This window comes from Vipera ursinii (genome assembly GCF_947247035.1).
Source record: "Vipera ursinii genome assembly, chromosome: 1".
Classification (NCBI taxonomy): Eukaryota; Metazoa; Chordata; class Lepidosauria; order Squamata; family Viperidae; genus Vipera; species Vipera ursinii.
Genome location: NC_139512.1, coordinates 64,390,551 through 64,455,938, shown reverse-complemented (window position 1 = coordinate 64,455,938; position 65,388 = coordinate 64,390,551). Strand labels below are relative to the sequence as shown.

Below are 65,388 nucleotides of genomic sequence, written 5' to 3'. Positions count from 1 at the left end.
CAAGAAAACAACCACTATTAGACATGTGGATCAAAATTAAAACACTTAATTATATAGAAATCCCCAATTGGCTATCCCACAGGTCTGCAACCCGCGGCTCCGGAGCCTCATGCGGCTCTTTCAGCCATAACCACAGCTTCAATACAACAGACTAGATCACAGGTCTGCAACCCGCGGCTCTTTCAGCCATTTCCCGTGGCTCCCAGTCCTCTGCCATGTGCAGTCCAAAAAAAAAAGTGGGACTAAAAAAGTTCAACCAATCAATTCAAATATGCAGGGTAGGTGCATATCTTGCCTTGGCTCCACTCTTCAGTGAAACCCTGTTCTGCACATGCACGCATGTACGCGCATGTGCACACATTTTTTGCGGCTCCCAGTTTTTCCTTTTGTGAGGCAACCGGTTCCGAGTGGCTCTTTCACTGTTTCAGGTTGCTGACCCCTGGGCTATCCATATTAGAGATTTTCATGCACCCCAAATTCATAAATTTAGGAAGTATAATCACATATAAAGATCTCTTAGACGAAAATGGAGACCTGAAAACAAGAAAAAGACTATTAGAAGATGGTACAGAGTTGGAATGGTGGGCATACTTACAAATACAGTCACGATACAGAATAGACCAAAAAGAACCAGGGATAAAATTAGAGCATACACAATTAGATAAAATTCTTCTAGGAACAGAAGACCAAATGATAAAAAAGATAAATCAATATTTATTAGAACAGGATTTGTTAGAAGAACAGGTAGAAGAAACAATGTTAACCTGGAGTAAAATTTTTGGTTACAGTATTGACCTAGATAATTGGCAATCACTATGGGAAAGAAATAGGAGGTTAACACTAGCCACCTCCTATAAAGAGAATTTGTACAAGATGTTTTATAGATGGCACCTTCCCCTTACAAGGTTAGCAAAACTAGATTTAAAAAATCTCACTGACGTGCTGGAAATGCAGAAGGCTTCCAGGGACTTACTATCATATATGGTGGGAATGTTCAAAAGCGCAAAAGTTTTGGCAGAGGATAAAAAATTGGTTGGAAGAAATATTACTACAAAAAATTGATTTAAAACCAGAAACCTTCTTATTAGGGATTATTAATGATAAACTCAGCAAAGCATCTTTCTACTTATTAGTGCATATTTTAACTGCAGCACGATTGGCATACGCCCAAAAATGGAAAAGAAAGGAAACACCCACTGAAGAAGAAATAATAGATAAAATTTTATCCTGTGCCGAAATGGACAGGTTAACCCTAGAGATCAAAAATAAGAATGAAACAGAGAATTATGAAATTTGGCAAAATTTGTACAATTGGTTAGAGATAAGGAGGATCGCTGAGTTGACTATTGTTTGATTAGTTGATAATGTAAGGATTTCTTATTAGCACCTATATCAGGACACAACTGAAAGATATGTAAATATAACGCTGATGATTGAAAGACAGTTTATTAAAAAATTTGCAGATGTTATATGTACAGTTTGTTATGCTCTGTCCTGTCATAGAATGTATTTTAATTTTTTGTTCTTTCTGTAACATAAGGTAATACTAATAGTAGTGTTGTAGCTAGGGAAGTTGAATCATGTCCACTTTTGTTTTTAAATGTACATTTAATAAAATTTTCTTAAAAAAAAGAAAAGAAAAGAAAAGAAAACAACCAAGTTCAGAGAAAACCAAGGACTCCTCATTTCAATCCTGAACTACAAATATTCTCCTTTATTGGGAGATCCAACTAGTTGCAGGTGCCAGATTCACTCCAAGCCTTTGAGGGGATGGAGAGGATTGGTTTTTGGTAGAGAAGCTCTGGTTTTGGTGGGAAGAATGGGCAGAAAACCCCTGCCCCATGCAGAGGCAGATGGTGCTTTGGCTGAATTGGAAAAAGGTCAAGCAATGCTGAACACATTCCAGTAATCCCAGTCCATTCCTTTCTTTTCTCGTTTTTTGTCAAAATCAGAAATGGGAGGAAGATGAAGAAAAAGGAGGAGGGAAATAGAGGTAGAGGGGAAAGGTTACTGCTGGCAGATCTGGGAGGAAATTCAACACCAGCACTCTGTTGTTTAGCCTCTTATAAATCCCTGCTGAAAATAATTGTATATTAGTGTAAAAAGCATCCACTGTTGTATATTTCTTTGTCCATTATCACCCTGGCAAAGAAATGAACTCTGTCACACTGTAACACAGTTATAGAAAGTGTGCAAATTTGAAATTATGCTGACAAAATCACATTAGAGGAATGCTTTTTCCCGTCTGATGTACTCTACCTTCCCAGATTGTGTAAGAGCAAATGTAACATGAAAGGTGTTTTGTAATGTCTGCATAACCCTTCTCACCCTTTTCTTTTATGCATTCTGTTCTTATTTATTGTGGATAAATCACACGAGAGATAAAGTTATGATGGTTATGATGTGTGGAAAGTTTGCAAAGGTTTACCCAATAATGTTCAAAAGAAAATAAAATCCTGAACATTTACAATGATGCTTAAAAGTTTGAGAACCTTCTTGAATTTTCAATATTTCTGCATAAATATGACCTAAAACATGTATATACTGGTAGTTTCCGACTTACAACCATTCATTTAGTGACCATTCAAAGTTAAGTGCCGTGGTGGCGCAGTGGTTAGAAGGTGGCACTGCAGGCTACTTCTGCTGCCAGCAGTTCGGCAGTTCGATTCTCACCGGCTCAAGGTTGACTCAGCCTTCCATCCTTCCAAGATTAGTAAAATGAGGACCCAGATTGTTGGGGGCAACCTGTCGATTCTGTAAACCGCTTAGAGAGGGCAGTAAATCATTATGAAGCGGTATATAAGTCTAAGTGCTATTGGTATTGATACAACGGAACTGAAAAATGTGATTTATGACTGTTTTTCACTCTTATCACCGTTGCAGCATCCCCATGGTCATGTGATCAAAATTCAGACACTTTTAACAACTGGCATATATTTATGACAGTTGCAGAGTCACATATGATCCCCTTTTGTGACCATCTGACAAGCAAAGTCAATGGGGAAGCTAGATTCATTTAACAATCATGTTAGTAATTTAACCACTGCAGTAAACAACTGTGGCAAGAAAGGTTGTAAAATGGGTCAAAACTCATTTAACCACTGTCTTGCTTAGCACAGAAATTTTGGGCTAAATTGTGGTCATACGTCGAGGACCACCTCTACTGAAGAAAATGATCCAAAGTTACATATTTGGGTGTGGCTGAAGTATGGGAACCTTTGCTGTCAGTATAAATGGTGTACTGCACGTGGCAATGATAACTGCACATAAACATTTCCAATAACTTAATCAATCCTTCACATTGGCTTAGAGGAAGTTTAGCCCATTCCTCCTTACAGAACAATTTCAGCTAAGGTTTTGGTGAACTTCTTTGCATGTACTGCCCACTTCAGTTTCTTCCCCAACATTTCTATAGGGTTAAGATCCAAGACTTTGACTTGGCCATTCCAAAACATTAACTTTCTTCCGTTATAACCATTCTTTGTACAATTTATGTGTTTGGGTCATTGCCTTGCTACAGTTATGTTATGTTATCTTGTGTTACATTACGTTATGCTACGCTACGCTACGCTACGTTATTTATTTATTTTTTATTTTAATCCCATTTATATCCCGCCCTTCTCCGAAGACTCAGGGCGGCTTACAATTTAAGCACAAATCAATGTGCTTAGCAATAGCCTTCATTCTATGTATATGCCTGCTTATTAGGGCTTTCGCCCCCCCCCAAGCGGCATTATTACAAAGTCAGCTTATTGCCCCCAACAATCTGGGTCCTCATTTTACCTACCTGGGAAGGATGGAAGGCTGAGTCAACCTTGAGCCTGGTGGGATGCGAACCTGCACAAATTGCAGGCAGCTGGTGTTACTTAAGGAGGCATTAGCCCACTGCTCCACCAAGGCTCTTATGTTATATTTTGTTATGTTATTGGTTTATGTACAAATTCTACACCACAGAAGGTCCTGCACTGATACAATAGCTGTAATTAGTATATGGAACAAACAGTGATCTTATATATACACAATACCATTGTTACAAACATGGGGCTTTGTTTTGAGAGGAGTTGGCCTCAATTAAAAGCATAAGACTGGTATTAACATGGGTATAACATGCTGGTAGGAAAACAACAAAGGGACAATTCTCAGATTCCCTAAGACCACTAATGTATCTTATTAGAAATATGGAGAGAAAATTTCAAATTATTGGTATCAAAATCTGTTTGAAAGAAGATTTATTTCAGAAATGTTTCCTAAATCTGCAGTCCCCTGCTACAGCAGCTACTAGAGGGGGCTGTAAAGCTGTTATAGGATGACTCTTATCCAGTTACTTTGGTTGATTAGAAATCTATATTTGAAAAATGCCAACGTGGCCTAACTAACCGATTTTTACAACAAAAAGAATTAGTGCAGCTTTGAATAATGCTGTGAAGTTTTCCTAAAAAGAAAGCCCTTGGCTTTACTTTCATGCAGTTCTTTTTGTTTCAAGTGCATTCTATTTCTGGATGATTTATGTATGCCATTTTCAAATGGCTGGTTTAAGTATAACTATTTTAAATGTTTAAAACTGTGAACTACAATTACCCACTTTACAAAGACATTGGCTGTTATCCAGGTGAAACTGGTCTGGTTCCTCACTGACATCAAACAAACTCCATGAAACAGGGCATTATGTACATCTGATTTCATCATGTATTAGAAGTTCTGCAATCATATTTTTATTTATGTAACCTATTTCAAAGCTGTCAACAGTGAAATGTCTTTTTATTAGGTATATAAAGCATATTTTTATCTTACATGATATTCGTTACTAAGGCATACCTATACATGTATGCAGTGCTTTTTTTGTAAAAGAAAAGGTGCCGGAACTCACACATGTAGTACAACCCGCCTTGCCTACCCTGCAAGGTTCCATCCAAAAAAAGTGCCGGAACTCCGTTCTAAGCGTTCTATGAGAAAAAAAGCCCTGCATGTATGGAGAGGAGGCCCATAGCTATATATAACTTTGCCTAGACAGTGGGTACTTAATTTAACTGGCCTGCTATATCAGAAAGTTATGTGTGGTGTCATCACCATATATAGGCTCTCTGCTGTCAGAATTTCCAGGCCTAATTGTAAAAAAAATGCTTTGATAGTTTTCCAGAAGGGTTGGGGCTAATCTCACCTCTGATTAACTGATTGGCAACATTAGCATGATGAAGATCTATCACTACATGACTACTAAATGTTACAGCTGAAACAGGAAAAAGCTTCCTATTTAGGTGGTATTTTGCACACCATTAAGGCCTTATCATAGAAAAGTGTATGCAAGATATCATCCAAATAGGAAGCTTTTGCTGTTTCTGCTGTAACATTTAGTACTCATACAGTGATAGAGTTTCCTCACTTTGTGGAAAGCAGGTTCACAGGTATAAATATTCACAGGTATAAAAACAGATCCTATGTGGCCTTGTAACAGGGAGACATAGGTTCAAGCCCACCTTTAGCTATGAAATAACAAACACTTCTATATAGATTCCTCACCTTTACCCTGATATATAGAAAACATGAATTCTAGCATAAATTAAATATAGATCATTCATCTTGCCAGTCAAAAAAAATCTCAATATATTTCCTTTGTTGTTAATAAAGTTTTTTTTTCCTTTGGTAATTTCTTACTAAAATCAATTTTCTATTTTCTAACCATTTTTTTTCATTATTATTTTTTTAAATTGTGATTTAAGTGCTTGGAATAAGTATGAGCTGAGGTGCTGCAGTGGTTAGAATGCAGTACTGCAGGCTACTTCTACTGACTGCCAGCTGCCAGCAGTTCGGCAGTTTGAATCTCAGTGACTCAAGGTTGACTCAGCCTTCTCTTCTTCCGAGGTCAGTAAAATGAGAGCCCACATTGTTGGGAGCAAGATGCTAACTCTGTAAACCACTTAGAAAGGTCTGTAAATCACTATGAGGCAGTATATGTCTAAGTGCTCTTGCTCTTGCTAATAAGTAATCAGAAAAGATTGAAGATCAGAACATTAATGAATCTGTACAAACAGTAGGAATCAACAGGAAAATTTTTTAGAGATGAGCAAAGCATTATGTGTACAAGTTGTTCCATGATTCTCTGCACAGCTCATTTTGGGTGGTATCCTGCAGAATTGAAACTCACATTTAAAAAGCTTTCTTCCATTCACAGAACAGAAGTGGACAATTGTGCCCCGGGCCTGGACTGAAATACACTTGTTCCAGGCTAACATATTGGAGTGAGGACAGGTATGGAAAAACCCCAAAATGCAGCACTTGAGATGGCTTAAGGGAGGGAGGAGAAGACTAGGAATATTGTAGGCCAAGAGAACCAGTGATTGGAAAGGTCATTTTCACAATTGCTCATATCTTGGATGCTTCACATGGGTCTCTATGGTCTTTGGAGCTGATTTTGCTCTTAGAAATTGGATGAATGGGTGTGGAATAGCAGCAGCTGAGGGGAGGAATGTGGAAAGGCACTTGAAAGATATTGGGCAGGCAATCCAGTGGGATATGCAGTGTTGGATATCAAGGGTAGCGGCAGCAGTTGATGAGAGGGATGGAAACCTAACTGGGATATCAGCTGCTGGAAGCTGCAAAGGGAAGAGAGGGGCCAACTCTCACCAGCCTTGCTGTGTTCACCTGAACTGCAGAACAACAAAAGTACTCCAGTCTTTGATTAGGCTAAACCCTGGCTGGCCCAATAATGATTCAGCATAAAAAGAAAATATATATTTGTCCAGAACAAATGATCATGTTACCAAAGTCTCGCAAAATTGTTTTGGATTAGCTGCAATTTGCCAAAATGCAACCCAGAATGCTTTGCTTGTTCTGTTTTTTTTTTTTTTTTGCTGAAACAAGTTCCACTGGGTTGAACAAAATGGGTTCTACTTACTCCATTCTCCCATCTCTGAACAGCTCCTAGCATGGTTTATCCTACCAACCTGCTTTCCCTCCTCCCTTCCTGGTTCTCCTCATCTCCTCAGTGATATCATTGGCTTTTTCATTGCTCTGTCCCAAACTCCCACTTCTGCCCAGAACAACCATATTTCTTTCCGTACCTTGCAACCCCATTCCCCTCAAAACAGCTCATTGTTGTTCCAGATAAAGACTAAACTATTCCAAAGATAAGTTTTATTTTGGTGATGGATCACCCAAACCCATATATTCTACACACAAAATATTTTGCACATCTCTAATTATTACTATTTTACATGATGTTTCTTTACTAATATTTTACCATTGATGTGAATTGCTTATATATAGCAACTAGACAACCTATGACCAGTTCAGTCTTCTTTTGTCAGTATTTACTTACCTGAAGAGATAACATAGAATGACCCCAGGCAGGCAAAAAAGCAGTGAGGCTGGAAATAACCCTTTGTTTGTGGGAAACTGGCAGGCAGTGTCAGAAATCATGATCAGCTGATTGCAATGGCACTGCAGTGGTCACAAATGTGTGAATACAACTGGTATGAGGATCCTTGAAATTTCAATTCAGTGGAAATCAATGGGTCCTGGGTTTTCTATGCATTCTTTAAATTAGTGCACTTGAGATACCTCGATTCCAAAATTGTTGCCCTGTGTTGAATTGTTTCAGCTAATTGAAGGTTACAAACAGACAAATAGAGAGGATTGCTTTAATAGTATGTAGATGAAAGAAATATTGAATTGGAATAACTCCCTTTTTTGTTTTTATGAAAATAGGAAGAAAAATATGGAGCCACAGCTAAAAGTTGTAAATATAAACTTTGAAGTTTTTATTTCATGTACACGGGAAATTTTATCACACAATTTACATGTTTTAAAACTGCAAAATGGTTAAAATGTGTACAAAATATGCTCATTCTTCGAAAAAAAGTATTTACTAATAGCAACACTACTGGGGAGGAAAATCAAATTATTCTTCAGTTCAGTGTGCAAATGAAATATAAAAATAGAAACACTACAGCCCTACAAATAGCCTTTCCTTATAATTTATTTAAATAGAACATCTACACAAACAGGAGAGTAACTATTCCAACAGTTATGGAAAAAATAATTTATACAAGTTCAAGGAATGGAATACAAGATGTCAGAGAGAAAAAAATCTAACACAATATAAGAAATTGTTCTTAGCACTGTTCCAATGCTGTTTTCTTACTGGGAATATGAATTTTGACTATATACAACTTACAATATTTTTTTTTTAAAAAACCCTCCTTAATACTACAGTAGCTTTAAATTTTGTTAGATCTTTAAACTCTGCTTGATCCAAAGATTTTTTTTTCATTTTTCAGTCAAACAACAATGAGGTAATATTTGTATATAAAAAATTTGCCTTTGACATTCTTTCTTTTCTAGGAACAGAGTTGTAGAGAAAGTGAAGCTAGTCTTACACTACAAGCAGTCTTCAAATGATGCCCCAAACATTCCCCCCACCACCCATGCAATGTGTCTTCTGCAGTCCACATTGCTGAAAAAAATTGGGTATTTTGTTGGAATGAAATGATGCCCTTGGTCCTCAGCATCCTTCAGATTTTTTTCTTCTTTATTTGGCATACTGACCAATAGGAATGTACCATAATCTTACCCAGAAGTATTACAAAGGTGATAAGGCCAACACATGAATACCTCCTGTGCAAATAACATAGGTCAAAAGATTGTGGCCTATGGTAGTTTGAAGCTATTTCTTTCTTTCTTTCTTTTCTTGACTGACAGGGACAGTCAACATGTATACATTTTCTGCTTTGGCAATACAACAATAAGTAACCTGCTTGGTTACTTTGTCAGCTGTTTTGCACAGAGGAAGAAAACACACTGAGAACAATTCCTACCCTAGTGTTCCACATTGCTTAGGGGAAACTTACTCTTTGCAATCTAAAATAGTCTTACAAGTAACTATCAAAATTCATTTAGAACAATAAATAACCTTTATTTACAATCTTTCTGTCATAGAAAACATGTAGCAAAATGGATAGTCTTGACGCATTGTTTCCGTTTCAATCTATAGTCCTTTGCTTTTCAGAACAGGCAAGATAGATAAAAATAAATATTTTACATTTTATTTTATCTACAGATATCTTCTACAAAAATCATTCTTTGAAACATTTTTTTAAAACTCGCCCTTGCATTTTGTAGAACAGAATTTTGTACATAACTGTATTCATCACTCATTGTGCTTTTGAAACTTTCATAAAAATGTTTAAAATGTTACTGAAGGCCACCACAAGTGCTAAATTGAGATGAAAGTGCTCTTTGACACTTTAATATGGTTGCTGAATCTGCATGAGAACCAGATTGTGGGTGCATCAGCACAGGAAATCTTGCTTTACCCATATGTTCCTTGCTGTCCATTTTTTCATAAACCTGCTTCAATCAAATGTGCCATAATAGTTGTTTCATTTGCCCCATTATAGATTTTTTAAAAATTTGTTACTATTGCATGTGGCTAGTCAGCAAGTATAACTTGCAAGTATTTTCCTACACAATTAAGCAAAGTAGGCCCAATTTGTGGAAACAGAACTAAGGTATAATCTTAGGTGTGAGCGTAAAGTGATCCATACAGCTGACTTAAGTGGGGCTTACTCCTGAGCAAATGTGCATTGTCCAGGACAGTATGTAACAATTCATCCAATTTACCTTGATATAAACCCCAGGAGGTATAGTCCTCGTTTAGAAAGTGAGGCAAACTCAAACCTAATTCAAATCTTCTTCCCTTCCTTCTTCTATAGATGAAAACCTCTGGTTTAATTTTTAAGTAGTCCACATAAGGATACCCTTGTTGCAAAAGTGCTGATCCATTGGACCTCCAGTTAAAAAGAGGCAGTGACAACGCCCAGCTACACAAACAACTTTCTCAAAGAAATGACTATTCGTTTCTGAAACGGAGGAATGTTCTTGTTTCTGAAAGACATGTTTCTTCTAACAGAGGTCAGATGGGAAGATCTGCAAATTTCTCTCTCTCAAAAGCATTTCCCTGAAACAGGTCATGTAGTCTGAGTCTTATGAACGCAGGAAGAGAGGAATGAGCAAAAAAACGAAACACAACAAATGGTCCCCCAAGGTTCTTAGAAATTTTACAGTTCAGAAGGTGCAATACCAGCGTTTTGAATTTCTATAATTAATTGCCTTCCAATCATTAATCTGCAAAAAAGAGGCAAAAAAACATTGATTGTTTATATTAGTAATTAAGCAACTCCAGTTAGAGGTAGATTTCTAAAATAGTAATCAACATACAAAATAAAGACCTAACTGCATTTGTTCTTGTACAAAAAGCTGGGGGTATTTCAAAGGAAAATATGCCAGAGTAACAAGTCTACTGCTTCTGTAAAAAGCAGTTGCCCAACTCAGACATCTGTAATTTAGATAATTATTTAAGGTAATTTATCTATATCAAAAAATACCATGGTTGACATATGCTGCCTTTTCTTACCTGTCTTAATAGAAAGGAATCATGAGAGTTTTAGTGCTACAACTAGAGTTTATGATACTACTCCTAGAGATTGAACAAAGATTCAGTTTCATTCACTACATGCAAAATGGCAAACTGCCTTTGCTAGAAATAGGCTAGATTCCAAGACTGTGCAATAAAAATCTGGTTTCATATAGCTTCTCAATATTAGTTCAGGAATAGATAGTTCATTTTGCCGGCAGATGCCATTTTGATGTTGGACTAGCACAATTAACTCAGTATCTTTATATCCTCTTTGAATCTGAAAACTAAAGCATCATTTTCCCCAGCTAAGGTTCACTATGACTGCATGGAAGACGAGGGCTTTTTCCTCAGGTGGTCTGACCTTTGAAGTTAAGAACAGAAGTTACATATGGCTGCTGAGATTGCTAATATAGATTCCACTGAAAAACAGAATTAGCTGTCCCTAGCTGATTTATGGAGTATCTGGACTGTGCACTGGACCTCCCCCCCCCCCCCCGTTCTAACAATTTTTCTTCTGTCCACTTTTCCTTTGTGGGAGAATCACCTTAAATTTAAGATCATTTCCTTATCCAGCAAATCCATTGCTTGCAAGCACATTTCTTATTTATATTTATTAAGTGTGATCTAATACAACTTTTTTTAAAAAAAACATTGAGTTTATAAAAATATATGAAATACTTTATGATATTAAATCTAACAAAACAAGGTTATTCGTGTGTGTTCTTACCTTTACACTCATATTTTAGATCAGAGAAGAATGTCATTTCTTGAGAGAAGACAAACAATCCTAAGCGACCACCAGCATAGGTTTTGTCATAGAGGGGGCCAGAGTCAGCCATGATCTTCTTTCCTTCATACATTACCACTCTGTAAGGAAGAGCAGTGATAATTAATCTTTAGCATGAAACCACATGCTTACACCGTAACCTTGAATGAGCCTTTTCAAAAGAGGTAAATCGTTCAGTCTATATCTGTAATGCTTACCTAATGAAGCCAGTTTTTGGCCTGTGACTGAGACGCCATCTATACGCAGTGAAATCTTTCCAGCCTATCTGACGAGGGTCATGCCACAAAGTCTTTACCTGAAAGGTAAATGTAAAGATGAATTGTGCATTGCAATTACATTTATATAAGCCCTGGAGATAAACCATAAGCTCTTAGCAGGTACAAAAGAGTTTTCTTTTAAAAAGCTTGTTATGCTTAAAATGTTTTATTAAGATAGCTACGTCTTACACTAGTGTAATTTACCAAGGTTTTTGAAAAGAAAAATGAGTTCATTGATAATGGAAATTATCAATTACCTGCCCAGCAGTATTTCCAGTATGCCACAAGGCATTACGAAGGTGCATTCCAGGACCCGTGGTGGAGTTCACTACTTTGATAGAAAGACCTGAATATCCTTGAGCTTTGGTTGGCTCTGATTCCCAATACGTTTGGGTAACTTGCTTCCACATGACCACATAAAAACGGCTGCTGGATTGATACCCAAATACAAAGCCAGCATAGTCATCATCTCTTTCCGTGTTAATGAAGAAAGTGCCACTGAAGTCAACAGCATTAAATTCATCAAAACCTGGGAAAAAGAAAAATAAGTAACTGTTAGCTTTCAGATGAATGTCAATTCATGCTTTAAAATCCATCCTTTGTAAGGTTTTCATTAACAACCCCCTCCGCTCTCTTTCTCAAATTAAAATTGGTCTGGGGTTTCTGTTCCAACCTTCTAATGAAAACACATAAATATATTTTCTGGATGATTGTGTTTTTCCCCTCACTATTTGCATGGACAAAGTATTTTCATACAATGAATTGGAATTAAATGGAATTGGAACTACGGTTCATAACAGCATCTTAAATCATGATTTACATTCATTGTATTGTGCAATGCCACACCTTTCCAGCAAAAGCAAAAGTGAATAGGCATACTGAACAGGGATCCAGTGTTCAGAAAGAGCTTTTGTATGTATATTCAGAAGTTCTGTTGTGCAGACTTACTATCCTATTTGATAAGGCTTAAAGGAGCTTAAGCAACATTGTTGTTGTTTAATTTCCTGAAATCAATGTTTTTATCCTTGCCCTCTTTCTTTCAGTGCCTGTTCCAAAAATTGAGCAGCTGGTATTTTGAAGAATGCTTTATGAAAACATTTTTTTTTAAAAAAAAGAAAAATAAAACTTTAAAATAGTCGTAAGCATGATGGTGAGGTGAAGGCATGTAAATGTGAGACTAAAGAATACCTACATCCTAATACAACAATATGGTATTTGTTGACCAGAAGGAGAGGATTCTCAGTGGATGCGTGTGCACATATACAAAAGATTTAAAAACTTTGATGCTCACCAATAGCAAGTCCAGGATCACAGTTGACAGTCTGAACCAGTTCTTTGCCTTTGTGACGAACAATCCAGTTGGGATCAATTTGAGATGTTCCCTTCGGATCCAAGGGAATCATCTGGAATCGACGGAAGTCTGTCTCACTTATATGAACATTCTCAGGGCAGATGTCATCAATGTCGTTGACTTTATCATTGTCAAAGTCATCTTTGCATGCGTCTCCACGCCCATCACCTGGCAAAAAAAGAGGGGAATAAGGGGAGGAATCCAGAAAGAAAGAAGTGAACATCAGAGCCAAAAATTTGGCACATCTTAGACTTTCAGTAGCAGATAGATTGAGAAATTACACACATGAACCAGTTCAAGAATTAGCTAAGTGGTTGGAATTCTTAGTAGCTAAAGTAATTTTTAAATAACAACAACTTTTAAATGTTTAAACAGGAGGGCCTGTTTAAACATGTCCTTAAAACCTGGCTATGTTCCCTGATCCTGGGTTACCATGGGTGGTATGCCCATTGGAAGATATTTCAAATGTTTAATTTATTGTTTTTCCCCCCTCTAGACTTTGTTTCTATTGTTTTTCTTAGATGTAGAAAAATGTATGTATGCCTGTAGGTATATATCTACCGTATGCATGTACAGTATGCCACTCATAGTCATACAAATTGGGGTAAGCTAACATTTTAATAAACAAACAAAATGTAAATATTACAAGGAGTAAAGGAATGCTGCATTTGCAGAAAAACAGCATATTCATTCATATTAATGCTTTTTAGTAAACTATATTGAAGACTGCATTACATGTCTAAATGTCATGCAGTCTCTTCTACTTTGATGCAAATTATCTTTCTTACCATCTGAATCAACTTGGTCTGGGTTGGGAACCAATCTGCAATTATCTCTGTCATCAGGAACACCATCATTGTCATCATCGTGGTCACAGGCATCCCCTTTCCCATCTTTGTCATGGTCAGCTTGGTTAGCATTGGGCACATAAGGACAGTTATCAAGATTATTCTGGTGACCATCTTCATCAATATCCTGGTTGTCATCACACTTATCCCCTATGCGATCGGAATCTGAATCCATCTGAAAGCAAAATGTAGAATGCATTAAGATAAAGATTTACAAACCCTGGAAGATAGCACCTTGAAACTTGAGGCAATCCTTTTTGGGCTGACCCACCAATGGTCAGATTGAATCCTTCATTTCAGTAGCTTGTGGAGAAGCAGTTTTTGCACCCATGGAGCTTTCACTTTAGAAATATGGATAGGAGGATAATAATGTGCACTCAAAGTTTGGAATTATTAGGAACTTTAGCTTTCTGTAGGATTCACCTTCAGTTAAAGATAACCTCTTAACACCTATCCAGTTTATTTTGGCATATTGGAAAAGTCAAACTTTGCTATGGCATTGGTAGCAACTGTAATGTTTCTGCCTTTCTAAAATATAATCAAACAATGTTTAGAAGTTGAAGGCTATATTAAATAATCCTAAATTGTCTGGGTTTGTTCTGCTGCAAGCACAGCTGAACAACCTCAGCCTGTTCATTATGAAATAAATCATATAAAAACAATTGGTCTTCAGCTTTAGCCACAATATAAAATAAATTCTCTGAAACAGATTTTCATCTTAAATATAAACATAATTCATTGTACTGCTTAGTGTTGTATATTATTTTGGAAACCAGTAGGGTTTTGAGACTGTACATATCCTTTTAAACAGCTGAGTATAACTTGCAGGATAAATCTAGATTCCAGCTATTTACTAAAAGTTGGCAAGGACTGTTCAAGCATTTCAATTATGCTACTGAGACTATTAATCCTACTTCTTATACATGATAGGACTGTGCTGCCTTCTCCCACTGCTATTTTAGACTTGAGTGAATTAAATGGGATGGGCTAGATCTCTCCATGTTTTTAGTCCTTAATCAAGTAAAATTTACTTTGAGCTTTTTTTTAATTAAAAAAACCCCATTGGTGATGTAAGTGTTCCCTACTACATTCTCCTTTAACCCTTTATGGGTGCATTTTTGGAAAACTAAATTCCTAGCCTCAGGGCATCATAAGTCATGATACATATACACACAGATTTTTTTTTGCTGATTATATATTGCTTGACACATTAACAGTATTTGCATTGCTAAATTCCTGAAATACTTAGGATGAAAAACAATAATTTGGGGGAGGGGTTATTTTATTTAATCTGCATTTAATAAACTTATAACCTCTACTTAGGCCTTCTTTTCAATTATTAGTTTTTACTATATTGCTGGCTGATGTTGTTGCAGTACAAAATAAAATTTTTCACCCAAGTACAGTGCAGTGGTTAAGATGTTAGATCAGGGCTGAGGAGACCCAGGTTGAGGTTTATCCTCAACCTTTCTTTAATGAATGATGGAATATAGATTTAGTGAAAAAATGATTACCAGATGATTTCCCCCCCTTATCAGCACTATGTACTTCAATTAACAAGATTTATGTTCGGATGTTGTGTTCTGAAAAATCTAATTTAAAATTTTTATTTTTTAGTAAAGGAGAATATTTGTAGCTCAGGATTGACATGAGGGGTCCTTAGTGGTCCCTGAGCTTGCTTGTTTTCTTGCAGATGTTTCATTACTCAAACTAGGTAACATCATGATGTTACCTAGTTTGGGTAATGAAACGTCTGCAAGAAAACAAGCAAGCTCAGAGAGCACCAGGGATCCCTCATTTTTATTTTTAAAACATGTTCTGTATACGTCCCAGTTAAGAACAATTGTATCCTTTCTTGATTAGTTGACATATGTTGCAGAACTGTACATGACATTCTGTAAATTAGAAGAGTAAATAAATATTTGATTGCCCAAAGGCAGTTAAGCTGACCTGATCTGGATTATGTGCCAATGGACAATTGTCACACTGATCTCCAACACCATCCAAGTCTGAATCTATCTGATCCACATTGTACACATATTGGCAGTTGTCTCTTTCATTAAGAATGCCTAGAAATGTAGAGGAACCCATTCAGGTATCTTTAATGGTAAATACATGTAGATCATAAATTATTGCATAAAAGTAATTGAGAGAAAATGGTTCATAGAAGCCAAACTAATAGCCTATCTCTTTAGGCATCTAACACTATTTCAGTTAAATGTTCAATGGCAGCACATTTTCAACTGTATCTACAAACCAAATAGGTTGCAGTATAAAAATAAAACCTGCTTCTATAGAAGCCGCCATATATGACATAAAAGTAAGCAGATGAAAAATGGGATGATATTAGAATATACAATGATAAAAGTGCCTCCGAGAATGGCACGTGTATAATTCAGTTTCTCCTTTTTTAAGGTATTTATTTGAAATGTGCACGTCATTCTGGTATGTCTAGGTCAAGGGTAGGCAACCTTGGCTCTTTGATGACTCATGGACTTCAACTCCCAGAATTCCTGAGCCAGCCATGCTAGCTCAGGAAATCTGGGAGTTGAAGTCCACGAGTCATCAAAGAGCCAAGGTTGCCTACCCCTGGTCTAGGTCATCATTAAGAGTAGAGCTTGTTCAAGGGCAGACACTCTCTCCCCAGACACTCTCTCCCTTGAGATGACTTCGAAAGTCATGCCATAATAGAAGACAAGAAGAAGTAGCCAAACTTTACCATCTCCATCGATATCCACAGCACAAGCATCGCCTTCTCCATTTTGGTCTGTGTCTATCTGAAGAGGATTGTGATTGTATGGGCAATTATCACAGCGATCACCAACATCATCCCTATCGTAGTCATACTGTTGTGGATTGTAATTGAATGGACAGTTATCCTGCAGAAGGAAAATTTAAAAGCCTTGTTAAAATATGCTCAGATATTAGCACAGGCAGTCTCATTAGTAACCTATTGAGTAGATTTACCAGAGTAAGAAGGGTAGTAAAGGCATGTTGCGAGGATTATTTCTTTCCCATGTAAATGAAAGCTGAGCAGTAACAAAAGCGATGTGTGATGCAGCATCCGTATTTTATTGCAAAACTGATCTTTTTTTAATGGATTTTTAGCTGCAAATTAGATAACTATTTCAAATTGTTGCTGAAGACTAGCTACTTTTCAATCTTGTACCATGGATTCAGTCTCCTACTCTTTATGCATTTTACATTAGTGGTGAGAAGGAACAGTATATGGGTGGGCAAACCTATGACTTGTCATTTTACTATGAACAGAGAAGGAAATGGGTAAGATTTTTTATTTCATATTTTACTTTTTCTTCCACTGATGCAGTGGGAAAAAATCTACTAATCCATCTCAAGATTTCACTGGATGTACATACAATTTTCTTTTGGTCTTTGACTATCACTGCGATGGACTTTGCCTATACTACAGAGGAACATGAACATTTGGTGTTTTTTTTTTATTTATTAAACTTGCCCTATCATCTGGAATCTTGTCATTGTCATCATCATCATCACAGGCATCACCAATTCCATCATCGTCATAGTCTTCCTGTCCAGAATTGGGAAGATTAGGACAATTATCCTGCAGAAAAAATATAGAACATTATGATGCATCTGTCCTTAATTTCACACAAAATAGTGCTCAGATTACAAAGGAAGACCATGACTTTGTGATTCTTTAAAAATAGTATATATTTAGAGCACTGTCAGCATCACTAAAATCATGATTTTTGAACAAAAGTAATAAGAAGAATTAAGGGACGTGATGGCTCAGTGGGTTAGGACGCTGAGCTTGTTGATCAGAAGGTTGGCAGTTTGGCGGGTCAAATCCTGAGTCCCAGCTTCTGCCAACCTAGCAGTTTGAAAGCATGTAAAAATGCAAGTAGAAAAATAGGGACCACTAAGGTGGGAAGGTAACAGCATTCCGTGCGCCTTTGGCGTCTAGTCATGCTGGCCACATGACCACGGAGACGTCCTCGGACAAGCGCTGGCTCTTCGGCTTTGAAACAGAGATGAGCACCGGCCCCTAGAGATGGAAATGACTAGCATGCATGTGCGGGGGAACCTTTACCTTTAATAAGAAGAAATTATTCTGAAACACTTATGCTTAGCCAAAATAAGTAGGTTTTTTTTAAAAAATACATGTGACTTATGATCAATGTATTTCAATAAATTTGTGTTGTGTCCATGGCAATTAATTTATTTAAATGTACTACACTGCATAGTTAATATGTCCACTATCAGATCTTCATAATATTGTGCCCTTTTGTACACTATCTCCTGTTGTATTTATATAATTATTTTGCCCAGAAGGTTGCATCACAAAATTTGGAAAAATGGGAAAACTAAAGGGCCACTGTATTTCATTTCATGAGTGCATTTAAGAAATATTAATTCAATTAGCTCATATTAAAATACTAATCAAACCATTCTCCCCTAGTATTAAAGGATGGAATGGCATATAACGAAGAAATAGGCTTACTTTAGTGCAGTGATAAGTAGCATTGGCAACACAGTGAAGGTTCTCATTTGGCCATCCATCTAAGTCAGTGTCTTCTCCACAGATAATCCCATTACCAGCATACCCTGGTTTACATTCACAGCGATACATCGGATCACTGAAGTGTCCAAGGTAGATGCACTTGGCATATTTGTTGCAGGTGTGAGTTCCATCAGCACATGGGTTACGTGGCGTGCACACCTAAGGCAGAATTAAGAACACACTTACTTCCAAAGCAGTCTTTACCTCATTCTTCTTTTAATATATCAATGGAAAACCGATGCCTGACATTTCTGCTATGTTTTAAAAGCAAGCAGCCGTTGACTGTGATTTTGTGTGAATGCTTTAAATTAGGTATATGGTTATCTCTATCATATTTTAGATACTGATTGAGGCTTCAATTCTCAATTGTCACTCTCTTTACATGAAAGAAAGGATCGCCTAGTGAATTCCACCTATCGTTTGTGGCTCCCCACTTGCTTATTTTATGGGTTTCCAGCTTGATTCAAACTGAATTTCTTATATGCCATTGGGTGCCTCTGAGCAAAATCACATGGCTGAATGTAACAAAGATATCTGGTATCTTCTTTAATTCTTGGGTCACATGGGTCAGCTTAGGGGCCCTAGATTCAAAAGGGACTGAGGTTTCATAAACAGGAAACATCTCTATTTTGACAGTACCTGTTTCTTTGCCATTGCATCTTCCACACCCTGACCAAAGGGCTGTGTTCCTGTAAAGCGGGAGGGACAAGGCTTGCAGTGATAACCAGGTGCAGTATTCACACATCTGTGTACTCCACCAAGTACAAAGCAAGCATCTGGAACCTCTTGGCACTGAAATACGAAAACGTGGGAGACAATTTTGGCCATAGATTCATTTGCAAACGTCTTGAACATTGAATATATGAATGAATGCAAATTATCTTACTTCATCAATATCTTTGCATCTAATTCCATTTCCTCGATAGCCAGCAGGGCACGGACCACATTTCCAGGAACCGTCAGGGAAACTAGTGCATCTAGTTCCCGCAAAACAAGGATTAGACAGGCATCCATCTAGAACGACAAGAAAATTTGCTCAAATCTAGTTTTATTTTCTTGGCTGTTCTCGCCTTTAGACAGAATGAGGTAGCCACCTTAAAAATACCCGACAGAGTATCAAGAGTGGCAACAAGGTGATGGAAGTCATAAGGTTCGCATCCCACCAGGCTCAAGGTTGACTCAGCCTTCCATCCTTCCGAGGTAGGTAAAATGAGGACCCAGATTGTTGGGGGCAATTAAGCTGACTTTGTAATAATGCCGCTTGGGGGTGTGTGTGTGAAAGCCCTAACAAGCAGGCATATACATAGAATGAAGGCTACTGCTAAGCTTGTAAGCCGCCCTGAGTCTTCAGAGAAGGGCGGGATATAAATGTAATAAAAAATAAGTAAATAAATAAAATAAAATAATGCAGTTATTTTGCCAAAATGTGATTACATTTCACATTTCTTTGTTACGAAATTTAAGTTGTTGCATTCTCTGCATGCTCTTCTGAAAATGACACAGCGCTCTTAACATATGCTGCTTGCTGGTTCGCGATGAGCCATTACTCACCGATTGGGCAATCCTGCTTGTTGCACATCTGTGTGGCTGTTGCATCACCAATGCAATCCTTCCCTTCAAATTTGGGCTCTGGATTGTTGCAGAGACGGCTGCGTTTCTGAATTCCTCCGCCACACGTAATTGGACAGGCATCCCAAGGCGACCATGGCCCCCAGTTCCCATTAACTGAAAACAAAACCAAAAAAGGGAATATTCCTGTATCTTTAAATTAAAGGGGAAAATGTCACTGGTATTAGAAATTCAGGTTGAGATCTGGGTGAGGAACGTAAAATTTACACAAGCTCAAAACTTAAGAGAAAACTTTTACAAAATGTTTTATAGGTGGCATTTAGATCCTAAAAAGCTCGCAAGTATGTATCCAAACTATCAACCTAAATGTTGGAGATGTGGTGGACCTGTAAAAAGGTTAAGGCTTTTTGGATTAAAATCTGGTGGAATATGCAGAAGATATTTAAGCAAAGGATAAAGTTTTGTCCGCAATTGTTCTTATTGGGCATAATTACAGATGCTACTGTTGTGGACACTAAGTTGATGTTGAACTTAATTACGGCAGCAAGACTTTTAGTAGGTCAATATTGGAAGAAGGAGGAACTCCCGACTATAGAAGAATGGACTCTAAAAGTTTCTGACCTGGCGGAAATGGCAAAGATTTCGGCTTATTTGAAAGACCATTCGCAACAACGTTACATTATGGAGTGGAAAAAGTGGATTGATTATATCCAGAACAAATATGGGACTAAAAAGTTTCACTTAGCATTTGAATAAGTTTTTTTTTCTTTTTTTATGTGATATTAGTATTGCTTGTAGTCATTTCATATGAGCTAGAGTGCGATAGACTTAATAGTTTATTGTTGTTAGCATATGGTTGTTTATGATTGCTTTTTGCTTTTATACCTTGTATTGAGCTCTGGGAAGTCGGGGAGGGGGGAGGGGGCAAGGGGGGGAGGGTTAGGGAGGGCTAGGAAGGGGTGGGAGGAGGGAGGGGGGAGGGATTGTTAAAGATAAAATGTATTGTAAAACTTTTCAATAAAAAAAAAAGAAATTCAGGTTGATTTGGGTGTTTTTTTTTGAAAATGTTTTAATAACTTCTGTTCTCAGTCTCCGGTGACGAATGCTAAAATACTATCATGTTTCTCATACAAAACCATTTTAAATGGTGAACTTACTTGGGCACGGGCTTTTCTGGCAAGGCATGTTTTCTCGTGCCTCTCCTTCACACGTTTTACCTCCCATCTGAGGAAGTGGAGAATTGCACAGACGGATTCGAGTGATTAACCCAGTTCCACAAGTAACAGAGCAGGAAGACCAAGGGGACCAATGGCTCCAAGCACCATTCTGTCTGACTGTAAGTAGTAAAATGTGGCATAGTAAATTGCAAAATCTTGTATTAGCAGGTTAGGAAATTACCATACTGTGGGGTCCTAGGAACTCTCTGAGTTTGGTTATGCTAACACTGATGATATTACCTAGTTGGGTAATGAAATGTCTACAAGAAAAGAACCAAATTCAGAGAGCATCAACGAACACCCAGTTCAACCTGAGCTACAAATATTGTCCTCTATTAATTACCACACTGCAAAAATATTTAAATATTGCTATCACTCGAATCAGAAAATAACTTTTATATGAAATATTTTTGTTTTAATCATCCTATCAGATAAATCCTACTACAGCTGAATGTTTTACACTAATCTGAAGTAAATCAGAGTTTCCTAGTATTAAGTATGGAAGGACAGAGTAAGAATAGATAGCATCTATCTACAATGTAAAGAATTTGAATGCTCACATCTCTTATCACATTCTTGCATATTACATATCCGTGTTTGCACTGAGGAGCCTTCACAAAGATGGTTGATTCTGTCACAAGAGCGGCCTCTTTGCTGAATCCCATTGCCACAGGTGGTAGAGCAAGTGGTCCATTCAGACCAGGGAGACCAAGCATCATCAGCAGAATCGCTTGCTGAAAAAAGAAGAAAAATAAATATAATATATAATAGCATAAACATAAATAAATAAAAACAATCACCATTTTTTAAAAAGTTACCTCCCTAGGAAGCAGAGATTGCCAAAATAATATCGGGACAGATTCTATATTGCCCTGCAAATTTCCATTTACTCTGACCTTTGATAACTGAACTATCCAAATTACGTATGAATATTTGTAAGAAATGCTCAGAACCAGACAACCAAGGTCTCATGTAACATATTTTGGAGATTTATGGGACTCCTTGTGCTCAACCAGGGAAAGAAAATAAACACAGATATTCATGCTACCAGTTCCTGAAATCTTCCAAGGCATATAGAAAACTCTTATTAAGATTTTGCTTTGATTTTCTCAAACTATGAAACACAACTCAGAATAAACTCATGGGAGATTCACCATTCTTAGAAATTTCTATTCTGTCCTGACTGGATTTGTAACTCTTTCTTGATTTTATTGGCCTTTTAATTTTTACCTAACTTGACACAAGCCATCTGCAAACTAAAAAAAAGGTTGCTTATTGTGTGCTTAGGTCAAATCTAATATTCATAGCTGATCCTAAATGTAGTGGCAATTTCAAAGATATCTACATTAATTTCAGAATCTCAGGCTAGAATCTGTGCCTTCTCACATATGCATTTTTCCAGGTAAATTATATCTTCAAGGTATGGGCATTGAAAGGGACGCGGTGGCTCAGTGTGTTAGGACGCTGAGCTTGTCGATCAGAAGGTCGGCATTTTGGCGGGTCGAATCCCAAGTGCCGCATAACAGAGTGAGCGCCTGTTACTCGTCCCAGCTTCTGCCAACCTAGCAGTTCGAAAGCACGTAAAAATGCAAGTAGAAAAATAGGGACCACTATGGTGGGAAGGTAACAGCGTTCCGTGCGCCTTTGGCGTCTAGTCATGATGGCCACATGACCACGGAGACGTCCTTAGACAAGCGCTGGCTCTTCGGCTTTGAAACGGAGATGAGCACCGGCCCCTAGAGTCGGAAACGACTAGCACGCACGTGCGGGGGAACCTTTATGGGCATTGAAAATGCAAACATAGAAACAAACAAAAAACAAAACCCCAAATCCTATCAAATAAGTTAAGGCGATGTAGTTACTTACGCCAACACCTTGGGCAGCATTCACCATCAGGAACTGTGGCGTTGGAACAAGGCATGAGAGGACAAGATACTTTATGGCACATTACAGCAGAATTCTAAACAGGAAAAAGAAACCCTTATATTAAAAAAACACATAAATCTGACATTTTGTTTCCCAGTGCCTTAATGCTCTACTACAACCAGTCACACTCCATTGTGCAAAGTATTTTCCCAGCAGCTGTTTAACATTTAGAAAGGAGAGGCTATAATTAGTATGGGAGAATAGAGAGAAAATAAACTCATCTTCTTTCCAATTGGAAGTGGTAAGGATACTTTAGGAATTGACTTCAAAACAACTTATGTCATCAGGTTAGTAACCATTCCAGGCAGCAGTCATCTGCACACTTATTAAAACTGCATTCAGCTTAATGGGACTGAAAGCCAGAAATAGGCTTCAAAAGTTGCAATAAGGACAGATTTTTAGTCCTGATTCTAACTCTTGAAGTCTATTTCTGACTTTGTCCCATTAATAATTTTAATAAGTGTGCAGATGACTGCTGCCTGGAATCTAAATAATGGGTAATTTGGCTTTTGCCGGAGTATACTGAGGTTTTTTGAAGTCAAAACAAAGCCAGGAATCTGAAGCACATCAATCGTTGTGCAACCCTTATGTATTTTTGTATCCCTTTCTTCATTTAATCAAAAGCTACTATTAAATGGGAAAACCATATCTTGCTGAGTAGCTTTCCAGGTCTTGTCTCATTAAGCTAATAAAAATTTGAAGGGTTGCCGTTTTGGTTATGTGTCTGAATTTTATTTGATCACTAGAATGATTGGTAGAATGGATTTAGGAAAGTTGGCTCCACATTCAAACAGTCCATGTTGTAGCTTGATGTGTATTTTCATCTTATGCCAAAAAAACAAAACAAATGACTGTGCAAAAGAAGGAATGATAACTTTTGCCAATTCTGCTCTTTAAAGGATAACAGACAACATGTTTTGTAGCTTTAGGGGATAACACAAACAAAGACTGAATTAGATGCCAGTAGTGCAAAGAAAATCACAGAAGCATTAGCCAAACCCAACTGTCTTAAGCTGTCAAAAAGGCAGCTCTGATTAGGAAGCAGGTTTAGTAGAACTTTTCTTGCTACAAATATCCATTCACAACATATAGATGGTGGCAGGTTTAAGCTGAAAAGAATTCATTCAGACTTTCTTATAAAGACAGTAATAGATATTTGGGTCACCAATTTCTCTGCATAGGTTACCTTTTGCATAATGTACCAACTACTAGATGCATGATAAATCCTTTACTGATGGGTTAGCTGCAAAGAATCTTACCTGGCAGGTACATGTGGTACAGGTGTCAGTGGTCCACTCAGCTGCATTTTCATACGTAACATTATTGTGGAAGCATATTCCTTTCTGTTTATAAGGGGGGGCGATAAGTTCCTTTATTTCAAACATAAAAGGAATAGATAATAATAAAGATTTATAAATCAGTCTGAATCTGACCGAGCAAAAATATTGCTTTTACACTGATTACTTAGAAATAAGTGCTAAAGGCTCTGCTACCATGTTAAATGCTCTAGTTCTAAATATTTACACAGTATTTGAATGGTATAACTAAAGTAACACATTTATTTTCTCCATTTGATTGCTCACCCATGTTAGATCATATGGAGAAGCTTCAGGGGAAACTAGGCTATATACAGATGCAAGTTTTAGCCAGATTTCTAGGACCATAGTTGCTAGACAAAGTTTAATAAAAATACTGCAAATGGCTATAGACCTCAATTTATGACCATAATTGAGTCCACAATTATGGTAATAATTGTGATAGCTAAGTGGGTCATCTTGTGACCACACTCAATTTGTTTTTTGGTGGCCACACTCTGTGATGATTTTTGGTGGAAACTGGAAGTAAATGCCACTTTCCAACAAAAAACATAATACACTGCAATCATACATGCCGGCCAATTGCCAGGTACCCAAAATGGGATTACATGACCATGCGGGGCCAGCCGGCCATTGGAGCTTCAAATCTGGGTTGTAAATGGCTTTTTCCTTGTAACTTTGAATGGTTGCTGAGCAACTGATTGCAAGTACAGGACTACCTGTACTGCAGGATATATCTAATTTTAGGTCAGTTGCAAAAACTATTCATATTAGACACTGACTAAATTTGACATAATGCTATATTGGCTTTGATTTAACATAATAAGGTGAAGCTAATCATTGTATTTCATTCAGCACACTACAAAACAGATCTAATCATGGCTTAACATGTATGAACCACCTTAGGTATTGATCTTGGTGGCTAAGAAGAAATGAATAACTTTCTTCTTATGCACAAACATTGCCCAAGCTGGTCAGCTAAAAATATTTCTTTCTTCCAGTAAGTACTGTAGGTGAATGTCTGTTTCCCATCATTTTGGAATGGAAAATAGTTAGCGTTTATGAGTCAAGGAGTCCTTAAGAGGCTTTTGATTCTTTACTGGGTATTTAATATTCACTTACCATATGGTTGACAGAATTTTCAACTTTTGTAACCAGGGCACGCAGCCTTTGCAGTTCTACAAACATTTTGGTTAGATCGTCACAAGAAAAGCCACAGATGTCCTTGGTTTTCTGGCCAATGTAGTTGGTGCGAATGGCTGGACGGGAGCCATTCATGGGATTGTCTAATTTAATAAGTGTTCCAGTAGCTAAAGAAACAATTAAAACACATAGAGATTACATACGGAAACACTGTCAAAAGTGACAGAATTCAGCTTAAATAAATGTGACAGTTTGTAAGGCAATATTTCCTTAAAACACAGTGGTTTGCATTTCATTTTGTGTTCCACATGTCTAAGCTCATTCACCTCTCATAAACAGCATATCTTATAATCAAAGGGCCAATACATTTGAAAAAAAAAAGGTTTCTAACGTACAGCTCTGACAGCCTTTATTCCTCAGGATGGTTTCCAGTGTAGTTCCAAACACAAACCGCACATTCTGCAGCATTCCCTGAAAGCATAAAGATTGAAAGAGTCTATCTCTATTGCCAAGGAAATTATATATAGAGATGTTAAAGATGTTCTTGTTTCAATTTGTAATGCAAGTGTAAACTATACTGGCCAGAATTCTCATTAGTTGATAATAAGTCAGTCTTTCACTTTCTCTTCATATCAACAATTACCAAAATTAATATCAACTATTAATTTTTAATAGTGGATCCAAATTCAATTTTAAACTTTACATCATTGGATGCATTTAACTGTACATATTTATATTCAAAGTGTCAGTTAAATCCCCACTGCTGTGGATAGTAGCCAATAAGGAGTAGTTAGGGGCAAAAATTTCACTTCCTTGAAACTATTTTTCAAAGTGGCAAATCAAGTTGGCTTCCTTGAAATGGACTCCTGAACCTGCTATAAAAAGGTATCTTACCTGGAAGTTGTCATTAACTCCTCCTTTAGCAATGCGGAGTCTGGCGCTGTTGGACAGATCCCGAGGGAAGATGTCTTGAATAGGAATTTCCAGCTCAATATTTGTCATTTTATCACAGCCCACATAGAGCTGAGCCTGGTCCTCTTGCACAAAGAGGGTGATGCTACTCCATCGTGCAATGGGCAACTTCACCTCCTCCACTGACATCAAATTTTGATTGCCTTCCTTGGGAAAGACACTCAGGTCCAAAGTTTTCGCCTTGCCATTTAACACCAACTTAAAAATGTAGCCAGAGTTGTCCTTGTGCTCCACAGCCAATATGGTGCCAGCATCCTTCTTTATCGGACGAAGATTGGCTAACAAGATGAAGCCCTTCTCGGCTTGGATGGAATAAAGAATGTCTTGAAAATTGTGATCAGGAACAGCAGGGATACGGGTGGCGTCATCTATGCGGTAGGCAGGGCTGGAAAGCTCTAGTCCTTTTACCGGATGCACCCCCAATCCTTTGTGGGCTCCCTTGCGGCCCAAGCCAATTAACTCAAAGAGATCATAAACACTGTTGTCATCACTAGTCTCTGTCAAGATAAGGGAGAGGAAGGGAGAGACAGAAAGAGATGGTTATCTTGGGCAGGGATAGGTCTAAATAGCTGCATTGTTGTTGTTTTTGGACTCCCTCTTTTGTTGATAAGTCCCAGGAAATATACACTGTCAAATGTTATAGAAGAAACTATTTGGATTGTATAGTCTTCTGGTCACGCAACAGTTTCCCATCGTTACAGCTTGGGTGCTGCTGCAGCAAAGCGATAGAGGCAAGCTGCAAAATACTTGGCTTCCCATACACGTTTGCCAGTTTTTCCTGGTTGGATGAGCCAAGAGGAGCGATTGACCAAATGGCAACAGAAATCCCAAGTCCAGAATTCTTCTTGCCTTTCCCCTTTCGCCTCCTCCAGGGACTCTGAAGTTGCAAAGTGGAGGGCAAGGCAAAGACACAAAGCGGAGACTCCCCGAGTTATGATCCAAGCTGTGCGAGGTACAAACCCAAAAGAGGGAGCCCAAAGCAAGAGAGAAGGATGGAAAACCAGCTCTGCTCTAAAAGATGCAGAGCCAAACAGCAGGGGTTCAATAAAGCTTTGGGGCCAGCTAGGAGGGAGAGATAAATAAATGGAGCTGCCAGCCGCCTGGCTCAGCCTAGAAGCTGGGCACAACGCTTCAGCAACGCCTCGGAGCACTTGAAGCATCAGGGATCTGGCTTGAGGGTAAAGGTAAAGGTCCCCCCCCCCCCCCCCCCGCTCATCTCCGTTTCAAAGCCGAAGAGCCAGCGCTTGTCCGAGGACGTCTCCCGTGGTCATGTGTCCGGCATGACTAGACGCCAAAGGTGCAGGAACGCTGTTACCTTCCCACCGTAGTGGTCCCTATTTTTCTACTTGCATTTTTACGTGCTTTCCGAACTGCTAGGTTGGCAGAAGCTGGGACTCAGGATTTGACCCGCCAAACTGCCGACCTTCTGATCCACAAGCTCAGCGTCCTAACCCACTGAGCCACCGCGTCCCTTGGCTTGAAAGCAACGACCACCAATTCCCCCCACACACACACCGGACCTCCCGCGGCGGAATGGGCAGCTGGGCTTTCCCTCCCGTCACCTCTTTTATAAATAAACGTCCACACAACGATGGTGCTCCCCCCGCCCCGCCCCTTCGCCGTCGGGCTCGGAGCGTCCCTGGCGCGGCGCCCAGACCCCCAAAGCGAGGCCGATGCCAAGGTCAACAGTCCGCTCGGAGCCCGAAGCCCGAAGGCAAACGCCTCGCGCCCACCATCCCTTCTCAAGCCCCCAAAGTCGGTCGAGCCCGCCAAGCCCGAGAGCAGAAGAGCCGCTCAAGCGGGACAATCAACCGTCCACATCGGGGGCAGAATCCTCTGGCACGGGCGGCTTCCCACCACCCCTGGCTGGTCGTAGCGGCCACCCGCTTTCCATCCTTTCAGAAAGAACTACTAGGGAGCGGAGACCGTCCTTTCAAGCTGGCGCTCTCGCCTTTGCCTTACCCCAGAGGTATAAAGTCCAGCTGGCAGGCGCCAGGTTGGAGAGAGCTGTGGCGAGTAGCGACGCTATTGCTCCGTTTTAAACAGTTGCTGCCAGCCCCAGCTGGATGTGAGTTGGACGAGAGTTCGTTCTCTCTCTCTCTCTCTCTCTCTCCCTCCCTCCCTCTCTCTCTCTCTCTCTCTCTCTCCCTCCCTCCCTCCCTCTCTCTCTGTGTGTGTGTGTGTCTGTCTGTCTGTCTCTGTGCCTTCTCTCCCTCGAAACCTAACCCCAAATTTGAACGGAAAGTCTCCCTATTCACCCACGACCCACTTCTCCCCCTCCGCGATCTCACAATCTTTTACCTGGAATCCGGTTTGTTGTGCAGACTCCAAGCATCAGAAGGAGGAAGAGAGCACCGGATAGCTCCATGGCAGGAATCTCGCTTCAAGGGGTAACCTTTAAGCAAGAAACAAACCGTCACCGGTCATTCGACCATCTCGGATTATTGCCCTCGCACCTTCTAGCCGCAAGCAGCCCTCTTGAAGAAGCGCGCAAGCTAGGAAGGAGCGGAGAGATGGAGAAAGAGAAGAAGAAAAAAAAAAAAAGAGAGAGAGAGAGAGAGAGAGAGAGAGAGAGAGAGAGAGAGAGAGAGAGAGAGAGAAATCGTAACTACAGAGAGAGAGAGAGAGAGAGAGAGAGAGAGAGAGAGAGAGAGAGAGAGAGAGAGAGAGAGAGAGAGAGAGAGAGAGAGAGAGAGAAATCGTAACTACAGACCAAAAGGTTCGAGTGAACAAGGTAGAAGAAGGAAGGGAAAGAGAAGAAGGAAGGAAGGAAGGAAGGAAGGAAGGAAGGAAGGAAGGAAGGAAGGAAGGAAGGAAGGAAGGAAGGAAGGAAGGAAGGAGCGCTGTAGCTTTTTTCTATTTATCTTGATTGTCTTTTCCAGCTCCAGGTATTAAATTGAAGTTGGTAAGAGGAAAAAACATTTTCAGGACTTACTTTTTATAGGAGGCGGCGAAGAATCCTCAAGAATCAGATCCTCTGAGAGCAAATAGAATTCGGTACAAAAATCCTTCTTGGAGTTCTTGGGCTCTGAGAAGTTTCCCCTGCGTGGGTTTAGCACCTTGATTCAGTCCACGTCCGGGCGAGTAGTGTCCTTTGCGATCCTGGAGCAGTCCGAGAGCGCGAGGGATCTTTGCTGCCGGGGACCGAAACGGATCCAGAGGAGCTTGCCCCTCCCGCTGGCGATGATCACCCTTGCTCTTTGCACTGAGCGGCGGCAGGAGTTCCCTCTCCTTTAAGGAGGTCGGTTGCTCGCACCCCCGAAACTCCGCGAGCCAATCAGCAGCGGGCCGACAGGAAGCGGGCTGGAACGGTGCCAATTAACCCACAAAGAGGCAGAACACAGGCATGCGCGCACCCAGCCCCCCCTTCCACCAACATGCAGTCCGGGGGAAGACAGTGATGCGCGGGGGCGGACAGATTACTTCCGATCAGTGGGGCTCCCCCTCTTCCCCCCCCCCGCCCAAGGTTAGACTGTGTTGTCCCTGAAGTTTTCCCATTGGGCAAAGGAAGGGATATTGTCTGCATTCCAGGCGGTTGTGAATTCCTGGGTGTACAATGTGTGGGGGAAATTCCTCTCAACCCCGATTCACCAGGGAAGTAAACGTGTTCCGTGGGTTCTGTGCAGCTAATGCCCGAAGGACGGGTTCCCCATCCCCGCAGCTGCCGAAACAAGGAACACTCGCTAGAGAGAGCAAATATAGGCTTGCTTCTTCCAGCACCTTGCCTGCCTTTTCTCCCATCATCTACGCTCAGACCTGGTCCCAGCCCCAAAGTTCAGCTTTGCTACCGTCCATCTCAAGAACGTCAGTGGTCCGAGAAAGTTTGTGGACAGCCTCCTGCTCCTTTGCCGGCTTCGTCCTCCTCCTTCTCTTCCAGCTTGGAACCAGACACTAGTCCCGTTATTTCTGCCCAGAGCCACAAAAGAGAAGTGTGTGTGTGTGTGTGTAAGTGTAAGTGTTTGTGTGTAAGTGTGTGTGTGTGAAACACAAGGGTTTCTGACGCCCCCCCCCCCAATTAGGAGACTCTAACTTGAAGCTGACCAGGTGTTCTCACGAGCGTGTTGTGAAGCAGGTTTATCAAAAGTGTCTGGAAACAAACCGTGACCCCACTACATGACAAACCGTCCAGTTTATTTTGTTTATTAAAGTATATCCTGCGAGCAAGCCGAGGCAGCTTGCTCTTTTTCGACCTGCTTTTGGACACAACGCTGAGGCCCTCGAGCCAACCGGGACCCCGACGTTTCGAATAGCGACGGAGTTTGTTTTGTTTTGTTTTGTTTTTGGGGGCATAGTCACATTTTGTTCTGATTGGCGCTGAAATGTCCGCTAGGGGGCGCCGGGCGAATTCTTTTACCTCGTGGGTCAAGCGAGGGAAAAGGGTTCCCGTTCAAGATCGGCATTCCTCGGCTGGGGAGGGCGGCCGGCCGGGCGGCTGCCTTTTTTCCCTTTTATAGAAAATCGGGAAGAGAAACGTCAAACGTCTCTCTTTTTCCCCCCTCTCCCCCTCCCCCCAACCTTCCCAAACCCAACGCCTTTCCCGCCCGTGCGTATTTCCGTAGCACTTGCTCCCGTTTGGACGCGAGCGGGAAGAAACCGCCCAGGGGAAGCTGGCTGTCTCCGTCTAGCTCAGGGGTCGGCAACCTCGGCTCTTTTATGACTCGTGGACTTCAACTCCCAGAATTCCTGAGCCAGCATAGCTGGCTCAGGAATTCTGGGAGTTGAAGTCCACGAGTCATAAAAGAGCCGAGGTTGCCGACCCCTGGGTCGGAAGGAATGAGGCTTGGCCGGCCCCGGTCTCGCCTCCCCCTCCCCGATCTTGCCTTTGCTGCGAGATCTCCGACGCGGAGATTTGGCGGAGGGAGGCGCGGCCGTGCCTGCCGCGGCTTTGCGTAGCGCAGGTTGGCGGCACCAGCTCGCCCTTGGCTGCCAGCGTGGCTCCGCCAGCCCGGAATCCCATTCACGGCCTTCGCCTCTAACCTGGAACCCGCAGGCAGCCCGGGGTGAGCGGGAGGCTGACCTCCAATGTCTGGGCCCAGGGGGTAAGGCAACCTTGGCTCTTTTATGACTCGTGGACTTCTGGGAGTTGAAGTCCACGAGTCATAAAAGAGCCAAAGGTTGCCTTACTCCTGGCCTGGGCGAAGCTGCCCTTTGCCCTTTTGTTGCTTTCTGACTGTTTTGGTAAACAGATACCCAGGTAATCCTGGTTCCCCTCCAAGCAGGAAGGGAACGGGGAATACCTTCCGTTGCCTGACGGCTTCTCTGGGCTGTCCCGCTTCAAAAACGGAGCCATCCTTCCTGAGAAGCAAGCAGGGGGTCCAGCTCGTAGAAAAGACCATTGTTTATTACGCCCGAAAGCCCCGCTGGCTCATTGCAACGATGATTTAATCCCACGGCGTCGAATCAAAAAGTGCTCACACCGGTTTTTTCTATATGAAATATTAGTATTGTTTGTAGTTATCTTATATGAGCTAGAGAGTGATAGATTTAAGAATTTATTGTTGGTAGCATATGGATGTTTATGATTGTTCTTTGTTTTTGTACCCTGTACTTAGCTCTGGGAAGTGGGGGGGGAGGGGGGAAAGGGGGAAAAGGGGGAAGGGGTAGGGAGGGATAGGGAGGGGAGGGGGAGGGGGGATTGTTAAAGATAAAATGTATTTTAAAACTTTTCAATAAAAAAAAAGTGCTCACACCGGGCGTTTCAATCAGGGACCGGAGCTTTTTCTCTGGAAAACAGCATTAGAGCTCAGGACAAATTATATTAGGGGGGGGGCACCTGTTAAACTTTGGGTCTATGTAAGTCTGCAGAAGCTATAGCCCCTTTAGCTAGGTTGTGGGGGGGGGGGTTGGTTTTCATGGATTGTGTGATTCATAAGCACAAGACGGTTTGGTTTAGTGGTTAGGGCCCCAGACTAGAAACCAGGTGATTGTGAGTTCTAGTCCCGCTTTAGACATAAATGCTGGCTAGGTGCCTTTGGGCCAGTCAGTCAGCCCAACTCACTTCAGAAGATTGCTCTTGTGGGGGAAATTGAAGGAGGAAGAGGAATTAGGTATGTTTGCTACCTTGAGTTATTTAAAGTAATAAAAGGAAGGACTATCTATCTATCTATCTATCTATCTATCTATCTATCTATCTATCTTTCTATCTATCTATCTATCTATCTAAATTAAGTAGTCTATCCTAGTATAAGCACATGCATACAAAGGGTAATGAAGACAAATTGTTGTCTTTTTTTTTAAAGAAAGCTTCTCATCCAATATGAGGAATGGGGAAAAATAAATAAATTTCTCAGAGACAATTGAATTTGGACTGAAGCCAAAGAAGCAAGATTTTCATCATTGTATGGGCACTTCACGGATTTCAAGCCTTACATTGAAGAATGAGAGCAATGGAACCTAAGGCATTAGAGATTTGTAGCCTCTTAACAATACCAAGTGTCCCCTAAAGGATTATCTATACAGAGAGGCCTAAGTGGAGAATATATTTAATCAGACCCATGATTAATTCTGACAATGGACTTGAGTGGTGCTTGGTTTGTTTTGGGGCATAATCAGTGGTGGGATTAAAAAAATAGAATAGAGCTGAAAGGGACCTTGGAGGTCTTCTGGTCCAGCCCCCTGCTTAAGCAGAACCTTCACTATCTCAGACAGGTGATTGTCTAGTCTCTTCTTAAAGATCTCCAGTGATGGGGCTCCCATGATTTCTGGGGGTAGGCTGTTCCACTGGTTGTCCTCACTGTCAGGAAGTTTCTCCTTAAATCCAGGCTGCTTCTCTGCTTGATCAGTTTCCAACCATTGTTTCTTGTCCTTCCCTCTGGTGCTCTGGTGAACAACCTGACCCCTTCTGCCTTGTGGCAGCCCCTCAGATACTGAAACACTGCTATCATGTCTCCCCTATTTCTTCTTTTCTTTAGACACTAGCCAAACCCAAGTCCCGCAGCCGTTCTTCGTATGTTTTAGCCTCCAGGCCTTTGATCATCTTAGTTGTTCTCTGATTTTTTTCTAAACTCTTAACACTTTGGCAGAACCGGTAGCTAATTTTTTGTTGCCCAGGCCCAGAATGGGCTTCTGGAAGTGGCATCCACACAGAGAACTGGTTGTTCACTTATTTGAATCCCACCACTGGGCAGAATGCTTTGTCATTTGCGGATATTCTTTACCCACCATTGTCATTAGAGATCTAAGTGATTTTGGTGGCTCAGAGCACCTCTTAGATTATACTGATATACCAACTGCAATATATACTTTCCATACTACAAATTATTTAACACTAATTGCCCCATTGCAGTGCAGTATAAGTGGGATAGCAATAAATAATTGGGGCTGACTTCAAAAACAATGGGGTGCCACTGCTTTGTCATCCCTAAGGACGTCACATTGTTTTTCCAAATCTGTTCAAAGTGCTGGTTAATACCAAAGATCCCAAGTGAACAGGGCTAAATTAGCCTTCAAACTAGAACTTTTAAGATAATCTTTTGATGCCCTTAGATGTCTAAATGTCTTTCCCCTACAAAGTGCAAAGGTTGGTCATTTTATTGGGAAGGCCTTTTCAATTATGGGTTTATGAAGATTCTCAGTCATCCTGGTAGGGTTGTCTGGGAGCTGGCAAATGGACTTCTTTTCTTTCTTGGTGGTTTTAAATGTTTCACTGCTTATCCACATAGAAGTAGCTGAGGAAGCTACTTGAATAAGCAGCGAAACATTCAGAAGCAACAAGAAAAGTCTAGTTGCCATGACTTGATCTCCAGCCAATTAGAGATTCCTCAGGAGGCTGACTGGGATCAGTATTGTGGCTTGGCAATTACATGTTCAATTTTAAACTCTCAAGACATAAGCACACTTCCTTGGGAGGAAGTTACATCAAATTCAGTGAGGTTACTTTGAAATAGGTCTATATAGGTTGCCTTATCAATAATTTATTGGACATTTCCAACACTATTGAACATTTAGATTTTTAACTTTTTTTGTTTATTATTTTTAATTAACTCAAAGCACCAAACATCCATAATATTCCTTCCTAATTTCTCCACAGTTCTGTGAGATGGGTTAGGTTGAGAGAGAGAGAGAGAGTGATTGACCAAAGGTCACCCAGTTGGCTTTCATGCCTAAGGTAGGACTAGAACTCACACTCTCCCGATTTCTAGACCAGCACCTTAACTACTACTACACCAAATGACTCTCTTGATTGTTAACCTAAATGATTTTTTTTAGCATTGTTGTAAGCTCAGTTGCTAGTTGTTTTGCTCTGCTGAATCCAATATTATAAGCTAATGTTCTTTTATGTTTGTTTGTTTAGACTTGTAATTATCTACGAAATGCTGACATTGTTAAAAATACCTGTTTCACGTGATTAAAAACAAATACGAAATCATGAATAATTAGTAGTATAGCTAATTATTAAGCACAAGGGAGTACGCTTGTGCACAAACACACACAGGGCTGTGAGCTCCATGAATAAGTCCTCTAGATCCTACGCCCATAAGGTTACAGGAACTAAACAAGAGATGGAGCCAAAAAAAGAACAAGAATTAAAAGCAATAACAATTGATGTCTGCAGGGTTAATCTGTGACCACTCTTTTAGCTAGAAATACACAGAGTGAGCCCGCAAAATAATGGCACCACAATTCCAGTCATTTCCCACCATACAAAAGATTCCTCGGTTTCTATAGAACATCTGGACCTGCAGTTCCACACCTGGGTGTTTGTGGAACTGGAGTTTTTATATGGCTTTGAGACAGCCGTACCTGCGCGCGAGCGAGAGAGATACTTCATCCACCAGTGAGAGTCAATCATGGAAGAAAGAAAGAAATGAATCTGCTTTTCCAATTTTTAAAAGCATACCTGAGAGAGCATCTTCAATTCTGTGGTTTGGTTTGATTTTCCTCAGATTGATTGTCTCTGGCCACTGCCTCCTTAAGGCTAGATTTTGGCTTCCCTATGACTCTTATATATCTAAGGCTTTGGGAATGAGCCCTCTCTCCATTCACTACTTTCATCATAATACATCTAACCATGGCATTGATAAACTCTCCAGTAATGATGGGCAATTTAAGGGAATAGATCAGGGGTCTTCAAACTTGGCCTTTTTATGACTCCCAGGCACACTAGCTGAGAAATTCTGAGAGTTGAAGACCAGAAGTCATAAAAAAGCCAAGTTTGAAGACCCCTAGAATAGATGCACAGTGATAATTGAATACTGAATATTTCAGCAAAGCTGCAAACCTAAACATCAAGAGTTGACAATTTGGTGCTCTTCCAGTGTGTGGGATTCCATTGTCACCAAATATAGATAACTTAATTGCTGCCAAGTCTAACATACCTGCAGGGCATCAGGTTTCCTATTGCTGCCTTACACACTTTGGGGGCAGAATTCAGTTGAATATTGTGAAATTTTCTTCTAAGCAGACATTTATGGGGTTGCATTCCAAATTTTGCACTACTGTATTTGCTATTTCCCTAGGGGAAAGAATGCAAAAAGCTACAAAATATACATTCTGCACAGGGATAACTAAACAAATATAGGAATGTGGAATATAATATTTTGTTTTGATGTATCTTCAATATTGTAATTTGAGCAAAAGACAATATTTGGAAACAAATATTTCATTTAGCGTAGTCATAATAACAGTTAATTTTGTTACTGGATAGGTTTTACTGTTTGCTAAATTCTCTTTCATAATCACTTTAAGTACACCTCATTCTGAAACAGACATGTAGTTATTTTAATTAAAAACTGTAAAATGTGTCCATGAATTCAAATAAAATAAATCAATACACAAAAGCATATCTAGCTTTTTCATAAGTGAGCAACTGAAATCATAACAGGACACTACAGATAGGAGTGATAAATAATGGACACAAAAATTTGCCTGTAATGGTTATAGTTTCCAAATAATGTTTCCCTTAATGCCCAACATAGTTTTGCTGTGGATATGATCTAGTCTGTTGTATTGAAGCTGTGGTTACTGATGTGGTCAGGGGTTAGGATTTCCTGAGATGTTATTGATCACTTAAGGCTCCTGTGAGCAGGCCCCCTTCCCTCTGCCATTCATGGCCATTTTGGCTAAGATACAGGAGTGACATGACCTTTGGCTTCCTCAGAGACCTAACACCTGACTGAGGCTTTCTGAAGCACTTTCCAGGTGTTAAGTAGTCATCTTACTGTATAACAGGGGTCTTCAAACTTGGCCCTTTTATGACTTGTGGACTTCAAATCCCAGAATTACTCAGCCAGCATTCCTGGCTGAGGAATTCTGGGAGTTGAAGTCCACAAGTCATAAAAGGGCCAAGTTTGAAGACTCTTGCTGTATAAAGTCACTGCCTAGTTTTTAAAGCTCAAGTGGAGCATTCTAGACCTGTGTTTACTAAAGAGGACTAGTGCTCAAGTGAATATTAAATGGACTACTTGACATACATCTAAACATGTCATTCCATGCCCTACTGACTGTACCAAATTTTTCTCTACTCACATTATGGAGAATGACCGGTGATTTTCCTGCTAGCAGATGGTGTTTGGTAGAAGAAGAGGAAAAAGAGCCAGAGGAATGTATGCAATCTATGCTTGTCCCACTTTAAAGGATAGCAAAAACTGGTGTCCTTGTTATTGTGGCAAGACAGGAATTGGCAAATGGGGACACAAATGTAGTGCTGCCATACAGTATATATATTTTTGCTGGCCCAAGCCTTATGGGTAGTCCTTTAATGCAAACATCTGGCTGCGCCCATAGTTAAATATTGAAAGAACCACTCAACCCCCTTCACCACAAAGGGGAAATCTCAGCCTCTTTTCTATGCATATATAGCCATAGTTCTGCACTGTTTTCATCACCGTGTCCTTTCGAATGGGGCCTTTGGTTCCTCTTACCCTCAGGTTAAATATGATTCACAGCATCTAAAATATTGCCTAAGCCACCATATATTACTATAGTTATATAAGTGGTAATGTGTACATTAAATAACAAAAGTGCTAAAATAATGGCTCTCCTTCACATCAGAATCTCTGGTTACCATATGATGCTGCAAACTCCAGAAAATGCAGGAGAAATCTTAATATAAACCTTAATATAATCTAGTAACAAATAGAACACGAGAAAAATTACTCGTTTGCAACAAAATTGAGTTAATTAGTGAAAATGTTTATTTATTCTCTTTGGCATGAATTATATAAAATCCCATTTTATCAACGAGTTTCATTCAGAAGTAGCACAATAGCAATAATTATGGCCACACCTCTTTTAGAGTTTCATGGACATTTGTAAAATGCTTCATTATGTGTGAGAACCAGGAAGTCAGTCTGTTATGTATTGGGCTCAATGGTAATACCATGTGGGTTGCTGGAGCAGCTAACGGCTCTCCAGCAACCCAGACTACAAGTCTCCAGTGCTGCTATTGGCTGTCCCTAGGCGGCAATGGTTGCTGCAAACCTATTGGTTGCCGCCTAGGGGCTAGACCACAGGTCGGCAACCTGCGGCTCCCAGCCGCCCGGTGCGCGCGCACCTCTTCCAACGGGCAGTGGTGCGCGCGCACCTCTCCAAATGGAGAGTGGCACCGCCCATTTGGAGAGGTGCACGCGCACCTCCCCGAATGGGCGGAGGTGCGCGCGCACCTCCCCAAACCTTTGGGGAGGTGCGCGCGTACCTCCGCGCGAACGGGCAGCGGTGCCGCTCTTTCAGGAAGCTGCCGCTTTCGGCAGCTTCCTCAAAGAGCGGCACCGCTGCCCATTCGCGCGGAGGTACGCGCGCACCTCCGGTCGTTCGGAGAGGTGCGCGCGCACCTCTCGGAATGGGCAGGGGCGCCGCTCTTTGAGGAAGCTGCCACGGGCCCGTCTGCAAAGCTGCCGAAAGCGGCAGCTTTGCAGACGGGCCGTCGGGCAACCGGGAACCGGTTCCATCTCATTTTTAAAAAAATGGCAGCCGCGTGCGTCCGCGCATGCGCAAAAAACCTTTTTGCGCATGCGCGTGCATGGACACACGCACGCGGCTCCCTCTTTTTTTAATTTGTGATGGAACCGGTTCCCAGTGGCTCTTTTTCTTTTTTAGGTTGCCGACCCCTGGGCTAGACTATATATTGCAGCTAGTTACAGCCCAATTCTCAGTTCAGATCTTGCAAGCAATAAACCGTGAGTTTTCCTGAACTCACTTGCCTCGTCTTCATTCCTGCGCCAAAGAACCTGCTACACAACACAGTCCATTTTGATACTTTCAAAGTTGGAATGCCCTATAAGGATATAAATTTACCAGTGTATCTCTAGCAACACTAAGAGCGCTATATAAATATATCATTTGCACATTTATTAATCAATTTCTCTAGCTAAGGGCATTTGGCGAGTTCAGACAGAGAAGGGAGAATCCATTTAGGCCAGCAACTTCTCTCTTCCTTCACAGACTTCATGATCCTCCATCCATCCCAACAGTACCCTAGGGAGAGAAGGGAGTATAGAGCAGACTGGGCCCAACTGGTTTTCCAGAACCATCACTGACTACTCCATCTGGTCCTTACATACCTGTATTATGTCACAAAACTAATGTTTTGGTCCCTACATTTTTCTCTTTCCCTACCATTCTTTATTTCTCTCTCCATTGTATCCCTTAAGTGGTATCTAAGGGAACACCTGCTGCCGGCATCAACTTCCCATCATCCTGTGCGCTCCCACAGGGAGGGCCTTCTTAGGGTACCGCCAGTCAAGGAATGCCGGCGGGTTATCCCCAGGGGAAGGGCGTTCTTTGTGGGCGCACCGGCCCTATGGAACCATCTTCCCACGGAGCTTAGGACTGCCCCCGACCTTCGCTCATTTCGCAGGGATTTGAAAACTTGGCTTTTTGAGCTGTCTGGCCCAGACTGAGGGGTTTTAATTATTTATTAATGGGGTTTTAGTTTAAATTCAGGGACTTAATTTAATTTTAGTTTTAATCGATTTTAACTTTGTATGTATGTATTTTTAATTTTTCCCTGTAAACCGCCCTGAGTCCTACGGGAATAGGGCGGTATACAAGTTTAAATAATAAATAAATAAATAAATAAAATATAATAGCTATTTTGTTCCCTTTAGTATTTAGCTGGGTAAATGGCAAGCAGTCTCTCTCTTAATACTCTGTTGCCTTTACGGTGTCCTCTAAACTTTTCTAAGAGCTCTTGAATGAAGGACAAAGAAGAGGATTTCAATGGTGGTGAGAAGCATTGGATCCTATTTTTCCAAGCTGCAGAACAAGAACAATCAAGATGAGAACTAGTTGGATACAAATAGTTTTCAGTCATATTTATATCAGGAACAATTCAAGCCAGTAGTAAAGGCACAGTCTAAGCAAGTGTTGTAGCTGCAGACATGTTTGTGGAAGAAGCAAACATTCATTTCATGTTTGGAAAGAAGGAAAAAGAAGAGAGTCTGGGATTGCTTCTATTTCATGCTGATAATTGTACTTGAAATCATTGCAAGTAAGGAAAAGAAGAGAGAGGTTTCATGTTCATCATAAAATGTCCAACTAGACAAGTGTGGGAAGGCATCAGGGCTTTTTTGGTCATAGAACGCCCAGAACAGAGTTCTGGCACCTTTTTTGGATGGAACCTTGTAGGGTAGGCAAGGCTGGTTGTATGACATGTGTGAGTTCCGGCACTTTTTTTTAAACAAAAAAAGCACTGGAAGGCATAATATATTTATTCTGTTTGTGTTATATTTCTGCTGTGCCAAATTTTCTAAATTTCATGGGGAAATCCCAATTACTGTCTAAATAGCTGTAGAACTGTGATCTTGTATCAAACTTATCAAATTCAACACTTGACATTTTGTTTAGGTCAACTTTTATCTTTTCCTGTCTAATTTTTTTTTCTTCCACTGATGGAACTCAAATAAATAAACATTAGTTCCACTGATGGAAAGCCAAGCCAGTTTGTTTGCTGCACTGGGAATGTGTTCCGCAGGGCAGGGAAATCTTTACAGTGGTAGGTTTTCTTGACTAAGGTTTGGTATGCTTAACAAGATCACAGTAGAGAGATGCATAACAAATTTAGGGATACTCAGAGTGGAGATGAGGGTGAGTAGAGGGGAAAACCTGAAAAAGCTTTCTTAAGTGTAACAAAAGATGCTGTTCTTCCTTCTGCAGACCAAAGAATTTTCTCTCCTTAGCTGATAAAGGAATGTTTCAAAAGTAGAAGGGATGGTGTTTTCCCCCTGAATTTCAACTTTCTGCTCTAGCCAACTCTAAAGTTGAATATATATGTAAATTAAGATCTAAGCCTAACCAATGTATGGACTATTCTAATTCTACCCTTCTTACATTCCCTAATTGTAGAGTCAAGAAAGGATTTGCTGGTATTAGTGGCAAGATTTCCTGTTTTGTGGTTCAGTCAGATGCACTAGAACCTGGCCTTGATTTAGATGGTGTTCCTCTGACAGGTAAATCTTTTCTGCCATCTTCTATTCCACCAACGTCTGCTGCAATGAGTAGATAAAGTCCCACATCTTATCCTATAGCCCTTTTCAGCATTCTCCCTGTATTGTGCCCCAAAATGCTTCATAAATATCTGACACATTCATTTCCAGGGTTTTATTTCCAGAGTTCTCCCGGGTGTTTTTTTTAAGGCTTTCCTCTTTTCCACTCCATATTTGCTCCCTTCCTTCTTGTATGAGAATTACTTCATAATCAAAATCTAAGCTAAAGCCTATTCTCAGCTCCTTATCAGCAAAGCAAGTTCACATGGTTCAATTTAGACGTCTTCACAGATATCAGAAGAGCCAGCAAGAAGTTGTGGCTGAGAAAGGATTTATCATAATCTTGTTTTGGGGGAACCATTCCCACTGTGGTCATAGGACTTTAAAACTTGAACTTGGGTGCAATGATTATGAAACTAATTGCAAGATCAAGACAATGCATTATTACAGGATTAACTTTCATTTCTTCCATATAGTGGGTTTTGGCACCTGATTTTTTTAAAACAAATTCAAAGATAAATTGAACTTATGTCTGAAAAATATATGTAGATTATTTTATGCATACACTATCTAAGATTTCTGTTCATTCTGTCAACTCCTTCATTATAATTCCTCTTTGCTTTCCTATGAGAGGAAAGTCTCTGAATGAACAACTTCTTTGAATCTAGGAGTTAACTTTTGAACAAGAAATGGCCCAAGTCTTCCAGGGTTACTAATTATAATTTTCTCCTGCAGAACATGTGTTTACTGAAAGGCTGGCTATTTCTGACTTGTACCACAAGTAACGCTCAAGTAATGTTGTCAAAGAGAAACCTTGAGATGGGTGATAGTAATGAAAGCTTATGGTTCTTTTTGGAGGGAGACTAAGATTTCAAGTTACTCAGCTAGAGAATGGGCCCAGACAATTCATTAAACATGGGCCTATCTAACCAATACTTTCCATGTACATTCTGAAAATGGCTTGATTATGTTCTGATTTTTAGTGATATGAATTGTGGCTTCCAGTAAAACCATTCCTTTGTTTTGTATCATCTAATTAATAGGCATAGCATAAAGGTCATTAGACACAATGAACCATTTTTTTCTTTGGTTGAATAATACCAATAGAAATGGAAGCCTCAACAAAAAATCTTTTCATCAACAACATAGATTTCTTTCTATGGCTTGGCTCCTGAGTGCCAAAGAGATATATACTTTAATTTCTTGCTGTTGGTGTATATACTGTCATCTTTTTTAAAAAATTAAATGGCAATTATATTCACATTTGAAAGATACACAGAGATAGTCTGCTGATTGTTCACAATAAGTTGTCACAATTCTCCCTTTTTCCTGACAGTCTGATTCTCCAAGAATTTCAGTGGTATAAATCTCACTGGAAATAATGTGTTTTTCCTGCTAGGTCAAGGAGCACAGCCTGTTTCTGTTAAAGGTAAGTGTAATTAGACAAAAAGCGTTACTTGTGGTTGAACTTTGAGGTCGCCATTTAAGCAAGAAAAAAGTCATGATCAGCTCTTTCATTCGCTTATACTATTAAGTGGATTGTTTGTAGAAAAATGTCATAGATGGATAAGGGTTTTTCAGATTGCAAAGCCCACAATTTTGTGGTAAGTTTTTGTAAATAATTTCAGAGTATTCATGAGCCATCTACCAAAATCTGTATGGCTATTTTATTAATGTGGCAGTTGCTCCATCATGGTAACACTGAATTTTTATTTTATTTTATTTATGAAAACAATTTCTGGATATTGTTGATGTTCCAAATTCGGTCTTATGGTTTAGTTGATAGCTCCTGTTATAGCAAATATTTACACACATGAGAAGAAAAATATAGGTATGAAGCTTTTAAAAATGTAGTTAAAAAGTTGTTACCTTGTACCACTACACTGTCTCCATATGTGTACTCTACTACAGTCATTCTATTGTTTGTTCTAAACTCACATATATTATTATCATTACCTCCGTTATAACATTTTACTCTATAAAATAAATTCCACTTGTCCTTTTCATATTATGAAAATTCCAACTTGTCTCTCTGTTTTGATTTATTTTTTTGCTTCTAGCCATATATAAACCTTGTAATAATTTATCCATCCATCAGCTGTATAACAGAATATGGGGAAAGAATGAGGATTCATGGGGCATGCTAATTGAATTTTTTAATATATATAAATACTTCCTATTCATGCATTTCTCTGTTGTTACAATGATGTGGTGAATGCTCCAGAAGTGGTGAATGCTCCAACACTGGAAGTTTTTAAGAAGAGACTGGACAGCCATTTGCCTGAAATGGTATAGGGTTTCCTGCCTGAGCAGGGGGTTGGACTAGATGACCTCCAAGGTCCCTTCCAAATTATTATTATTGTTATTGTTATTGTTATTGTTATTATTTCCTTGCTGTACGTGGATGTGTGAGTTTATAGGATGAGGAGAGCAAACATTTGGTTTGGAAAGATTTGTGACACACACATTCATCAGTTTGTTCTGTAAAATGTCAAGTATTGAAATCACAAGCTTATGTTTCCATTTCAACTTGCATGTTCAGAGCCTGGAGTCTCTCTTAGACAAATCCTGTGACAAAAAGACAGAGCAGTGGCATTAAACAACATACACTCTAAATTAAATATTTTTGAGGTCAGGAATTTGCACTGAGAATCAGCAATTATTAAGTTTTTGATGTGAAATCCAGAATTTAAAGAATGGGGAATTATGCTGATGAAAATAAAAGGCCAAAATTCTTGCATAGCCTTTGCAAATCCATCAGATATATATATACAGTCATGGCCAAAATTGTTGGCACCCCAGAAATTTTTCCAGAAAATCAAGTATTTCTCACAGAAAAGTATTGCAGGATCACATGTTTTGCTATACACAGGTTTATTCCCTTTGTGTGTATTGGAACATAACAAAAAAAGGGAGGAAAAAAAGCAAATTGGACATAATATCAAACAAAACTCCAAAAATGGGCCGGACAAAATTATTGGCACCCTTAACTTAATATTTGGTTGCACACCCTTTGGAAAAAATAACTGAAATCTGTCACTTCCTATAACCATCAATAAGCTTCTTACACCTCTCACCCAGACTTTTGGACCACTCTTCCTTTGCAAACTTCTCCAGGTCTCTCTTATTGGAAGGGCACCTTTTCCCAACAGCAATTTTAAGATCCCTCCACAGGTGTTCAATGGGATTCAGATCTGGACTCATTGCTGGCCACTTCAGAACTCTCCAGCGCTTTCTTGCCATCCATTTCTGGGTGCTTTTTGACGTATGTTTGGGGTCATTGTCCTGCTGGAAGACCCAAGATCTCGGCTGCAAACCCAGCTTTCTGACACTGGGCTCTACAGTGCGACCCAAAATCCTTTGGTAATCCTCAGATTTGATGATGCCTTGCACACATTCAAGGCACCCAGTGCCAGAGGCAGCAAAAGAACCTCAAAACATCATTGAACCTCCACCATATTTCACTGTAGGTACTGTGTTCTTTTCTTTGTAGGCCTCATTTCATTTTTGGTAAACAGTAGAATGATGTGCTTTACCAAAAAGCTCTATCTTGGTCTCATCTGTCCACAAGACATTTTCCCAGAAGGATTTTGTCTTACTCAAGTACATTTTGGCAAACTGTAATCTTGCTTTTTTATGTCTCTGTGTCAGCAGTGGGGTCCTCCTGGGTCTCCTGCCATAGCGTTTCATGTCATTTAAATGTTGACGGATAGTTCGCACCAACACTGATGCTCCCTGAGCCTGCAGGACAGCTTGCATTCCTTTGGAACTTGTTTGGGGCTGCTTATCCACCATCCGGACTATCCTGCATTGCAACCTTTCATCAATTTTTCTCTTCTGTCCACAACCAGGGAGATTCGCTACAGTGCCATGGGTTGCAAACTTCTTGATAATGTTGCGCACTGTGGACAAAGGCAAATCTAGATCTCTGGAGATGGACTTGTAACCTTGAGATTGTTGATATTTGTCCACAATTTTGGTTCTCAAGTCCTCAGACAGTTCTCTTCTCCTCTTTCTGTTGTCCATGCTTAGCGTGGCACACACAGACACACAATGCAAAGACTAAGTGAACTTCCCTCCTTTTTATCTGCTTTCAGGTGTGATTTTTATATTGCCCACACCTGTTACTTGCCCCAGGTGAGTTTAAAGGAGCATCACATGCTTGAAACAATCTTGTTTACCCACATTTTTGAAAGGGTGCCAATAATTTTGTCCGGCCCATTTTTGGAGTTTTGTTTCACATTATGTCCAATTTGCTTTTTCTACTCCCTTTTTTGTTGTGTTCCAATACACACAAAGGGAATAAACCTGTGTATAGAAAAACATGTGTTCCTGCAATACTTTTCTGTGAGAAATACTTGATTTTCTGGAAAAATTTCTGGGGTGCCAACAATTTCGGCCATGACTGTATATATTAAGCAGTTTATCTTTTTTGAAGAATAACTTTTAGTCCAATACCTTTGCTCAGAAACAAAAACCTGGCATTACACTGTTACTTCAATATTGGGGATAGGACAGGGGTAGGCAACCTTGGCTCATTTATGACTCGTGGACTTCAACTCCCAGAATTCCTGAGCCAGCCATGCTGAGGGGAAAGGGAGAAGTTTCTAAGCTGAGCCATGCTGGCTCAGGAATTCTGGGAGTTGAAGTCCACGAGTCATAAAAGAGCCAAGGTTGCCTACCTCTGGGATAGGACATTTTTCTCCATCATTCCTAATAGTTACTAGGGGATGCAGAGTGCATAACATTCACCCAGATAATTAGTTAGGATATTCTGGAAAATGGTGGAAACAGTGTGTGTTCCCTTCAGCTACTTCTCCCAGCATCATCTGCCTAAGAAGGTTGCCACATTGTTTAATGGAATGTTCACTTTGATCTTCTTAGCCCAGTTATACGTCGAATAGTTTCTAGTAAGCTTACATTTTAATGGATTCATCTCTCACATCTCTTACTGCTTTAGAAATAAGTTTGATTTAGTAAGTACACGATAGATTTTCCTAGTACGGATCTATTTTTCCAAGATGCCCAAACTGAATTTTACTCAGACTTGTTTCGATTGTTTTTAACTGTGCTAAATAATTTAACATTCACAGAGGGTTGTGAGGCAATCACATTTTCAGGATAATTTGAAAGCCAAACTATGTGGACAAATGAGGAAAACAGCACTAGAACAAAGCCAAATAAAAGAAAAAACATGAAAGAAATAGAATTGTTGTATAAAACAGCACTTAAACATAATTTTTTAAAATAGCAATGTTAGAGGTTTTTCCCAGATGTTTGTTCTGTTACCTATTAGGTTTAAAAGCCTGGAACTTCTCAACAGAATCGTAGTAGAAACAAACAAAGAAATCATGGGAGGAACTATTAAAATACAGGTAGTCCTCGACCTACGACCACAATTTTGAATCCAAAATTTCCATTGCTACACAAGACAATTGTTAAGTGAGTTGCACCTCATTTTTACCACAGATGTTAACCAAATCACTGCAGTTGTTAAGTGAATCATGTAGTTGTTAAACAAATCTGCTTCCCTCATTGACTTTGTTTATTGGAAACCATCAAGAAAGTCAAAAAATGGCAATCACATGTTCCCGGGACAGTGCAACTGTCATAGTACATGCCAGTTGCCAAGCCCCTGGTCATGGCGATGCTACAATGGTTGTAAGTGTGAAAAACAGTCATAAGTCACTTTTTCAGTGCTGCTTTAACTTTGAACGGTCACTAAAGAAATGGTTGTAAATCAAGGACTACCTGTATTGTCATATACCTGGTTGCAGACGGCAGCTTTAAGATCAGCTTGTGGGATGCTGTTAGGATTCTTCCTGTGGAGTCATTGGTGCTTTCTGAGTTGGTTGTTTGCTTGCAGCTGTTCAGTGTTACGTACAGTAGTTTGGTAATGAAACCTCTGCAAGCAAGCAAGCCAACTCAGAGAGCACCAAGGACTCCACAGTTCAATTCTGAGCTACATATATATTCTCTTTAACTGAGATCTTAGGTGTCTAAAATCTAACAGGGGTAGATTAATCCAGAAAGTGGTATATGCCTCATTATATTAAAGGTGATTCCTCATTATCTTGAAACTAAAATCTCTTGGGCCTAGTCAGTGTTACTTGAGACCTTACTTTTGTAAATACCTTTCTTTAAGACAAGGTGCTCAAGAAGACAGTAGCTAATCAGTTTCAGAACTTCTTGATGGACATGGATTAGCTATATCCATTCTAATTGGCTAGTTATGGCAATGTGATAATTTTGTTACTCAGAGTAAGACATTGTGAGTCTGTTGATTCTACTGGATTTCTCAGGAGCTTTTTATACCATCGAATTCCTGCTGAACTGATTTTCTGAGGGAGCAAAATTGTTCTTCAGGGTTTTTGTTCCTTCCTCTATGATCAATTTCAGAATGCAGCCTTTGGGGTTGACTTCACGACCCCATAGTTGCTAGGCTGCGGTTTAAACTTGTGATTTAACATTTAGACATATTAAGCTACTGGGTTCATATCGTCTAATGATCTTCCAATAGTTTGTGACTGGGTGCCTCTGACATGTTTATTACATTTAGCTCTTTTTCTTAAATCATCATAGTCAGAAGAGATGCTGTTGGCCTAGTTCTCTGTGTTGTGATGGGTTAGATCAGGGCTTTTCAACCAGTGGTATAGGTATGTTGGCACCTGGCCGGTGGTACGCAGCCATTCGAGAAAAGTAGCGGGGGAGGGGAATGAGTTGAACCGGTGGTAGCACCGCACAAGCCTGAGCAAGAGATGATTGGAGCTGCAGGGCTGTCAGGGCTCAGCGGAAGCGCCAGGATCAGCGCTTCTTCGGGGCTGTCAGAGCTCAGTGAGAGTGCCAGGATCAGTGCCAGGCTCCAGCTGGAGCTCAGTGCTGATCATGGCTCTTCTGCTGAGCCCAGAAGAAGCGCCGATCAGCTGGAATGTTGCAGCATCTCCAGGATCTTGTGATTTACATTCAGATGCTTGGCAACTGTTTCATATTTATGACGGTCACAGTGTCCCAGGGTTATGTGAAGTGACCAAAACCTGCTGCAACCACCCAGCAGTCGGGGGATGGGGGAATAAAAACCAAACTCCCCCACCCCCACTGCCAATCCTCAACAGAAATGCTCACAACAATGAAAACCTCGGAGAAGAGGAAGAGCACCGCCGGGCAGGCAGGTGTCTTGCTCGGCTGTGGCTTGGGGGGCACTTTTTTCAGTGCCATTGTAACTTTGAACAGTCACTAAGCGAACTGTTGTAAGTTGAGGACTACCTGTACTTCATCACTTTTTTCCTTTTTTTGTTTTTGGTCATCAGGTTTTTGTCACCTTGCTAGGCGACTGGTGGTACTTGGATGTTGCCATATCCTAAAAGTGGTACAATGAGTGAAAAGGTTGAAAAGCCCTGGGTTAGATGAAGGCAAATAAGACTGTTTGGCCTGGAAGGTCATGGATCCACAAAGTAGATTACACTCTAATTCTGCTTGGGATAGCAATACATCTGAAGATACAGGTTTCCAGCCTCAGAGCGGTGCTGGATTTATCGTTGACTTTGTAAGCCTGGGGGGGCATCAGAAAGCCACAGTTCATTTGGCCAACTTGGTCTTTCCTGGTGTCTGCAACCTTTTTTGAATAGCAATATCTTGGCTCCAGTAGTTCACTCTCTGTTAACTATCCATTTGGATCCTGCAAAATACTCCATGTGAGTCTGCCCCTTAAGGTGACTTGGAATTCAGCAGAGGTAGAACTTGGTAGCAAGGCTGAAATACCTTTTGGAAATCACTGAACTCTGGTCTTAAAAGAACTGCCTCCTGTAGATCCATATACATTACCAGTTTAACTGCAACATATTACTAATGTTGTTTAAAACCCTTAGTAGTTGAACATCCTGATACCAAAGAGCAAGGTTTCCCAATCTTGCCAACTTTAAGACCTATGCTGGCTGGGGAATTCTGGGAGTTGAAGTCCATACATTTTAAAATTGCCAAGATTGGGAATCCTTGCTTATAGCTCTCCTAATATGGAAGTCCCAAAGATGCTTTTCACAAAGCAACTGGACTTTCTTGTTTTCCTTTGAAGACATTTCGCTTCTCATCCAAGAAGCTTCTTGGGTGAGAAGCAAAATGTCTTTAAAGAAAAACAAGAAAGTCCAGTTGCCTCATGAAAAAGCATCTTTGGGACAACTATGGTCTGGATGACTGAGAATCTCCATAGGCTCCTAGTATGGACCTTTCCAAAAGTTAAGATTAACCACAGCTGGGAAAGGTACATTTGGTAATGATATAGGAGAAAGTCATTTCTGTTGTGGTTCTCTTGCATAGCAATGTTATTTTTCAGGAAGCCAAGCTAATGCTGATATTATCTGCCTTTGTGCTTTTGCATTTGGGACTTAGCATCTACAGCTCGACCATACTGTTTATCTTTTCGATTTCTCTCTGTTAGAAATCTTTGTTTATTATCATATGTGTTAAGTTATTAATTTATTTTACTTGTTTTTATTGTTTTGTCTTTTGTGGATTGCACTCCCCACAGGTTTGTCTGCATAAGCTATAAATATTTTAAATAAATATAATTATGGCATATTCCTTTACCCTGTGAGCTCTTTACCATTTTGGGTCAAATCTTGGGCCATTAAATAGTTCAACACTTATTTATGGTCTTTGAACAGAGATCTGTTGGTAGTGCATAGGTTTGTAATGCAACATTTGAAAAACACATTGTTTCAAATATCTGCTTTTTATTATTACAAGTATGTACAGTTATTATAATGATTACTTGAAGTGGAGGCAATGTCATCATGTAAAAACATACACTATTTCAAATATCTCCTCTGAAGTCATTGGATTCTTCCAGGCAAAGGTGCAGCCATATAATACTTGTGGGAAATTTGCTCCCTGATGATCATATGATGTTGTAACCAGAGGATTCCAAATGTAAGCAATTAGTATATATCCCTGTGTGAGCAACACTGAAATTATGAACTGGAAAATGCCATTTCAGAACAATAAACATCACTTCAGAAATGGAACATATCATTGCTTTGTACTTGAAAAAGTCCTTTGTGCTGACATTGGGAGATGGAGGACTTTTCTCCTCCTCCTCCTCCTCCTCCTCCTCCTCCTCCTCCTCCTCCTCCTCCTCCTCCTCCTCCTCCTCCTCCTCCTCCTCCTCCTATTTTGTTGTAGCATCTTACTGGCATGATGAGAAGTGCCAGCATCCCAGCGTTTGGAGATTTGAAGCAACAGAGCTTTCCTAACATGGGCAACAAAGTAATATATTCTTCTACTTTGGGATATGTAAGAAAGGATGTGTGGCATGTGATCTTGAGATGTTGGGATGAAAACTTCAGTTATTGGTAGCAGGAAAGCACTGTCTGGCTGATAGATCTCACTGAACAACCATTCTGATCTAGCAGTTCTCTACCAATATATAAATGTGCAAACATGCAAATGTGCCTATGTTCTTTGCATCCTAGTATTTTAATAGTTCTGAAAATTATCAAACGATTTCGGATTCATCTTGAGTAAATTTAATCTGACTTTGAAAAGATTAAGAGTAGACCTTTGGAAGCAGCTAAAATGAATTCAGCATAACAAATGTATTGTTTTTTGCTGAGAAATTGTTTTATTGGTTGGACACCACTGACAATAGCAGAAAACACAACATTCCCAAATGAAACAGATTTTTTTTATAGGAATGTGGGAAACTGCCTTATATGAAGTTAGACTTATCCACATAGCACAGTACTGCATAATTTTTGGCAATACCTCTTCAGATTTACGATTTTGATTTTGATTTGGTCAACATTATGTTAGACAAGGGGAAGCAGTAATATTGTACATAGCTGTAATAATAAAAACTGAAACCATTGCAATTATACAGTAGTAGAAATCTTATTGCTTACTTCTAAATGTATTTATTGCTTCAGAAGAAAGCTTTACTCATCTTGAAGGATGCTAAATGGTCCAGTATAACCTTCCTGAAAGGGGGTGGAGGCATTTAAACTCAAATTATACTATTTTTGTCTGACAATGCCTGTCTTATAATTTTATGAATAAACATTTCAAACCATAGAATCAGCTTTCCAGTTTTATTTATTTATGCACTTAAGAACCATCCCAGTCAGATAGCACATAGAATAATAGAATTGGAAGGGACCTTGACCTTGGAGCTCAAGCAGGAGAATCTATACTATTTCAGACAAATGGTTGTCAATTAAATTTTTAAATTTAAATTTCTGTTTAGAAGAATTAGAACTCTTCTAGTTCAAATCTCCTAGGACAGAAGTCCCCAACCTTTTGAGCACCAGGGACCGGTTCCATGGAGAGAGGTTTTTCCACGGACCGGAGGGGGCGTGGTTTCATGTACTGCCTGCATCCGGTGGGTGGGGCTTTGCTTGTTTGTGCGGACCAGTTTCTGGCATGCTGCAGCTCGGTGCTGGTCCACGGACCAGGGGTTGGGGACTCCTGTCCTAGGATACTCATTGCCATACAGTTTAAAAAGTTTAAGTTCAGTCCTTCACAGCACCTTAACTTTCAGAAGAAAGAGCTGGTAGAAGGTCTAGTGCAGACATGTCAAACACAAGGCCTGGGGGCCAGATCCGGCCCGCGAAGTGGTTTCATGCGGCCCGCGAAGCCATCCTGGAAACAGTGAGGGAACGGCCCCCACTGCCTTGGCCCTGGCCCAGAGACCCTCCTTCTGCCAGACACCCTCAGATCTGTCCCACTCCTGCCCAGGCCCCCATAGGCACCCTTGATGTGAACGATGTAGAGCTGGCCATGCCCACCCAGTAGGCCATACGCACTCTAGCCATGCCCACCCAGTAGGCCACGCCCACCCAGGCCATACCCACCTGGCCCCCTGAGGGCAACCGCAATGCTGATGCGGCCCTCAATGAAATTGAGTTTGACACCCCTGGTCTAGTGGAAGATCTCCACATTAAGTCTTGGAAAACCACTATCATTTTGAGTGCATGGAACCAGACTAGATGGACCAATCCGCTGGTTTTCTGTATCACATCCTTTAGAATATGGCAGATTTGGAATAATAAAATAGGAGAACATTTTGTAGGTATCTGGTTGGCTGTATACGAGACATAATGCATGATGTGTTCGGTTGTTAGTCTCATGTAACAGAGTTCATCTGATACTCTTTTCTTAGAATAGTGTAAGTTATAGCTATTAATCAAAAGCCTAGAATACTGTTATTCTTCCACCAGCAAAGTGTTTTTTATCCAGCATTACTTTTGTTAATCATACACATGGAAATTCTTAGAAAACACATGCAGTGCGGAGTAGTGTTTAAATATATTTATTGTTCTTGCCTCACACATTTGCAGCAATATTTTGAAAGGTGGATCATTCACCCACAGTTCAATCACAGTAAATTCTTGCTGTTTCCAAAATTGTTCTGCACGCTCTATTTACAACGTAACCTATTGGGAGATGATGTAACTTTAAGTTTCTTAGATTTATTTCTAGTATATGTGTACGATCTACGAGGTCCACTCTGTCTAGCTTATTTTGATGCATGCTTTCATTTTTGTCTTCCACATTTGCAAAACAACAGAGCAACATAATCCAGGAAAAAAACAGAGATGAGACAAGGTCAGTGACCCTCATGACTAAGAAGTTGTTTGCTCAGTTGTTACTGATCTAAATCAAAAAAGATAGGCAGAAGGCTAGGACTATGAGAGAGAAAAGAAGGGGTGTGTGGGAGGTGCAACTGAAATAGTAATAATCTGAATATGAAGAAAAATGGAAATGTCTGAGGTTAATTTTGTAAGGATATTATTTGTGCTTTATTCCTGTCTGTGTGGCAGTCTATATTTTTTGCCTACATTTTCTGCTCTGTACCTGCTAGTGTAAAACAGTCCACATATCTACCTTAAGGTGATCTAGAACAGCGTTTTCCAACCTTAGGAACTTGAAGATGCGTGGACTTCAACTCCCAGAATTCCCCAGCCAGCATAGCTGGCTGGGGAATTCTGGGAGTTGAAGTCCACGCATCTTCAAGTTCCTAAGGTTGGAAAACGCTGATCTAGAATATCTTCCAATCTATTGTCATAGATCTGGGGAGATTTGAGTAACTGCTGCATATGAATAGATCAAATAAATATTTTCCCCCAACTTAAACAATTGAGAAAGTCTCCTGAATTAAAACCTGCCTATGAAAGGTTTGTATTTGATTTATATTATATGAATTGTTATTTTCATAGTAGATTTATTTATATTTTTCTTAATTGTCTTTGTCAGATTGTAAATAATGCACAACACAAACTAATGTGGCTTGTGCTCCAACTTCTGGGCAGTGTATGTTTGCTTCTTCTGTTGCCTGGTTTTTGCTATCTATTACATCTTTTGCCATCTTCTGTTCTTTGTTTTTATTATTGTATCATTTTACTGTTTGGCATGTTTTATCTGTGAACTGCCCCAAATCGTTGGGAATTGGGTGGTGTAAATAAATGAATGAATACATGAATAAATCTCTCAGTGTCCAGTTTTCTCCCTTCCATTTCCCTCCCCTGCTTGTCCTAATAATTACTAAAACCTTTTGCTTTAGAAACAAGGAAAGAATTTAATTCACAAATGTTGTTACCATTTTGGTAAACAAAGTTGCCCAGATAATGATTCAACTCAAAATTTCCAGTCATATAAAAAGCTATATGTACTCTGGACCATATAGGAGAGCACTTCATGGAGACAAATTCATGACATCATAACCCCCTCTGTGACACCACTGCAGCCTGAGAAGAATGAATTTCATTGGTCACTTAGCAACACCAGCAATGGATAATCCATCACAGTTCTATAACAAAGCTATGAAGAGAAGAGTTCTTGAAAGGTTTTTCTTTGTCTTTGGCCTGGGATGTTGTCAGCTGTTGTATCCTTTGCACTGACAGTTTTCAACCTTTTGCTACCCTAGGCTCTAAGCATCACAAACAAGTGTCAGCATAGGAATGGATACAGTGATGGATACAGGTCTGAATTTACTTTTCTTCATATTTCTACAACAGTGGTTGAATCCCGACATATCCATGCCTAAATGGTGCATGGCTCAAGGAAGACAGAAGTATTTTAATATGTTTTATGAGTTTAAATCTGAAGTCCAACATTGTGTTTGATTTTCTGCATAGTCCTACATGTAAACTAGATTTCAAGAGGCTCCATTTAAACAGGCCCAGAAAAGTATTAGTTGGGATTTCATGGACAGAAATATGTCAAAGGGATTCACAATAGAGTTGAGAATCTCAAAATAAGATACTGAATGTACAGTGGTATATTCTTCTTCCAGTTCTCATGCTGATGGGATAGGGACTAGGGTGGTTTAAGAAATGGTTGTGGATTCATACGCAGCTTCTGAGTAATTTAAGACTTAAATAAGACCTGAACAGAAAATAAAATAGATGTAATCATCAAGGAAGCAGGTAATATCTGCAGAAAAAAAATCAGAAACACTAAAGGACAAAAGGGATTTAGGAATGGAAGGGAAAGTATAAAAAAGAAAAAAAAAGGAGGGGAAGAAATCCATTGCTTGGTAACATATGATGGAGACAAGGCATTTTCCTCAACTGGTTCTTTGCTTCCATCTTCTCCCTAAGAATTTAGAATTTGGATCTAACCATAACAATTGACATAAAGAGGGAGTAAGTAAAATAAGTAAAAATCGTTACAGAATGAACAATTACAGAGTTAACTAACTGAATGGGATTAAGAGTCCAGCAGCGGATCAGTTACATTTCAAAGCCTTGAAGTTTATCTTTTGAGTATATAGAACCAGAGGACTACAGGACGGTTGTTCCTATCTTCAGCATAGGAAAAAGAAAGAACCCAGATAAAAGAAAGGATCCAAAATATAATGTTTGAGGTCAGTATCAGGCAAAACTCTAGCAGTCAGTTTGTGAGCATTGAGGAAAATAATGTGTTGTTTGGAGGAAGCCAAGATGGTTGGATCAGGCCAAGCCAATCTGATCTCATCCTGTGTCAGGGTCAGTCTGGTTGATCATGGCAATGCAGTGTCATAGGGTAGCTCAGCTTCAGCAAAGAATGTTAAAGTCTGCCATGAGTTTCTAGTAGAGAAGATTACAAAATAGTGTTTGGACCATTAGATGGACAAAGAGTAGGTTGAATCAAACTGCAAGGAAGCATTGAATGTTATACAGGGCTCTCTTGTAGGCCTCTGTACTGTCCAGGATACAGGTAATCCTCGACTTAACAATAATTCTTTTAGTGATCGTTGAAAGTTACAGCAGCACTGAAAAAAGTGATTTATGACCATTTTTTTATTGAAAAGTTTTGAAATACATTTTAGAATACAAAAAAAGTAAAAACAAAAAAGAAAAAAAACCCTCCTCCCCTCTCCCCAACCCTCCCCTCCCCTTCCCCGACTTCCCAGAGCTGAATACAGGGTATAAAAATACGAACAAACATACCGTAATCTAAAATATGCTAACAACAATAAAACATTAAAGTCTATCGCATTTTAACTCTCCATCGTCAAAATAATAACAAAATAACTACTAGCTAATTATACATCATATAACTCCACTACTTATTCAAATGCTAAATGAAACTTTTTGGTCCCATATTTGTTCTGGATATGATCAATCCATCTCTTCCATTCCACAATATATCTCTGTTGCGATTGGTCTTTCAAATACGCTGAGATCTTCGCCATTTCCGCCAAATTAGAAACTTTTAAAGTCCACTCTTCTATAGTCGGCAGTTCTTCCTTCTTCCAATATTGCGCTACTAAAAGTCTCGCTGCCGTAATTAAATTCAACATCAACTTAATATCTATAACAGTAGTATCTGTAATAATACCCAATAGAAACAATTGCGGAGAGAACTTTATCCTTTTCTTAAATATCTTTTGCATATTCAACCAAATTTTAATCCAAAAAGCTTTAACCTTTTTACATGTCCACCATATATGAAAATATGTTGCGTCCTCACAACCACACCTCCAACATTTGGGCTGACAATTCGGATACATACTTGCTAATTTTTTAGGATCTAAATGCCATCTATAAAACATTTTATAAAAATTCTCTCTTAAGTTTTGGGCCTGTGTAAATTTTACATTTCTAACCCAGATCTTTTCCCAAGTGTCCATTGTTATAACTTCTTGAAAATTTTGAGCCCACTTTATCATACAGTCTTTAACGAGTTCCGTTTCTGAATCAATTTCTATCAATGCATTATATATCCTTTTTATATGTGCTTGTCCTTGATCTCTAATTTGCTTTACCAAGTTCTCGTCAGTCATCGAAAAACCAGTTTTCTGGTCCTCTTTCCATCTAGCCTGTAATTGCCCATACTGGAACCAAGTTTGTACAATCTTTTCTTCTTTTAAAATGTTATATGGCTTTAATTGCCATGCATTCCTTTCTAAACTTAGAATTTCCTTATATGTAGTCTCATCATGTTTAAATCCCACATTTATATTTTCTATTGCGTGTTTAGGTATTGCCCAAATGGGTATCTTGTAACTTAACTTATGTCTATACTTTTTCCAAACTCGCAACAGAGCACACCTTAAAATATGTGTCTTAAACACACTATCCACCTTCTTATCATACAATAAATATGCATGCCAACCAAATAACAAATCATGACCCTCAAGATTTAATAATCTCCCTTGTGTTAAATTAAACCAGTCACTTATCGCTGACAAAGCAGCAGCCTCATAATATAATTTGAAATTCGGCATTTTAAGACCACCTCTTTCACGCGTATCTTGCATTATCTTAAACTTAACTCGTGGTTTTTTTCCTGCCCAAACAAATTTATTAATCCCTTTTTGCCATTCCTCCAAATTTAAATCCTTTTTAAGTATAGGTATCATTTGAAATAAAAATAAAATTTTTGGCAAAACATTCATTTTCACTGCCGCTATTCTCCCCAATAAAGACAATTGTAGTTTTTTCCAACTATCTAATTCTTTTTGTATTTGTCCCCATAACATTTCATAATTATTTTTATATAACTTCACATTTGAGGCTGACAAATATATCCCCAGATATTTAATCCTTTTAACTATTTCAAATCCCATTAACTCTTCTAAAACAGCCTTTTGTGATGCTGTCATATTTTTAGACAATATTTTAGTTTTTTGTATATTGATCTTAAATCCAGAAACTTTCCCATATTGCATTATTATCTCCATCCGGCTGGGTTACTGTAACAACCAGATCATCTGCAAATGCCCTCAGTCTATAGTCCTGATCTCTTATTTGAACTCCCCTAATTTTTTCCGAATCACGTATTTTAATCAGTAATATTTCCAATGTTAAAACAAATAACAGAGGTGACAATGGGCACCCCTGCCTTGTGCCCTTTTCAATATTACATGGTTCAGTCAAGCTATTGTTAACTATTATACAGGCTGTTTGCTTTTGATATATCGCCCTAATTGGTTGTAAAAATTTGTCCCCAAATTCCATTTTCTCTAGTACTTTCATCAAAAATTGCCAATCCAATTGATCAAAGGTTTTTTCAGCATCCAAAAAGATCAACGCTGCAGGGATCTGGTTGTTTCTTTCCAAAAATTCCAATAAATCTACAATATGTCTCACGTTATTCTTCATTTGTCTAGCACTTATAAATCCAGTTTGATCACCATGAATCACTTGTTGTATTACCCTCATTAATCTATTAGCTAGAATTTTTGCAAATATCTTATAATCAGTGCAAAGTCGCGTGCTTCACAGAGAGACGGACACATGAGCTGGGTAACGATGCGTTTATTCAGAAACAGGATGGAACTGGGGCAAAGGGGATACCTGGCATCTATTTATACCTGCCCAGGTGAATCGCAACCAATTGATTCAAACCTGGGCTTCCCGCCAGTGCAGGTGGCCAATAGCTTTAAACCCTGGCTTCCCGCCAGGGCTGACCATGCCTGGGGCTGTCAACTGCTTGAGCCATTCAGGCTTTTCCCGCGTAAACGGTTATAGCCCGGAGCTGTCCAGCCTCCTGCTGTGCTGTTCATTGTGTATGCTGAATGGCATACACTGCAATCAGTATTCAAAAGTGATATTGGCCTGTAATTTTTTGCTTGAGTGGTATCCTGATCTTCCTTCGGAATCAAGGAAATAAAAGCAGTCTTCCAGGATGGGGGCACCCCTCCTCCCGTTTGAATTGTCTTAAACAATTCTCTTAAAGGTTTCAGACCATTTTTCATACTGATGACCGTTGCAGCGTCCTCATCAAGATTCAGATGCTTGGCAACTGGTTCATATTTAATGATGGTTGCAGTGTCCCAGGGACATGTGGTCATCTTTTGCGTCCTTCTGACAAGCAAAGTCAGTGGGGAAGCCAGATTCACCTAATAACTGTGTCACTAACTTAACAACTGCAGTGATTCACTTAACAACTATGGCAAGAAAAGTCATAAAATGGGGCGAATTTCATTAACAAATGTCTCACCTAGCAAGATAAATTTTGGGCTCAATTGTGGTCATAAGTCAAGGACTACCTGTACTTATACATTTGGATAAGGGATTAAAAAATACCATTCCAAAGTATGTAAATAACACAAAGCTAAGGGATCACAAATACCTGAGATGACAATATCAAAATTCAGGAGAATCTTGACAGTCTAGAATGGTGAGCTGAAACCAGAATGATGAAATTCAGAGGAGAACAATTAAGATACTAAATTTCCTTGAAGGGAAAAAAAAGACTTACGGTATGAGGAATAGTTGGAGACACCAAGACTCTGAGCATTTTAGCATTTCATTTCATGTTTTTATGTGTTGGACTCACTGTTAAATGTATCATTGCAGTGGACTTTTGGGTTTTGTTTATTGATGGGGAATTAGGAGATGTCATCTGTTTCCTTTCCAACTAAGCAGTGCTTTTTTGTAAAAGAAAAAGGTGCCGGAACTCACACATGTCATACAACCTACCTTGCCTACCCTACAAGGTTCCATCCAAAAAAGGTGCCGGAAATCCGTTCTGAGCGTTCTATTACCAAAAAAAGCCCTGCACCTAAGAATGCAATATATGGAAGGCATATGAATGATCAACCTGCTGCCAGTGAAAGAAAGTGGTAGATAGATAGCAATAGCACTTAAGACTTATATACTGCTTCGCAGTGCTTTATAGCCCTCTCTAAGCAGTTTACAGAGTCAGCATATTGCCCCCAACAATCTGGGCCCTCATTTTACTGACCCTGGAAGGATGGAAGTCAACCGTGAGCCAGTCAGAATGGAAATGCTTGCAGATGGCAGAATTAGCCTGCAATATTGCATTCTAACCACAGCTGTGTCACCATGGCTTTTTAGATATATGATAGCTAGCTAGCTAGCTAGAGTACACATGCCATTCATGTATTTGTGAACATACTGTAGTGTAAATATTGAGAAGCCTCCCTCCCTCCCTCCCTCCCTCCCTCCCTCCCTCCCTTCCTTCCTTCCTTCCTTCCTTCCTATTTTCCACACACACATATTGATTCCAACGCACAGTCAAAATACAGCATTGAAAGTTCTTATGCTGGAAGAGAAAGAACAAATGGGATCTTATGAAACAATGATTCAGATCTTTATACCAATATTTGAGATTAAGCAAATAAAAAGAATAATCCCACCATAAAAATATATCTGACATGTAGTATAAAAAGAAATACTTTGGTAAAATTATAAAATAGGAAAGTTTGCACTGAGGAACGAAGCACATGCTGTAAACACCTGGTACTAATTATTCTTTGTGTGTTGTCAAAGAGGCCAAATAGTTATCTAACATGAGCTCTGTTTCAATCTAATTTTCTGATCTGGTTTTAGGCTGTTAACACTAATTCCTTTAAAATGATTAATTGAAAGATTTGGACAAATCTCCATAAAATTACTTCCCCCTTCTAGTTTTTTTTCACACATGTATGATGCAATTCATATTTTCCACCCACACATATGAAATTTTATGGCCTTTCTGTGAAGTATGACTACTTGTCAAAGATCAGTAAGAATGTCTATTGGTCAATACTCTTCTAAGCCCTGCTATGCAACCTTATTGTGGCAAGATGTGTGATTCTGGGATGGATGAAGAATACCAGGAGTATATGCCATGAATAAACTACCAGCATTCACCCAGGGTCATTGTAGGTCATTGAAGTTGCCTAGATAAAACAAGAAGGACCTACACTGAGCAAGTTGCTGGAGATAGAAGCATCTACTTTTGTGTGTGTAAACAGCAAGACATTGTTTCATACTGCATAGGAAGGGTAATGGTGAACTATTTCCTTATCAAGAAAACCACATGGATGGACCAGGCACAGCAACCAGCCTTAAAATTGAGAATTAAAATATTGAAGTGTTGGACAGCTTCTGGCTTTTAGGATCAACCATCACCAATAACAAATAATACTGCAAACTAGCACTTGATAACAATGAATGCCTTGGAAAATGTACTGAGATGCTAGGACGTTGTTATACTTACAAAGATCAGAATCATGCAGGCAATTAGTTTTCTCTATAGAAGTGAAAGTTGGACTTTGAAGGAACAAGATAGAAAAAAAATATCGATTCTTGAGAAAAGGAGCCCTGGTGGTGCAGTGGTTAGAATGCAGTATTACATTCATGCAGTGGTTGATTCTGTCCACTGCCAGGAGTTCGATCCTGACCCGCTCAAGGTTGATTCAGCCTTCCATCCTTCTGAGATTGGTAAAATGAGGACCCAGATTGTTGGGGGCAATATGCTGACTCTGTAAACTGCCCAGAGAGTGCTGTAAAGCACTGTGGGATAGTATGTGAGTCTTAAGTGCTATTGGTATACTGATATAACTGAGAAAACAAATAGATAATCAAACCAACCACCCCAAAATTTTCATTCAGGTCTCATTCACTGTTAAACTCAGATTATCATACTTTGGACATATTATGTGAAGGCCTAGCTCTCTGGGGAAGTCTATTGTTCTGGGAAAGATGAAATAAGGAGAAGAAGAGGATGCATAGCAGGAAGGTGGATAGACAAAATTGTAGAGGAGATGAAAGCATTTTGGGAAGACCTTTTTTTAAAATCATCAAATAGCTTTTATTAATCCATTTTCAAACATACATACAGAAGTGAATAATTCACCATAAACAAAATTTTAAAAAATATACAACAAATACATAAAACAAACAAATTATAACTACATCCAATCTCACCTGGTTTTAAGCCTTTTAAAAAGAAAAAAAATAAGCTTTTAATGTTGACCAATCTGTCCAACAATTTTTTCCCAGAGATAGAGATAATGTTACCTTTTCTGATTAACAAAATATCAAACAAAGTTAAATTACACATTACTAAAATCCAATTATTTATACCTAGAATTATAATACTTTTCATGATTCCTTTTGCTATTGTTAGAATGTGAAAAAATTGAAAAAGTCAATTTCCCGTTAGTATATAATTCAGTACAATATGCATATCTTTAAATCCAGAGTTTTCTCAATAATTCTATCAATATATTACATAACATTGAGAGCCAGTTTGGTGTAATGATTAACATATCAGGCTAGAAGCCAGAGGACTTGTTAGTTTTTCTCCCACCATAGGCACAAAGCCATTTGGCTTATCTTGGGCCAGTCACTTTCTCTCAGCCCTAGGAAGCAGGCAATGGTAAACTACTACTAAAAAACCTTGCCAAGAAAACTGAAGGGACTTGTTTAGGAAGTTGCCAAGAGTGAAAAACTGACTGGAAGGGACAAAAAATAAATGAATAAATAAAATTGTATAACACTACTCCAAAAAGGTATAAGGGAGAACATGTTCATAAGAGTTATTATATCAATAAGCTGAGGCTGAATTCTGACAAGTTGAATGATAGGCTGTTCCTTTATCTGGGAATTAGGGAGTTGTATTTACTTATGTGCTACCATAATCTCTGCCAGGTGTGTCCATTCCATTGCCCAAGGGCTGCCTATGCCCCTAGAGAGCTAGTAATGCAACCCCCACAAGATAGTAAATTTTAAATATTATTATGTGATATATATATATATATATATATATATATATATATATATATATATATATATATATATATATATATATATATATATACTATATTATATATTTTATATGCAGTCCAAGTCAATTCCTCTTTATTCAGTGTGCCCCAGGTAAGCCAAAAGGTTGGACAAACATGATCCACATGGACCCCTGGCAGCTTTCAACAATAATACAATAAAAACCATATATAAAACCAAAAATATGGAATTGCATTCTTGTTTAAAGAAGTAGGGATTTCATTTGTCCCAGAGCAAAGTGTGCTCTTTCTTTTTCTGCCTGAGGATAATGGGGCCTTGGTAAGCCATTGGTAGTTCAGGGAAAGGTCAGACTGAGCTACTTCAATATACTGCTCTTGGGGCTATTCTTGAACTAGGACTGGAAACTTTAGGTAGACTGCTACATTGCCTCTACACTCCTGAACTGGTAGCCAACCAGAAACAATTCAGCCAGAAACAATTCACAAACCACTGCGTGGTTGTCAATTTGCTGTTAAGGAAAGTATTTGTATTGGTGAACAGAAACTTTTTATGGCTTCAAACCCAGGTAGCCATCAGAATGCCTTTTCTCATACATGCCCATCTAATGCTGATGCCATTTGAGGATCCCACAGCTGTTAGGAATTCAGTATATAGTGGCAGAAAAGAACTGCTCTTGGTACTAGGATTCCTCCTGTGAAATTCCTTCCCTGTGGCTGGCATCAAACTTTTAGGCATCGATTTGAGATGTTTGTCAGAGTCTTGGTTACCACTGCCACCTTTAAAAATGTGCTGTGTAACTTTTTCTTTTCTTAAAAAAAGAAACAAGTTAATTTTTTTTCTTAGTCTTGCTTCTAAATGTAGGTTGAACACTCTTCCCTTAGCAGGTTGATCCTGTCCTTTATTATATAGAAATGGATGATCATTTAGGAAGATACATTTTAATCATGTGTAGGGCTAATGTATCATTTCCTTCCACCGGGAATGTCCTAAAGCAGTGTTTCTCAGCCTTGGCAACTTTAAGATGTGTGGACCTCAATTCCCAGAATTCCCCAGCCAGCCATTCCTCATGCTGGCTAGGGAATTCTGGGAGTTGAGATCCACACATCTTAAAGTTACCAAGGTTGAGAAACATTGTCCTAAAGCATAACCCTTTTAGCAATGACATTATTATTATTATTATTATTATTATTATTATTATTATTATTATTATTATTATTATTATTATTACTACTACTACTATTATTATTATTGTTGTTGTTGTTGTTATTGTTGTTGTTATAAAAAAGCATTTGGGAACCATTAAGCATTTTGAGGTTGGTGGACACTTTTGAAATGTTATGAGCAATATGCTCCAATATTATGACTTCTATGCTAAGTATAACCACTAATTATTATTATTATTATTATTATTATTATTATTATTATTATTATTATTATTATTATTATTAATTTTATTTATATACTGCCCTTCTCCCGAAGGACTCAGGGCGGTGAACAGGGCAAGCATAAAAAATACAGAGTTACAAAAGTTAAAAAAGGATTAAATATATGCCCACTAAAAACAGTAAATACAAATATTAAAATAACAATAAAAAACCCCACCCATCCCCCATCAGGCCAGGCCGGCTTGTTCAAATAAGAATGTCTTTAGATCGCGACGGAAGGAGCGAAGATCGGGCGCCATCTGGAGCTCAACCGGTAACTGATTCCATAGCTAATAACTAATAACTTCCCCACCTAACAGAAGGCAAAGGGTTGCCTCTGATCATCCCTTCTAGGACCCCTCTAATATCACAGTTTAGTGTCTTATTTTCTCTGGTAGGTACTCACAAGGCTTTTCTCTAGGGGGGAACTAAGCCAACCCTGGTGAGCAGCTATTCATCATTTTAATTTCGTATGGATACCTATGGGCCTACATAAATCCCCAAAGCATTCTTGTCAACAGCAATGATGTTGGAGGTCAGCGATTTGCTTTGCTCTCAAAGAAGCTATTAAAAGGATTTGATTCTGCTAAACTAATCCACCTCCTCTTCCTGCTGCTGTTATATACTTGTATAGTTGTGCGGTTAGCCAGAGGATGTGACTTTTTTCAAGATAAACACAAACTTTGATAACCATATTGAAACAAAGATCTTGCTGTGCTATATTTAAACAATATAGTGACAGAAACACAGGAAAAAGCAGCTATCTTACTTTGAGTTATTTTTACTGTGTTTCTCTGTTCACTGAATTAATCCATTTGGGGGAGAGGGTGGTCCAATGTATTCAATAATAAATCAAATGGACTGGGATCATGGGTATTTTTCAGCTAGATCATGATTAAAAAGAGTAGAAAAGAACAAAACATAAGCAGAGTTGTATATTTTACTGAATAATCAAAGAAGGCATACCTGCTCCGGAGTTCTCTGCAGATTGCATATGTAATTTGAAAATATACTGTGAAACATTTACCTAAAATTTGTAATTGAAACAACACTAAGTAGGAGCTTGTCAGGATTTAGTTTTTATGGAGGCTAAATGGTATTTATTGCCATCTGGAGTTTCAAATTTATATCTTCATTATTGCTTATCTGAGGCAGCCATGTAAGGCAAACAGCTGGGGTAAATACCATCTTATTGTGTCACCAAGGCTCATTTCTCTCCCCCCCTTCCATTTAAAAAAGAATAGTAAATAACTTCTGATTCCCCACATTTCTACAGATTCCTTGCATTTTTAATAAAGGGATCTATTCTTTTCTCAATTTGCCAATCTTCTAATGCTTGAAATCCATTAACACATTTGAAATAATGAATGTAGGGATTATTAAGGAATTTGGATGTGTGTCTGAGAAAGTCTTGTAAACTTTTGTAAATTTTGCTGAATTTCTAAATACAGATGTGAGAGTCAAGTGGAAAGCTGGAGAATATAGATTTAGTTCAAAACTTTTAATAGTTAAAGAGTAAGGAAATAAAATTTTTTTCAGTATTCTCAGCTTTAGGAGTTGTCATGACAGCCCAAGTTGCTATAGCAAAGTTGTAAAATTCAAGATATCTTTATTAAGAGAATTCTGTTACCAGAAGCTATTATTTAGCCATAAAGTGAAAAAAGATCCTGTGATCTTTATACTATATCTTTATATTATACTCATTATTATGAGTATAATAAGTTCCATAATAGGTGATCAGACCAAGATCTATCAAAAGACACGATAGTTTCCAGAAATAGTAAGTTGCTTACTGTGTGATCCGCCCCTGGTCAAATGAACATGCACATACACAAAAAGTCATAAAGAATACATGTACAGTAGTAAAGAAGTGATGAACTCCAAGAAAAGGGACAGAAATATATCTCTAAGCTACTTATGGAAGATCTTTTTGTTCAGGGGTGTCAAACTGCTGGCCCGTGGGCTGGACGCATCGCAAGGAAACTGCATCCACCCCATTGCCAGCAATGGGGAAAAAGTTCCGATATGTTGTGTGACGTCACGTGACATCGTGAGTTTGACATGTTTATGTAGTTCCTTAAAGATCAAGAACATGATTTTTATAGAACCTCCCATTGCATCATAAAAGAGACAGAACGACAACAAGCCAATTTCCTCCTTGTTATGGCAATATAACGATCCTAGTTGGTACCAAATGCTTAGTGAGATCTAGTATTCAAACTTTTATGCCACTGATGATTC

The 65,388-nt window shown here is 39.3% G+C and overlaps 1 protein-coding gene across 1 annotated transcript; it reads right to left on the bottom strand.

The window, feature by feature from the left end:
• Nucleotides 1-7,733: 7,733 nt before the first annotated feature.
• Nucleotides 7,734-29,518, bottom strand: THBS1 (thrombospondin 1). The gene is made up of 22 exons (XM_083371704.1): nucleotides 29,279-29,518; nucleotides 28,645-28,738; nucleotides 26,266-26,840; nucleotides 25,767-25,842; nucleotides 25,351-25,538; nucleotides 24,172-24,282; nucleotides 22,853-22,946; nucleotides 21,547-21,720; nucleotides 20,927-21,103; nucleotides 19,752-19,925; nucleotides 19,087-19,214; nucleotides 18,840-18,992; nucleotides 18,141-18,359; nucleotides 17,133-17,240; nucleotides 16,377-16,536; nucleotides 15,608-15,726; nucleotides 13,598-13,832; nucleotides 12,750-12,977; nucleotides 11,716-11,987; nucleotides 11,399-11,496; nucleotides 11,142-11,281; nucleotides 7,734-10,122 (listed from the first exon to the last, which is right to left on the bottom strand). The coding sequence occupies exons 2-22, from the start codon at nucleotides 28,709-28,711 to the stop codon at nucleotides 10,118-10,120; spliced, it is 3,501 nt and encodes a 1,166-aa protein (XP_083227830.1). The 5' UTR covers nucleotides 28,712-28,738; nucleotides 29,279-29,518; the 3' UTR covers nucleotides 7,734-10,117.
• Nucleotides 29,519-65,388: the final 35,870 nt, after the last annotated feature.

Coding starts and splice junctions, on each gene's coding strand:
- THBS1 (XM_083371704.1), bottom strand. CDS start 28,711: ATGGAGCTATCCGGTGCTCTCTTCCTCCTTCTGATGCTTGGAGTCTGC. Junction 17,241..18,140: donor CTACTTATCACTGCACTAAA/GTAAGCCTATTT, acceptor TTTTTTCTGCAG/GATAATTGTCCTAATCTTCC. Junction 15,727..16,376: donor TGTGGATATCGATGGAGATG/GTAAAGTTTGGC, acceptor CTACATTTCTAG/GCATTCTTAATGAAAGAGAC.